Consider the following 72,089-nt stretch of genomic DNA (forward strand, 5'->3'; position numbering starts at 1 on the left):
GAATCCTGTATTCTTTACTTAAAGGAGACTAGAGTGGTAAATGTGTGTTATACAAGGCAGAATACCATTGAAATAGAGAAAGAAACACGTTCGGCAGCTTTGGAAAGCCTTACACTTCACTGAAATGTAGTACTACACTTTATATAACACAGTTGAGAGACAATGTTCCCTAGCTCCCTCAGTTCATAACAGTGTGTAGGAAGTTGTTTGATAAAGTGGGCAAAGCTTATACTTGGGCCAGAAGGCAGAATATAGGAAACTACATGAAAACATGATTAATTCAGTGAAAATGACTGTAAAGAGATGTGAACTTGTTTAGAACAGCTGAAAGAGATTCTCCTAGTCAGTTCTTAGTGTAGAAAAGGTAGCTAACATCCGGGAAATACTTAATTCGAGTTAACATTACATGAAACACTGTATGAATCCTATATTCTTTACTTAAAGGAGAGTACAGTGGTAAATGTGTATTAAACAAGGCAGAATACCATTGAAATAGAGAAAGAAACACGTTCGGCAGCTTTGGAAAGCCTTACACTTCACTGAAATGTAGTACTACACTTTATATAACACAGTTGAGAGACAATGTTCCCTAGCTCCCTCAGTTCATAACAGTGTGTAGGAAGTTGTTTGATAAAGTGGGCAAAGCTTATACTTGGACCAGAAGGCAGAATATAGGAAACTACATGAAAACATGATTCATTCAGTGAAAATGACTGTAAACAGATGTGAACTTGTTTAGAACAGCTGAAAGAGATTCTCCAAGTCAGTTCTTAGTGTAGAAAAGGTAGCTAAGATCCGGGAAATCCTTAATTCGAGTTAACATTACATGAAACACTGTATGAATCCTATATTCTTTACTTAAAGGAGACTAGAGTGGTAAATGTGTGTTATACAAGGCAGAATACCATTGAAATAGAGAAAGAAACACGTTCGGCAGCTTTGGAAAGCCTTACACTTCACTGAAATGTAGTACTACACTTTATATAACACAGTTGAGAGACAATGTTCCCTAGCTCCCTCAGTTCATAACAGTGTGTAGGAAGTTGTTTGATAAAGTGGGCAAAGCTTATACTTGGACCAGAAGGCAGAATATAGGAAACTACATGAAAACATGATTAATTCAGTGAAAATGACTGTAAACAGATGTAAACTTGTTTAGAACAGCTGAAAGAGATTCTCCAAGTCAGTTCTTAGTGTAGAAAAGGTAGCTAAGATCCGGGAAATCCTTAATTCGAGTTAAGATTACATGAAACACTGTATGAATCCTATATTCTTTACTTAAAGGAGACTAGAGTGGTAAATGTGTGTTATACAAGGCAGAATACCATTGAAATAGAGAAAGAAACACGTTCGGCAGCTTTGGAAAGCCTTACACTTCACTGAAATGTAGTACTACACTTTATATAACACAGTTGAGAGACAATGTTCCCTAGCTCCCTCAGTTCATAACAGTGTGTAGGAAGTTGTTTGATAAAGTGGGCAAAGCTTATACTTGGACCAGAAGGCAGAATATAGGAAACTACATGAAAACATGATTAATTCAGTGAAAATGACTGTAAACAGATGTGAACTTGTTTAGAACAGCTGAAAGAGATTCTCCAAGTCAGTTCTTAGTGCAGAAAAGGTAGCTAAGATCCGGGAAATCCTTAATTCGAGTTAAGATTACATGAAACACTGTATGAATCCTATATTCTTTACTTAAAGGAGACTAGAGTGGTAAATGTGTGTTATACAAGGCAGAATACCATTGAAATAGAGAAAGAAACACGTTCGGCAGCTTTGGAAAGCCTTACACTTCACTGAAATGTAGTACTACACTTTATATAACACAGTTGAGAGACAATGTTCCCTTGCTCCCTCAGTTCATAACAGTGTGTAGGAAGTTCTTTGATAAAGTGGGCAAAGCTTATACTTGGGCCAGAAGGCAGAATATAGGAAACTACATGAAAACATGAATAATTCAGTGAAAATGACTGTAAACAGATGAGAACTGGTTTAGAACAGCTGAAAGAGAATCTCCAAGTCAGTTCTTAGTGTAGAAAAGGTAGGTAAGATAAGGGAAATACTTAATTCCAGTTAAGATCATATGAAACACTGTATGAATCCTATATTCTTTACTTAAAGGAGAGTACAGTGGTAAATGTGTGTTATACAAGGCAGAATACCATTGAAATAGAGAAAGAAACACGTTCGGCAGCTTTGGAAAGCCTTACACTTCACTGAAATGTAGTACTACACTTTATATAACACAGTTGAGAGACAATGTTCCCTAGCTCCCTCAGTTCATAACAGTGTGTAGGAAGTTGTTTGATAAAGTGGGCAAAGCTTATACTTGGACCAGAAGGCAGAATATAGGAAACTACATGAAAGCATGATTCATTCAGTGAAAATGACTGTAAACAGATGTGAACTTGTTTAGAACAGCTGAAAGAGATTCTCCAAGTCAGTTCTTAGTGCAGAAAAGGTAGCTAAGATCCGGGAAATCCTTAATTCGAGTTAAGATTACATGAAACACTGTATGAATCCTATATTCTTTACTTAAAGGAGACTAGAGTGGTAAATGTGTGTTATACAAGGCAGAATACCATTGAAATAGAGAAAGAAACACGTTCGGCAGCTTTGGATAGCCTTACACTTCACTGAAATGTAGTACTACACTCTATAACACAGTTGAGAGACAATGTTCAATAGCTGCCTCAGTACTTAACAGTGTGTAGGAAGTTGTTTGATAAAGTGGGCAAAGCTTATACTTGGACCAGAAGGCAGAATATAGGAAACTACATGAAAACATGATTAATTCAGTGAAAATGACTGTAAACAGATGTGAACTTGTTTAGAACAGCTGAAAGAGATTCTCCAAGTCAGTTCTTAGTGTAGAAAAGGTAGCTAAGATCCGGGAAATCCTTAATTCGAGTTAAGATTACATGAAACACTGTATGAATCCTATATTCTTTACTTAAAGGAGACTAGAGTGGTAAATGTGTGCTATACAAGGCAGAATACCATTGAAATAGAGAAAGAAACACGTTCGGCAGCTTTGGAAAGCCTTACACTTCACTGAAATGTAGTACTACACTTTATATAACACAGTTGAGAGACAATGTTCCCTAGCTCCCTCAGTTCATAACAGTGTGTAGGAAGTTGTTTGATAAAGTGGGCAAAGCTTATACTTGGACCAGAAGGCAGAATATAGGAAACTACATGAAAACATGATTAATTCAGTGAAAATGACTGTAAACAGATGTAAACTTGTTTAGAACAGCTGAAAGAGATTCTCCAAGTCAGTTCTTAGTGTAGAAAAGGTAGCTAAGATCCGGGAAATCCTTAATTCGAGTTAAGATTACATGAAACACTGTATGAATCCTATATTCTTTACTTAAAGGAGACTAGAGTGGTAAATGTGTGTTATACAAGGCAGAATACCATTGAAATAGAGAAAGAAACACGTTCGGCAGCTTTGGAAAGCCTTACACTTCACTGAAATGTAGTACTACACTTTATATAACACAGTTGAGAGACAATGTTCCCTAGCTCCCTCAGTTCATAACAGTGTGTAGGAAGTTGTTTGATAAAGTGGGCAAAGCTTATACTTGGACCAGAAGGCAGAATATAGGAAACTACATGAAAACATGATTAATTCAGTGAAAATGACTGTAAACAGATGTAAACTTGTTTAGAACAGCTGAAAGAGATTCTCCAAGTCAGTTCTTAGTGTAGAAAAGGTAGCTAAGATCCGGGAAATCCTTAATTCGAGTTAAGATTACATGAAACACTGTATGAATCCTATATTCTTTACTTAAAGGAGACTAGAGTGGTAAATGTGTGTTATACAAGGCAGAATACCATTGAAATAGAGAAAGAAACACGTTCGGCAGCTTTGGATAGCCTTACACTTCACTGAAATGTAGTACTACACTCTATAACACAGTTGAGAGACAATGTTCAATAGCTGCCTCAGTACTTAACAGTGTGTAGGAAGTTGTTTGATAAAGTGGGCAAAGCTTATACTTGGACCAGAAGGCAGAATATAGGAAACTACATGAAAACATGATTAATTCAGTGAAAATGACTGTAAACAGATGTGAACTTGTTTAGAACAGCTGAAAGAGATTCTCCAAGTCAGTTCTTAGTGTAGAAAAGGTAGCTAAGATCCGGGAAATCCTTAATTCGAGTTAAGATTACATGAAACACTGTATGAATCCTATATTCTTTACTTAAAGGAGACTAGAGTGGTAAATGTGTGTTATACAAGGCAGAATACCATTGAAATAGAGAAAGAAACACGTTCGGCAGCTTTGGAAAGCCTTACACTTCACTGAAATGTAGTACTACACTTTATATAACACAGTTGAGAGACAATGTTCCCTAGCTCCCTCAGTTCATAACAGTGTGTAGGAAGTTGTTTGATAAAGTGGGCAAAGCTTATACTTGGACCAGAAGGCAGAATATAGGAAACTACATGAAAACATGATTAATTCAGTGAAAATGACTGTAAACAGATGTGAACTTGTTTAGAACAGCTGAAAGAGATTCTCCAAGTCAGTTCTTAGTGCAGAAAAGGTAGCTAAGATCCGGGAAATCCTTAATTCGAGTTAAGATTACATGAAACACTGTATGAATCCTATATTCTTTACTTAAAGGAGACTAGAGTGGTAAATGTGTGTTATACAAGGCAGAATACCATTGAAATAGAGAAAGAAACACGTTCGGCAGCTTTGGATAGCCTTACACTTCACTGAAATGTAGTACTACACTCTATAACACAGTTGAGAGACAATGTTCAATAGCTGCCTCAGTACTTAACAGTGTGTAGGAAGTTGTTTGATAAAGTGGGCAAAGCTTATACTTGGACCAGAAGGCAGAATATAGGAAACTACATGAAAACATGATTAATTCAGTGAAAATGACTGTAAACAGATGTGAACTTGTTTAGAACAGCTGAAAGAGATTCTCCAAGTCAGTTCTTAGTGTAGAAAAGGTAGCTAAGATCCGGGAAATCCTTAATTCGAGTTAAGATTACATGAAACACTGTATGAATCCTATATTCTTTACTTAAAGGAGACTAGAGTGGTAAATGTGTGTTATACAAGGCAGAATACCATTGAAATAGAGAAAGAAACACGTTCGGCAGCTTTGGAAAGCCTTACACTTCACTGAAATGTAGTACTACACTCTATAACACAGTTGAGAGACAATGTTCAATAGCTGCCTCAGTACTTAACAGTGTTTAGGAAGTTGTTTGATAAAGTGGGCAAAGCTTATACTTGGGCCAGAAGGCAGAATATAGGAAACTACATGAAAACATGAATAATTCAGTGAAAATGACTGTAAACAGATGAGAACTGGTTTAGAACAGCTGAAAGAGAATCTCCAAGTCAGTTCTTAGTGTAGAAAAGGTAGGTAAGATAAGGGAAATACTTAATTCCAGTTAAGATCATATGAAACACTGTATGAATCCTATATTCTTTACTTAAAGGAGAGTACAGTGGTAAATGTGTGTTATACAAGGCAGAATACCATTGAAATAGAGAAAGAAACACGTTCGGCAGCTTTGGAAAGCCTTACACTTCACTGAAATGTAGTACTACACTCTATAACACAGTTGAGAGACAATGTTCAATAGCTGCCTCAGTACTTAACAGTGTGTAGGAAGTTGTTTGATAAAGTGGGCAAAGCTTATACTTGGACCAGAAGGCAGAATATAGGAAACTACATGAAAGCATGATTCATTCAGTGAAAATGACTGTAAACAGATGTGAACTTGTTTAGAACAGCTGAAAGAGATTCTCCAAGTCAGTTCTTAGTGTAGAAAAGGTAGCTAAGATCCGGGAAATCCTTAATTCGAGTTAAGATTACATGAAACACTGTATGAATCCTATATTCTTTACTTAAAGGAGACTAGAGTGGTAAATGTGTGTTATACAAGGCAGAATACCATTGAAATAGAGAAAGAAACACGTTCGGCAGCTTTGGAAAGCCTTACACTTCACTGAAATGTAGTACTACACTTTATATAACACAGTTGAGAGACAATGTTCCCTAGCTCCCTCAGTTCATAACAGTGTGTAGGAAGTTGTTTGATAAAGTGGGCAAAGCTTATACTTGGACCAGAAGGCAGAATATAGGAAACTACATGAAAACATGATTAATTCAGTGAAAATGACTGTAAACAGATGTAAACTTGTTTAGAACAGCTGAAAGAGATTCTCCAAGTCAGTTCTTAGTGTAGAAAAGGTAGCTAAGATCCGGGAAATCCTTAATTCGAGTTAAGATTACATGAAACACTGTATGAATCCTATATTCTTTACTTAAAGGAGACTAGAGTGGTAAATGTGTGTTATACAAGGCAGAATACCATTGAAATAGAGAAAGAAACACGTTCGGCAGCTTTGGAAAGCCTTACACTTCACTGAAATGTAGTACTACACTTTATATAACACAGTTGAGAGACAATGTTCCCTAGCTCCCTCAGTTCATAACAGTGTGTAGGAAGTTGTTTGATAAAGTGGGCAAAGCTTATACTTGGACCAGAAGGCAGAATATAGGAAACTACATGAAAACATGATTAATTCAGTGAAAATGACTGTAAACAGATGTAAACTTGTTTAGAACAGCTGAAAGAGATTCTCCAAGTCAGTTCTTAGTGTAGAAAAGGTAGCTAAGATCCGGGAAATCCTTAATTCGAGTTAAGATTACATGAAACACTGTATGAATCCTATATTCTTTACTTAAAGGAGACTAGAGTGGTAAATGTGTGTTATACAAGGCAGAATACCATTGAAATAGAGAAAGAAACACGTTCGGCAGCTTTGGATAGCCTTACACTTCACTGAAATGTAGTACTACACTCTATAACACAGTTGAGAGACAATGTTCAATAGCTGCCTCAGTACTTAACAGTGTGTAGGAAGTTGTTTGATAAAGTGGGCAAAGCTTATACTTGGACCAGAAGGCAGAATATAGGAAACTACATGAAAACATGATTAATTCAGTGAAAATGACTGTAAACAGATGTGAACTTGTTTAGAACAGCTGAAAGAGATTCTCCAAGTCAGTTCTTAGTGTAGAAAAGGTAGCTAAGATCCGGGAAATCCTTAATTCGAGTTAAGATTACATGAAACACTGTATGAATCCTATATTCTTTACTTAAAGGAGACTAGAGTGGTAAATGTGTGTTATACAAGGCAGAATACCATTGAAATAGAGAAAGAAACACGTTCGGCAGCTTTGGAAAGCCTTACACTTCACTGAAATGTAGTACTACACTTTATATAACACAGTTGAGAGACAATGTTCCCTAGCTCCCTCAGTTCATAACAGTGTGTAGGAAGTTGTTTGATAAAGTGGGCAAAGCTTATACTTGGACCAGAAGGCAGAATATAGGAAACTACATGAAAACATGATTAATTCAGTGAAAATGACTGTAAACAGATGTGAACTTGTTTAGAACAGCTGAAAGAGATTCTCCAAGTCAGTTCTTAGTGCAGAAAAGGTAGCTAAGATCCGGGAAATCCTTAATTCGAGTTAAGATTACATGAAACACTGTATGAATCCTATATTCTTTACTTAAAGGAGACTAGAGTGGTAAATGTGTGTTATACAAGGCAGAATACCATTGAAATAGAGAAAGAAACACGTTCGGCAGCTTTGGATAGCCTTACACTTCACTGAAATGTAGTACTACACTCTATAACACAGTTGAGAGACAATGTTCAATAGCTGCCTCAGTACTTAACAGTGTGTAGGAAGTTGTTTGATAAAGTGGGCAAAGCTTATACTTGGACCAGAAGGCAGAATATAGGAAACTACATGAAAACATGATTAATTCAGTGAAAATGACTGTAAACAGATGTGAACTTGTTTAGAACAGCTGAAAGAGATTCTCCAAGTCAGTTCTTAGTGTAGAAAAGGTAGCTAAGATCCGGGAAATCCTTAATTCGAGTTAAGATTACATGAAACACTGTATGAATCCTATATTCTTTACTTAAAGGAGACTAGAGTGGTAAATGTGTGTTATACAAGGCAGAATACCATTGAAATAGAGAAAGAAACACGTTCGGCAGCTTTGGAAAGCCTTACACTTCACTGAAATGTAGTACTACACTCTATAACACAGTTGAGAGACAATGTTCAATAGCTGCCTCAGTACTTAACAGTGTTTAGGAAGTTGTTTGATAAAGTGGGCAAAGCTTATACTTGGGCCAGAAGGCAGAATATAGGAAACTACATGAAAACATGAATAATTCAGTGAAAATGACTGTAAACAGATGAGAACTGGTTTAGAACAGCTGAAAGAGAATCTCCAAGTCAGTTCTTAGTGTAGAAAAGGTAGGTAAGATAAGGGAAATACTTAATTCCAGTTAAGATCATATGAAACACTGTATGAATCCTATATTCTTTACTTAAAGGAGAGTACAGTGGTAAATGTGTGTTATACAAGGCAGAATACCATTGAAATAGAGAAAGAAACACGTTCGGCAGCTTTGGAAAGCCTTACACTTCACTGAAATGTAGTACTACACTCTATAACACAGTTGAGAGACAATGTTCAATAGCTGCCTCAGTACTTAACAGTGTGTAGGAAGTTGTTTGATAAAGTGGGCAAAGCTTATACTTGGACCAGAAGGCAGAATATAGGAAACTACATGAAAGCATGATTCATTCAGTGAAAATGACTGTAAACAGATGTGAACTTGTTTAGAACAGCTGAAAGAGATTCTCCAAGTCAGTTCTTAGTGTAGAAAAGGTAGCTAAGATCCGGGAAATCCTTAATTCGAGTTAAGATTACATGAAACACTGTATGAATCCTATATTCTTTACTTAAAGGAGACTAGAGTGGTAAATGTGTGTTATACAAGGCAGAATACCATTGAAATAGAGAAAGAAACACGTTCGGCAGCTTTGGAAAGCCTTACACTTCACTGAAATGTAGTACTACACTTTATATAACACAGTTGAGAGACAATGTTCCCTAGCTCCCTCAGTTCATAACAGTGTGTAGGAAGTTGTTTGATAAAGTGGGCAAAGCTTATACTTGGACCAGAAGGCAGAATATAGGAAACTACATGAAAACATGATTAATTCAGTGAAAATGACTGTAAACAGATGTGAACTTGTTTAGAACAGCTGAAAGAGATTCTCCAAGTCAGTTCTTAGTGCAGAAAAGGTAGCTAAGATCCGGGAAATCCTTAATTCGAGTTAAGATTACATGAAACACTGTATGAATCCTATATTCTTTACTTAAAGGAGACTAGAGTGGTAAATGTGTGTTATACAAGGCAGAATACCATTGAAATAGAGAAAGAAACACGTTCGGCAGCTTTGGATAGCCTTACACTTCACTGAAATGTAGTACTACACTCTATAACACAGTTGAGAGACAATGTTCAATAGCTGCCTCAGTACTTAACAGTGTGTAGGAAGTTGTTTGATAAAGTGGGCAAAGCTTATACTTGGACCAGAAGGCAGAATATAGGAAACTACATGAAAACATGATTAATTCAGTGAAAATGACTGTAAACAGATGTGAACTTGTTTAGAACAGCTGAAAGAGATTCTCCAAGTCAGTTCTTAGTGTAGAAAAGGTAGCTAAGATCCGGGAAATCCTTAATTCGAGTTAAGATTACATGAAACACTGTATGAATCCTATATTCTTTACTTAAAGGAGACTAGAGTGGTAAATGTGTGTTATACAAGGCAGAATACCATTGAAATAGAGAAAGAAACACGTTCGGCAGCTTTGGAAAGCCTTACACTTCACTGAAATGTAGTACTACACTTTATATAACACAGTTGAGAGACAATGTTCCCTAGCTCCCTCAGTTCATAACAGTGTGTAGGAAGTTGTTTGATAAAGTGGGCAAAGCTTATACTTGGACCAGAAGGCAGAATATAGGAAACTACATGAAAACATGATTAATTCAGTGAAAATGACTGTAAACAGATGTAAACTTGTTTAGAACAGCTGAAAGAGATTCTCCAAGTCAGTTCTTAGTGTAGAAAAGGTAGCTAAGATCCGGGAAATCCTTAATTCGAGTTAAGATTACATGAAACACTGTATGAATCCTATATTCTTTACTTAAAGGAGACTAGAGTGGTAAATGTGTGTTATACAAGGCAGAATACCATTGAAATAGAGAAAGAAACACGTTCGGCAGCTTTGGAAAGCCTTACACTTCACTGAAATGTAGTACTACACTTTATATAACACAGTTGAGAGACAATGTTCCCTAGCTCCCTCAGTTCATAACAGTGTGTAGGAAGTTGTTTGATAAAGTGGGCAAAGCTTATACTTGGACCAGAAGGCAGAATATAGGAAACTACATGAAAACATGATTAATTCAGTGAAAATGACTGTAAACAGATGTGAACTTGTTTAGAACAGCTGAAAGAGATTCTCCAAGTCAGTTCTTAGTGCAGAAAAGGTAGCTAAGATTCGGGAAATCCTTAATTCGAGTTAAGATTACATGAAACACTGTATGAATCCTATATTCTTTACTTAAAGGAGACTAGAGTGGTAAATGTGTGTTATACAAGGCAGAATACCATTGAAATAGAGAAAGAAACACGTTCGGCAGCTTTGGATAGCCTTACACTTCACTGAAATGTAGTACTACACTCTATAACACAGTTGAGAGACAATGTTCAATAGCTGCCTCAGTACTTAACAGTGTGTAGGAAGTTGTTTGATAAAGTGGGCAAAGCTTATACTTGGACCAGAAGGCAGAATATAGGAAACTACATGAAAACATGATTAATTCAGTGAAAATGACTGTAAACAGATGTGAACTTGTTTAGAACAGCTGAAAGAGATTCTCCAAGTCAGTTCTTAGTGTAGAAAAGGTAGCTAAGATCCGGGAAATCCTTAATTCGAGTTAAGATTACATGAAACACTGTATGAATCCTATATTCTTTACTTAAAGGAGACTAGAGTGGTAAATGTGTGTTATACAAGGCAGAATACCATTGAAATAGAGAAAGAAACACGTTCGGCAGCTTTGGAAAGCCTTACACTTCACTGAAATGTAGTACTACACTTTATATAACACAGTTGAGAGACAATGTTCCCTAGCTCCCTCAGTTCATAACAGTGTGTAGGAAGTTGTTTGATAAAGTGGGCAAAGCTTATACTTGGACCAGAAGGCAGAATATAGGAAACTACATGAAAATATGATTAATTCAGTGAAAATGACTGTAAACAGATGTAAACTTGTTTAGAACAGCTGAAAGAGATTCTCCAAGTCAGTTCTTAGTGTAGAAAAGGTAGCTAAGATCCGGGAAATCCTTAATTCGAGTTAAGATTACATGAAACACTGTATGAATCCTATATTCTTTACTTAAAGGAGACTAGAGTGGTAAATGTGTGTTATACAAGGCAGAATACCATTGAAATAGAGAAAGAAACACGTTCGGCAGCTTTGGAAAGCCTTACACTTCACTGAAATGTAGTACTACACTTTATATAACACAGTTGAGAGACAATGTTCCCTAGCTCCCTCAGTTCATAACAGTGTGTAGGAAGTTGTTTGATAAAGTGGGCAAAGCTTATACTTGGACCAGAAGGCAGAATATAGGAAACTACATGAAAACATGATTAATTCAGTGAAAATGACTGTAAACAGATGTGAACTTGTTTAGAACAGCTGAAAGAGATTCTCCAAGTCAGTTCTTAGTGCAGAAAAGGTAGCTAAGATCCGGGAAATCCTTAATTCGAGTTAAGATTACATGAAACACTGTATGAATCCTATATTCTTTACTTAAAGGAGACTAGAGTGGTAAATGTGTGTTATACAAGGCAGAATACCATTGAAATAGAGAAAGAAACACGTTCGGCAGCTTTGGATAGCCTTACACTTCACTGAAATGTAGTACTACACTCTATAACACAGTTGAGAGACAATGTTCAATAGCTGCCTCAGTACTTAACAGTGTGTAGGAAGTTGTTTGATAAAGTGGGCAAAGCTTATACTTGGACCAGAAGGCAGAATATAGGAAACTACATGAAAACATGATTAATTCAGTGAAAATGACTGTAAACAGATGTGAACTTGTTTAGAACAGCTGAAAGAGATTCTCCAAGTCAGTTCTTAGTGTAGAAAAGGTAGCTAAGATCCGGGAAATCCTTAATTCGAGTTAAGATTACATGAAACACTGTATGAATCCTATATTCTTTACTTAAAGGAGACTAGAGTGGTAAATGTGTGTTATACAAGGCAGAATACCATTGAAATAGAGAAAGAAACACGTTCGGCAGCTTTGGAAAGCCTTACACTTCACTGAAATGTAGTACTACACTCTATAACACAGTTGAGAGACAATGTTCAATAGCTGCCTCAGTACTTAACAGTGTTTAGGAAGTTGTTTGATAAAGTGGGCAAAGCTTATACTTGGGCCAGAAGGCAGAATATAGGAAACTACATGAAAACATGAATAATTCAGTGAAAATGACTGTAAACAGATGAGAACTGGTTTAGAACAGCTGAAAGAGAATCTCCAAGTCAGTTCTTAGTGTAGAAAAGGTAGGTAAGATAAGGGAAATACTTAATTCCAGTTAAGATCATATGAAACACTGTATGAATCCTATATTCTTTACTTAAAGGAGAGTACAGTGGTAAATGTGTGTTATACAAGGCAGAATACCATTGAAATAGAGAAAGAAACACGTTCGGCAGCTTTGGAAAGCCTTACACTTCACTGAAATGTAGTACTACACTCTATAACACAGTTGAGAGACAATGTTCAATAGCTGCCTCAGTACTTAACAGTGTGTAGGAAGTTGTTTGATAAAGTGGGCAAAGCTTATACTTGGACCAGAAGGCAGAATATAGGAAACTACATGAAAGCATGATTCATTCAGTGAAAATGACTGTAAACAGATGTGAACTTGTTTAGAACAGCTGAAAGAGATTCTCCAAGTCAGTTCTTAGTGTAGAAAAGGTAGCTAAGATCCGGGAAATCCTTAATTCGAGTTAAGATTACATGAAACACTGTATGAATCCTATATTCTTTACTTAAAGGAGACTAGAGTGGTAAATGTGTGTTATACAAGGCAGAATACCATTGAAATAGAGAAAGAAACACGTTCGGCAGCTTTGGAAAGCCTTACACTTCACGGAAATGTAGTACTACACTTTATATAACACAGTTGAGAGACAATGTTCCCTAGCTCCCTCAGTTCATAACAGTGTGTAGGAAGTTGTTTGATAAAGTGGGCAAAGCTTATACTTGGACCAGAAGGCAGAATATAGGAAACTACATGAAAACATGATTAATTCAGTGAAAATGACTGTAAACAGATGTGAACTTGTTTAGAACAGCTGAAAGAGATTCTACAAGTCAGTTCTTAGTGTAGAAAAGGTAGCTAAGATCCGGGAAATCCTTAATTCGAGTTAAGATTACATGAAACACTGTATGAATCCTATATTCTTTACTTAAAGGAGACTAGAGTGGTAAATGTGTGTTATACAAGGCAGAATACCATTGAAATAGAGAAAGAAACACGTTCGGCAGCTTTGGATAGCCTTACACTTCACTGAAATGTAGTACTACACTCTATAACACAGTTGAGAGACAATGTTCAATAGCTGCCTCAGTACTTAACAGTGTGTAGGAAGTTGTTTGATAAAGTGGGCAAAGCTTATACTTGGACCAGAAGGCAGAATATAGGAAACTACATGAAAACATGATTAATTCAGTGAAAATGACTGTAAACAGATGTGAACTTGTTTAGAACAGCTGAAAGAGATTCTCCAAGTCAGTTCTTAGTGTAGAAAAGGTAGCTAAGATCCGGGAAATCCTTAATTCGAGTTAAGATTACATGAAACACTGTATGAATCCTATATTCTTTACTTAAAGGAGACTAGAGTGGTAAATGTGTGTTATACAAGGCAGAATACCATTGAAATAGAGAAAGAAACACGTTCGGCAGCTTTGGAAAGCCTTACACTTCACTGAAATGTAGTACTACACTTTATATAACACAGTTGAGAGACAATGTTCCCTAGCTCCCTCAGTTCATAACAGTGTGTAGGAAGTTGTTTGATAAAGTGGGCAAAGCTTATACTTGGACCAGAAGGCAGAATATAGGAAACTACATGAAAACATGATTAATTCAGTGAAAATGACTGTAAACAGTTGTGAACTTGTTTAGAACAGCTGAAAGAGATTCTCCAAGTCAGTTCTTAGTGCAGAAAAGGTAGCTAAGATCCGGGAAATCCTTAATTCGAGTTAAGATTACATGAAACACTGTATGAATCCTATATTCTTTACTTAAAGGAGACTAGAGTGGTAAATGTGTGTTATACAAGGCAGAATACCATTGAAATAGAGAAAGAAACACGTTCGGCAGCTTTGGATAGCCTTACACTTCACTGAAATGTAGTACTACACTCTATAACACAGTTGAGAGACAATGTTCAATAGCTGCCTCAGTACTTAACAGTGTGTAGGAAGTTGTTTGATAAAGTGGGCAAAGCTTATACTTGGACCAGAAGGCAGAATATAGGAAACTACATGAAAACATGATTAATTCAGTGAAAATGACTGTAAACAGATGTGAACTTGTTTAGAACAGCTGAAAGAGATTCTCCAAGTCAGTTCTTAGTGCAGAAAAGGTAGCTAAGATCCGGGAAATCCTTAATTCGAGTTAAGATTACATGAAACACTGTATGAATCCTATATTCTTTACTTAAAGGAGACTAGAGTGGTAAATGTGTGTTATACAAGGCAGAATACCATTGAAATAGAGAAAGAAACACGTTCGGCAGCTTTGGAAAGCCTTACACTTCACTGAAATGTAGTACTACACTTTATATAACACAGTTGAGAGACAATGTTCCCTAGCTCCCTCAGTTCATAACAGTGTGTAGGAAGTTGTTTGATAAAGTGGGCAAAGCTTATACTTGGACCAGAAGGCAGAATATAGGAAACTACATGAAAACATGATTAATTCAGTGAAAATGACTGTAAACAGATGTAAACTTGTTTAGAACAGCTGAAAGAGATTCTCCAAGTCAGTTCTTAGTGTAGAAAAGGTAGCTAAGATCCGGGAAATCCTTAATTCGAGTTAAGATTACATGAAACACTGTATGAATCCTATATTCTTTACTTAAAGGAGACTAGAGTGGTAAATGTGTGTTATACAAGGCAGAATACCATTGAAATAGAGAAAGAAACACGTTCGGCAGCTTTGGAAAGCCTTACACTTCACTGAAATGTAGTACTACACTTTATATAACACAGTTGAGAGACAATGTTCCCTAGCTCCCTCAGTTCATAACAGTGTGTAGGAAGTTGTTTGATAAAGTGGGCAAAGCTTATACTTGGACCAGAAGGCAGAATATAGGAAACTACATGAAAACATGATTAATTCAGTGAAAATGACTGTAAACAGATGTAAACTTGTTTAGAACAGCTGAAAGAGATTCTCCAAGTCAGTTCTTAGTGTAGAAAAGGTAGCTAAGATCCGGGAAATCCTTAATTCGAGTTAAGATTACATGAAACACTGTATGAATCCTATATTCTTTACTTAAAGGAGACTAGAGTGGTAAATGTGTGTTATACAAGGCAGAATACCATTGAAATAGAGAAAGAAACACGTTCGGCAGCTTTGGAAAGCCTTACACTTCACTGAAATGTAGTACTACACTTTATATAACACAGTTGAGAGACAATGTTCCCTAGCTCCCTCAGTTCATAACAGTGTGTAGGAAGTTGTTTGATAAAGTGGGCAAAGCTTATACTTGGACCAGAAGGCAGAATATAGGAAACTACATGAAAACATGATTAATTCAGTGAAAATGACTGTAAACAGATGTGAACTTGTTTAGAACAGCTGAAAGAGATTCTCCAAGTCAGTTCTTAGTGCAGAAAAGGTAGCTAAGATCCGGGAAATCCTTAATTCGAGTTAAGATTACATGAAACACTGTATGAATCCTATATTCTTTACTTAAAGGAGACTAGAGTGGTAAATGTGTGTTATACAAGGCAGAATACCATTGAAATAGAGAAAGAAACACGTTCGGCAGCTTTGGATAGCCTTACACTTCACTGAAATGTAGTACTACACTCTATAACACAGTTGAGAGACAATGTTCAATAGCTGCCTCAGTACTTAACAGTGTGTAGGAAGTTGTTTGATAAAGTGGGCAAAGCTTATACTTGGACCAGAAGGCAGAATATAGGAAACTACATGAAAACATGATTAATTCAGTGAAAATGACTGTAAACAGATGTGAACTTGTTTAGAACAGCTGAAAGAGATTCTCCAAGTCAGTTCTTAGTGTAGAAAAGGTAGCTAAGATCCGGGAAATCCTTAATTCGAGTTAAGATTACATGAAACACTGTATGAATCCTATATTCTTTACTTAAAGGAGACTAGAGTGGTAAATGTGTGTTATACAAGGCAGAATACCATTGAAATAGAGAAAGAAACACGTTCGGCAGCTTTGGAAAGCCTTACACTTCACTGAAATGTAGTACTACACTTTATATAACACAGTTGAGAGACAATGTTCCCTAGCTCCCTCAGTTCATAACAGTGTGTAGGAAGTTGTTTGATAAAGTGGGCAAAGCTTATACTTGGACCAGAAGGCAGAATATAGGAAACTACATGAAAACATGATTAATTCAGTGAAAATGACTGTAAACAGATGTGAACTTGTTTAGAACAGCTGAAAGAGATTCTCCAAGTCAGTTCTTAGTGCAGAAAAGGTAGCTAAGATCCGGGAAATCCTTAATTCGAGTTAAGATTACATGAAACACTGTATGAATCCTATATTCTTTACTTAAAGGAGACTAGAGTGGTAAATGTGTGTTATACAAGGCAGAATACCATTGAAATAGAGAAAGAAACACGTTCGGCAGCTTTGGATAGCCTTACACTTCACTGAAATGTAGTACTACACTCTATAACACAGTTGAGAGACAATGTTCAATAGCTGCCTCAGTACTTAACAGTGTGTAGGAAGTTGTTTGATAAAGTGGGCAAAGCTTATACTTGGACCAGAAGGCAGAATATAGGAAACTACATGAAAACATGATTAATTCAGTGAAAATGACTGTAAACAGATGTGAACTTGTTTAGAACAGCTGAAAGAGATTCTCCAAGTCAGTTCTTAGTGTAGAAAAGGTAGCTAAGATCCGGGAAATCCTTAATTCGAGTTAAGATTACATGAAACACTGTATGAATCCTATATTCTTTACTTAAAGGAGACTAGAGTGGTAAATGTGTGTTATACAAGGCAGAATACCATTGAAATAGAGAAAGAAACACGTTCGGCAGCTTTGGAAAGCCTTACACTTCACTGAAATGTAGTACTACACTTTATATAACACAGTTGAGAGACAATGTTCCCTAGCTCCCTCAGTTCATAACAGTGTGTAGGAAGTTGTTTGATAAAGTGGGCAAAGCTTATACTTGGACCAGAAGGCAGAATATAGGAAACTACATGAAAACATGATTAATTCAGTGAAAATGACTGTAAACAGATGTAAACTTGTTTAGAACAGCTGAAAGAGATTCTCCAAGTCAGTTCTTAGTGTAGAAAAGGTAGCTAAGATCCGGGAAATCCTTAATTCGAGTTAAGATTACATGAAACACTGTATGAATCCTATATTCTTTACTTAAAGGAGACTAGAGTGGTAAATGTGTGTTATACAAGGCAGAATACCATTGAAATAGAGAAAGAAACACGTTCGGCAGCTTTGGAAAGCCTTACACTTCACTGAAATGTAGTACTACACTTTATATAACACAGTTGAGAGACAATGTTCCCTAGCTCCCTCAGTTCATAACAGTGTGTAGGAAGTTGTTTGATAAAGTGGGCAAAGCTTATACTTGGACCAGAAGGCAGAATATAGGAAACTACATGAAAACATGATTAATTCAGTGAAAATGACTGTAAACAGATGTAAACTTGTTTAGAACAGCTGAAAGAGATTCTCCAAGTCAGTTCTTAGTGTAGAAAAGGTAGCTAAGATCCGGGAAATCCTTAATTCGAGTTAAGATTACATGAAACACTGTATGAATCCTATATTCTTTACTTAAAGGAGACTAGAGTGGTAAATGTGTGTTATACAAGGCAGAATACCATTGAAATAGAGAAAGAAACACGTTCGGCAGCTTTGGATAGCCTTACACTTCACTGAAATGTAGTACTACACTCTATAACACAGTTGAGAGACAATGTTCAATAGCTGCCTCAGTACTTAACAGTGTGTAGGAAGTTGTTTGATAAAGTGGGCAAAGCTTATACTTGGACCAGAAGGCAGAATATAGGAAACTACATGAAAACATGATTAATTCAGTGAAAATGACTGTAAACAGATGTGAACTTGTTTAGAACAGCTGAAAGAGATTCTCCAAGTCAGTTCTTAGTGTAGAAAAGGTAGCTAAGATCCGGGAAATCCTTAATTCGAGTTAAGATTACATGAAACACTGTATGAATCCTATATTCTTTACTTAAAGGAGACTAGAGTGGTAAATGTGTGTTATACAAGGCAGAATACCATTGAAATAGAGAAAGAAACACGTTCGGCAGCTTTGGAAAGCCTTACACTTCACTGAAATGTAGTACTACACTTTATATAACACAGTTGAGAGACAATGTTCCCTAGCTCCCTCAGTTCATAACAGTGTGTAGGAAGTTGTTTGATAAAGTGGGCAAAGCTTATACTTGGACCAGAAGGCAGAATATAGGAAACTACATGAAAACATGATTAATTCAGTGAAAATGACTGTAAACAGATGTGAACTTGTTTAGAACAGCTGAAAGAGATTCTCCAAGTCAGTTCTTAGTGCAGAAAAGGTAGCTAAGATCCGGGAAATCCTTAATTCGAGTTAAGATTACATGAAACACTGTATGAATCCTATATTCTTTACTTAAAGGAGACTAGAGTGGTAAATGTGTGTTATACAAGGCAGAATACCATTGAAATAGAGAAAGAAACACGTTCGGCAGCTTTGGATAGCCTTACACTTCACTGAAATGTAGTACTACACTCTATAACACAGTTGAGAGACAATGTTCAATAGCTGCCTCAGTACTTAACAGTGTGTAGGAAGTTGTTTGATAAAGTGGGCAAAGCTTATACTTGGACCAGAAGGCAGAATATAGGAAACTACATGAAAACATGATTAATTCAGTGAAAATGACTGTAAACAGATGTGAACTTGTTTAGAACAGCTGAAAGAGATTCTCCAAGTCAGTTCTTAGTGTAGAAAAGGTAGCTAAGATCCGGGAAATCCTTAATTCGAGTTAAGATTACATGAAACACTGTATGAATCCTATATTCTTTACTTAAAGGAGACTAGAGTGGTAAATGTGTGTTATACAAGGCAGAATACCATTGAAATAGAGAAAGAAACACGTTCGGCAGCTTTGGAAAGCCTTACACTTCACTGAAATGTAGTACTACACTCTATAACACAGTTGAGAGACAATGTTCAATAGCTGCCTCAGTACTTAACAGTGTTTAGGAAGTTGTTTGATAAAGTGGGCAAAGCTTATACTTGGGCCAGAAGGCAGAATATAGGAAACTACATGAAAACATGAATAATTCAGTGAAAATGACTGTAAACAGATGAGAACTGGTTTAGAACAGCTGAAAGAGAATCTCCAAGTCAGTTCTTAGTGTAGAAAAGGTAGGTAAGATAAGGGAAATACTTAATTCCAGTTAAGATCATATGAAACACTGTATGAATCCTATATTCTTTACTTAAAGGAGAGTACAGTGGTAAATGTGTGTTATACAAGGCAGAATACCATTGAAATAGAGAAAGAAACACGTTCGGCAGCTTTGGAAAGCCTTACACTTCACTGAAATGTAGTACTACACTCTATAACACAGTTGAGAGACAATGTTCAATAGCTGCCTCAGTACTTAACAGTGTGTAGGAAGTTGTTTGATAAAGTGGGCAAAGCTTATACTTGGACCAGAAGGCAGAATATAGGAAACTACATGAAAGCATGATTCATTCAGTGAAAATGACTGTAAACAGATGTGAACTTGTTTAGAACAGCTGAAAGAGATTCTCCAAGTCAGTTCTTAGTGTAGAAAAGGTAGCTAAGATCCGGGAAATCCTTAATTCGAGTTAAGATTACATGAAACACTGTATGAATCCTATATTCTTTACTTAAAGGAGACTAGAGTGGTAAATGTGTGTTATACAAGGCAGAATACCATTGAAATAGAGAAAGAAACACGTTCGGCAGCTTTGGAAAGCCTTACACTTCACTGAAATGTAGTACTACACTTTATATAACACAGTTGAGAGACAATGTTCCCTAGCTCCCTCAGTTCATAACAGTGTGTAGGAAGTTGTTTGATAAAGTGGGCAAAGCTTATACTTGGACCAGAAGGCAGAATATAGGAAACTACATGAAAACATGATTAATTCAGTGAAAATGACTGTAAACAGATGTAAACTTGTTTAGAACAGCTGAAAGAGATTCTCCAAGTCAGTTCTTAGTGTAGAAAAGGTAGCTAAGATCCGGGAAATCCTTAATTCGAGTTAAGATTACATGAAACACTGTATGAATCCTATATTCTTTACTTAAAGGAGACTAGAGTGGTAAATGTGTGTTATACAAGGCAGAATACCATTGAAATAGAGAAAGAAACACGTTCGGCAGCTTTGGAAAGCCTTACACTTCACTGAAATGTAGTACTACACTTTATATAACACAGTTGAGAGACAATGTTCCCTAGCTCCCTCAGTTCATAACAGTGTGTAGGAAGTTGTTTGATAAAGTGGGCAAAGCTTATACTTGGACCAGAAGGCAGAATATAGGAAACTACATGAAAACATGATTAATTCAGTGAAAATGACTGTAAACAGATGTAAACTTGTTTAGAACAGCTGAAAGAGATTCTCCAAGTCAGTTCTTAGTGTAGAAAAGGTAGCTAAGATCCGGGAAATCCTTAATTCGAGTTAAGATTACATGAAACACTGTATGAATCCTATATTCTTTACTTAAAGGAGACTAGAGTGGTAAATGTGTGTTATACAAGGCAGAATACCATTGAAATAGAGAAAGAAACACGTTCGGCAGCTTTGGATAGCCTTACACTTCACTGAAATGTAGTACTACACTCTATAACACAGTTGAGAGACAATGTTCAATAGCTGCCTCAGTACTTAACAGTGTGTAGGAAGTTGTTTGATAAAGTGGGCAAAGCTTATACTTGGACCAGAAGGCAGAATATAGGAAACTACATGAAAACATGATTAATTCAGTGAAAATGACTGTAAACAGATGTGAACTTGTTTAGAACAGCTGAAAGAGATTCTCCAAGTCAGTTCTTAGTGTAGAAAAGGTAGCTAAGATCCGGGAAATCCTTAATTCGAGTTAAGATTACATGAAACACTGTATGAATCCTATATTCTTTACTTAAAGGAGACTAGAGTGGTAAATGTGTGTTATACAAGGCAGAATACCATTGAAATAGAGAAAGAAACACGTTCGGCAGCTTTGGAAAGCCTTACACTTCACTGAAATGTAGTACTACACTTTATATAACACAGTTGAGAGACAATGTTCCCTAGCTCCCTCAGTTCATAACAGTGTGTAGGAAGTTGTTTGATAAAGTGGGCAAAGCTTATACTTGGACCAGAAGGCAGAATATAGGAAACTACATGAAAACATGATTAATTCAGTGAAAATGACTGTAAACAGATGTGAACTTGTTTAGAACAGCTGAAAGAGATTCTCCAAGTCAGTTCTTAGTGCAGAAAAGGTAGCTAAGATCCGGGAAATCCTTAATTCGAGTTAAGATTACATGAAACACTGTATGAATCCTATATTCTTTACTTAAAGGAGACTAGAGTGGTAAATGTGTGTTATACAAGGCAGAATACCATTGAAATAGAGAAAGAAACACGTTCGGCAGCTTTGGATAGCCTTACACTTCACTGAAATGTAGTACTACACTCTATAACACAGTTGAGAGACAATGTTCAATAGCTGCCTCAGTACTTAACAGTGTGTAGGAAGTTGTTTGATAAAGTGGGCAAAGCTTATACTTGGACCAGAAGGCAGAATATAGGAAACTACATGAAAACATGATTAATTCAGTGAAAATGACTGTAAACAGATGTGAACTTGTTTAGAACAGCTGAAAGAGATTCTCCAAGTCAGTTCTTAGTGTAGAAAAGGTAGCTAAGATCCGGGAAATCCTTAATTCGAGTTAAGATTACATGAAACACTGTATGAATCCTATATTCTTTACTTAAAGGAGACTAGAGTGGTAAATGTGTGTTATACAAGGCAGAATACCATTGAAATAGAGAAAGAAACACGTTCGGCAGCTTTGGAAAGCCTTACACTTCACTGAAATGTAGTACTACACTCTATAACACAGTTGAGAGACAATGTTCAATAGCTGCCTCAGTACTTAACAGTGTTTAGGAAGTTGTTTGATAAAGTGGGCAAAGCTTATACTTGGGCCAGAAGGCAGAATATAGGAAACTACATGAAAACATGAATAATTCAGTGAAAATGACTGTAAACAGATGAGAACTGGTTTAGAACAGCTGAAAGAGAATCTCCAAGTCAGTTCTTAGTGTAGAAAAGGTAGGTAAGATAAGGGAAATACTTAATTCCAGTTAAGATCATATGAAACACTGTATGAATCCTATATTCTTTACTTAAAGGAGAGTACAGTGGTAAATGTGTGTTATACAAGGCAGAATACCATTGAAATAGAGAAAGAAACACGTTCGGCAGCTTTGGAAAGCCTTACACTTCACTGAAATGTAGTACTACACTCTATAACACAGTTGAGAGACAATGTTCAATAGCTGCCTCAGTACTTAACAGTGTGTAGGAAGTTGTTTGATAAAGTGGGCAAAGCTTATACTTGGACCAGAAGGCAGAATATAGGAAACTACATGAAAGCATGATTCATTCAGTGAAAATGACTGTAAACAGATGTGAACTTGTTTAGAACAGCTGAAAGAGATTCTCCAAGTCAGTTCTTAGTGTAGAAAAGGTAGCTAAGATCCGGGAAATCCTTAATTCGAGTTAAGATTACATGAAACACTGTATGAATCCTATATTCTTTACTTAAAGGAGACTAGAGTGGTAAATGTGTGTTATACAAGGCAGAATACCATTGAAATAGAGAAAGAAACACGTTCGGCAGCTTTGGAAAGCCTTACACTTCACTGAAATGTAGTACTACACTTTATATAACACAGTTGAGAGACAATGTTCCCTAGCTCCCTCAGTTCATAACAGTGTGTAGGAAGTTGTTTGATAAAGTGGGCAAAGCTTATACTTGGACCAGAAGGCAGAATATAGGAAACTACATGAAAACATGATTAATTCAGTGAAAATGACTGTAAACAGATGTGAACTTGTTTAGAACAGCTGAAAGAGATTCTCCAAGTCAGTTCTTAGTGCAGAAAAGGTAGCTAAGATCCGGGAAATCCTTAATTCGAGTTAAGATTACATGAAACACTGTATGAATCCTATATTCTTTACTTAAAGGAGACTAGAGTGGTAAATGTGTGTTATACAAGGCAGAATACCATTGAAATAGAGAAAGAAACACGTTCGGCAGCTTTGGATAGCCTTACACTTCACTGAAATGTAGTACTACACTCTATAACACAGTTGAGAGACAATGTTCAATAGCTGCCTCAGTACTTAACAGTGTGTAGGAAGTTGTTTGATAAAGTGGGCAAAGCTTATACTTGGACCAGAAGGCAGAATATAGGAAACTACATGAAAACATGATTAATTCAGTGAAAATGACTGTAAACAGATGTGAACTTGTTTAGAACAGCTGAAAGAGATTCTCCAAGTCAGTTCTTAGTGTAGAAAAGGTAGCTAAGATCCGGGAAATCCTTAATTCGAGTTAAGATTACATGAAACACTGTATGAATCCTATATTCTTTACTTAAAGGAGACTAGAGTGGTAAATGTGTGTTATACAAGGCAGAATACCATTGAAATAGAGAAAGAAACACGTTCGGCAGCTTTGGAAAGCCTTACACTTCACTGAAATGTAGTACTACACTTTATATAACACAGTTGAGAGACAATGTTCCCTAGCTCCCTCAGTTCATAACAGTGTGTAGGAAGTTGTTTGATAAAGTGGGCAAAGCTTATACTTGGACCAGAAGGCAGAATATAGGAAACTACATGAAAACATGATTAATTCAGTGAAAATGACTGTAAACAGATGTAAACTTGTTTAGAACAGCTGAAAGAGATTCTCCAAGTCAGTTCTTAGTGTAGAAAAGGTAGCTAAGATCCGGGAAATCCTTAATTCGAGTTAAGATTACATGAAACACTGTATGAATCCTATATTCTTTACTTAAAGGAGACTAGAGTGGTAAATGTGTGTTATACAAGGCAGAATACCATTGAAATAGAGAAAGAAACACGTTCGGCAGCTTTGGAAAGCCTTACACTTCACTGAAATGTAGTACTACACTTTATATAACACAGTTGAGAGACAATGTTCCCTAGCTCCCTCAGTTCATAACAGTGTGTAGGAAGTTGTTTGATAAAGTGGGCAAAGCTTATACTTGGACCAGAAGGCAGAATATAGGAAACTACATGAAAACATGATTAATTCAGTGAAAATGACTGTAAACAGATGTGAACTTGTTTAGAACAGCTGAAAGAGATTCTCCAAGTCAGTTCTTAGTGCAGAAAAGGTAGCTAAGATTCGGGAAATCCTTAATTCGAGTTAAGATTACATGAAACACTGTATGAATCCTATATTCTTTACTTAAAGGAGACTAGAGTGGTAAATGTGTGTTATACAAGGCAGAATACCATTGAAATAGAGAAAGAAACACGTTCGGCAGCTTTGGATAGCCTTACACTTCACTGAAATGTAGTACTACACTCTATAACACAGTTGAGAGACAATGTTCAATAGCTGCCTCAGTACTTAACAGTGTGTAGGAAGTTGTTTGATAAAGTGGGCAAAGCTTATACTTGGACCAGAAGGCAGAATATAGGAAACTACATGAAAACATGATTAATTCAGTGAAAATGACTGTAAACAGATGTGAACTTGTTTAGAACAGCTGAAAGAGATTCTCCAAGTCAGTTCTTAGTGTAGAAAAGGTAGCTAAGATCCGGGAAATCCTTAATTCGAGTTAAGATTACATGAAACACTGTATGAATCCTATATTCTTTACTTAAAGGAGACTAGAGTGGTAAATGTGTGTTATACAAGGCAGAATACCATTGAAATAGAGAAAGAAACACGTTCGGCAGCTTTGGAAAGCCTTACACTTCACTGAAATGTAGTACTACACTTTATATAACACAGTTGAGAGACAATGTTCCCTAGCTCCCTCAGTTCATAACAGTGTGTAGGAAGTTGTTTGATAAAGTGGGCAAAGCTTATACTTGGACCAGAAGGCAGAATATAGGAAACTACATGAAAATATGATTAATTCAGTGAAAATGACTGTAAACAGATGTAAACTTGTTTAGAACAGCTGAAAGAGATTCTCCAAGTCAGTTCTTAGTGTAGAAAAGGTAGCTAAGATCCGGGAAATCCTTAATTCGAGTTAAGATTACATGAAACACTGTATGAATCCTATATTCTTTACTTAAAGGAGACTAGAGTGGTAAATGTGTGTTATACAAGGCAGAATACCATTGAAATAGAGAAAGAAACACGTTCGGCAGCTTTGGAAAGCCTTACACTTCACTGAAATGTAGTACTACACTTTATATAACACAGTTGAGAGACAATGTTCCCTAGCTCCCTCAGTTCATAACAGTGTGTAGGAAGTTGTTTGATAAAGTGGGCAAAGCTTATACTTGGACCAGAAGGCAGAATATAGGAAACTACATGAAAACATGATTAATTCAGTGAAAATGACTGTAAACAGATGTGAACTTGTTTAGAACAGCTGAAAGAGATTCTCCAAGTCAGTTCTTAGTGCAGAAAAGGTAGCTAAGATCCGGGAAATCCTTAATTCGAGTTAAGATTACATGAAACACTGTATGAATCCTATATTCTTTACTTAAAGGAGACTAGAGTGGTAAATGTGTGTTATACAAGGCAGAATACCATTGAAATAGAGAAAGAAACACGTTCGGCAGCTTTGGATAGCCTTACACTTCACTGAAATGTAGTACTACACTCTATAACACAGTTGAGAGACAATGTTCAATAGCTGCCTCAGTACTTAACAGTGTGTAGGAAGTTGTTTGATAAAGTGGGCAAAGCTTATACTTGGACCAGAAGGCAGAATATAGGAAACTACATGAAAACATGATTAATTCAGTGAAAATGACTGTAAACAGATGTGAACTTGTTTAGAACAGCTGAAAGAGATTCTCCAAGTCAGTTCTTAGTGTAGAAAAGGTAGCTAAGATCCGGGAAATCCTTAATTCGAGTTAAGATTACATGAAACACTGTATGAATCCTATATTCTTTACTTAAAGGAGACTAGAGTGGTAAATGTGTGTTATACAAGGCAGAATACCATTGAAATAGAGAAAGAAACACGTTCGGCAGCTTTGGAAAGCCTTACACTTCACTGAAATGTAGTACTACACTCTATAACACAGTTGAGAGACAATGTTCAATAGCTGCCTCAGTACTTAACAGTGTTTAGGAAGTTGTTTGATAAAGTGGGCAAAGCTTATACTTGGGCCAGAAGGCAGAATATAGGAAACTACATGAAAACATGAATAATTCAGTGAAAATGACTGTAAACAGATGAGAACTGGTTTAGAACAGCTGAAAGAGAATCTCCAAGTCAGTTCTTAGTGTAGAAAAGGTAGGTAAGATAAGGGAAATACTTAATTCCAGTTAAGATCATATGAAACACTGTATGAATCCTATATTCTTTACTTAAAGGAGAGTACAGTGGTAAATGTGTGTTATACAAGGCAGAATACCATTGAAATAGAGAAAGAAACACGTTCGGCAGCTTTGGAAAGCCTTACACTTCACTGAAATGTAGTACTACACTCTATAACACAGTTGAGAGACAATGTTCAATAGCTGCCTCAGTACTTAACAGTGTGTAGGAAGTTGTTTGATAAAGTGGGCAAAGCTTATACTTGGACCAGAAGGCAGAATATAGGAAACTACATGAAAGCATGATTCATTCAGTGAAAATGACTGTAAACAGATGTGAACTTGTTTAGAACAGCTGAAAGAGATTCTCCAAGTCAGTTCTTAGTGTAGAAAAGGTAGCTAAGATCCGGGAAATCCTTAATTCGAGTTAAGATTACATGAAACACTGTATGAATCCTATATTCTTTACTTAAAGGAGACTAGAGTGGTAAATGTGTGTTATACAAGGCAGAATACCATTGAAATAGAGAAAGAAACACGTTCGGCAGCTTTGGAAAGCCTTACACTTCACGGAAATGTAGTACTACACTTTATATAACACAGTTGAGAGACAATGTTCCCTAGCTCCCTCAGTTCATAACAGTGTGTAGGAAGTTGTTTGATAAAGTGGGCAAAGCTTATACTTGGACCAGAAGGCAGAATATAGGAAACTACATGAAAACATGATTAATTCAGTGAAAATGACTGTAAACAGATGTGAACTTGTTTAGAACAGCTGAAAGAGATTCTACAAGTCAGTTCTTAGTGTAGAAAAGGTAGCTAAGATCCGGGAAATCCTTAATTCGAGTTAAGATTACATGAAACACTGTATGAATCCTATATTCTTTACTTAAAGGAGACTAGAGTGGTAAATGTGTGTTATACAAGGCAGAATACCATTGAAATAGAGAAAGAAACACGTTCGGCAGCTTTGGAAAGCCTTACACTTCACTGAAATGTAGTACTACACTTTATATAACACAGTTGAGAGACAATGTTCCCTAGCTCCCTCAGTTCATAACAGTGTGTAGGAAGTTGTTTGATAAAGTGGGCAAAGCTTATACTTGGACCAGAAGGCAGAATATAGGAAACTACATGAAAACATGATTAATTCAGTGAAAATGACTGTAAACAGATGTGAACTTGTTTAGAACAGCTGAAAGAGATTCTACAAGTCAGTTCTTAGTGTAGAAAAGGTAGCTAAGATCCGGGAAATCCTTAATTCGAGTTAAGATTACATGAAACACTGTATGAATCCTATATTCTTTACTTAAAGGAGACTAGAGTGGTAAATGTGTGTTATACAAGGCAGAATACCATTGAAATAGAGAAAGAAACACGTTCGGCAGCTTTGGAAAGCCTTACACTTCACTGAAATGTAGTACTACACTTTATATAACACAGTTGAGAGACAATGTTCCCTAGCTCCCTCAGTTCATAACAGTGTGTAGGAAGTTGTTTGATAAAGTGGGCAAAGCTTATACTTGGACCAGAAGGCAGAATATAGGAAACTACATGAAAACATGATTAATTCAGTGAAAATGACTGTAAACAGATGTGAACTTGTTTAGAACAGCTGAAAGAGATTCTCCAAGTCAGTTCTTAGTGCAGAAAAGGTAGCTAAGATCCGGGAAATCCTTAATTCGAGTTAAGATTACATGAAACACTGTATGAATCCTATATTCTTTACTTAAAGGAGACTAGAGTGGTAAATGTGTGTTATACAAGGCAGAATACCATTGAAATAGAGAAAGAAACACGTTCGGCAGCTTTGGATAGCCTTACACTTCACTGAAATGTAGTACTACACTCTATAACACAGTTGAGAGACAATGTTCAATAGCTGCCTCAGTACTTAACAGTGTGTAGGAAGTTGTTTGATAAAGTGGGCAAAGCTTATACTTGGACCAGAAGGCAGAATATAGGAAACTACATGAAAACATGATTAATTCAGTGAAAATGACTGTAAACAGATGAGAACTGGTTTAGAACAGCTGAAAGAGAATCTCCAAGTCAGTTCTTAGTGTAGAAAAGGTAGGTAAGATAAGGGAAATACTTAATTCCAGTTAAGATCATATGAAACACTGTATGAATCCTATATTCTTTACTTAAAGGAGAGTACAGTGGTAAATGTGTGTTATACAAGGCAGAATACCATTGAAATAGAGAAAGAAACACGTTCGGCAGCTTTGGAAAGCCTTACACTTCACTGAAATGTAGTACTACACTCTATAACACAGTTGAGAGACAATGTTCAATAGCTGCCTCAGTACTTAACAGTGTGTAGGAAGTTGTTTGATAAAGTGGGCAAAGCTTATACTTGGACCAGAAGGCAGAATATAGGAAACTACATGAAAGCATGATTCATTCAGTGAAAATGACTGTAAACAGATGTGAACTTGTTTAGAACAGCTGAAAGAGATTCTCCAAGTCAGTTCTTAGTGTAGAAAAGGTAGCAAAGATCCGGGAAATCCTTAATTCGAGTTAAGATTACATGAAACACTGTATGAATCCTATATTCTTTACTAAAAGGAGACTAGAGTGGTAAATGTGTGTTATACAAGGCAGAATACCATTGAAATAGAGAAAGAAACACGTTCGGCAGCTTTGGAAAGCCTTACACTTCACTGAAATGTAGTACTACACTTTATATAACACAGTTGAGAGACAATGTTCCCTAGCTCCCTCAGTTCATAACAGTGTGTAGGAAGTTGTTTGATAAAGTGGGCAAAGCTTATACTTGGACCAGAAGGCAGAATATAGGAAACTACATGAAAACATGATTAATTCAGTGAAAATGACTGTAAACAGATGTGAACTTGTTTAGAACAGCTGAAAGAGATTCTCCAAGTCAGTTCTTAGTGTAGAAAAGGTAGCTAAGATCCGGGAAATCCTTAATTCGAGTTAAGATTACATGAAACACTGTATGAATCCTATATTCTTTACTTAAAGGAGACTAGAGTGGTAAATGTGTGTTATACAAGGCAGAATACCATTGAAATAGAGAAAGAAACACGTTCGGCAGCTTTGGAAAGCCTTACACTTCACTGAAATGTAGTACTACACTTTATATAACGCAGTTGAGAGACAATGTTCCCTAGCTCCCTCAGTTCATAACAGTGTGTAGGAAGTTGTTTGATAAAGTGGGCAAAGCTTATACTTGGACCAGATGGCAGAATATAGGAAACTACATGAAAACATGATTAATTCAGTGAAAATGACTGTAAACAGATGTGAACTTGTTTAGAACAGCTGAAAGAGATTCTCCAAGTCAGTTCTTAGTGCAGAAAAGGTAGCTAAGATCCGGGAAATCCTTAATTCGAGTTAAGATTACATGAAATACTGTATGAATCCTATATTCTTTACTTAAAGGAGACTAGAGTGGTAAATGTGTGTTATACAAGGCAGAGTACCATTGAAATAGAGAAAGAAACACGTTCGGCAGCTTTGGATAGCCTTACACTTCACTGAAATGTAGTACTACACTCTATAACACAGTTGAGAGACAATGTTCAATAGCTGCCTCAGTACTTAACAGTGTGTAGGAAGTTGTTTGATAAAGTGGGCAAAGCTTATACTTGGACCAGAAGGCAGAATATAGGAAACTACATGAAAACATGATTAATTCAGTGAAAATGACTGTAAACAGATGTGAACTTGTTTAGAACAGCTGAAAGAGATTCTCCAAGTCAGTTCTTAGTGTAGAAAAGGTAGCTAAGATCCGGGAAATCCTTAATTCGAGTTAAGATTACATGAAACACTGTATGAATCCTATATTCTTTACTTAAAGGAGACTAGAGTGGTAAATGTGTGTTATACAAGGCAGAATACCATTGAAATAGAGAAAGAAACACGTTCGGCAGCTTTGGAAAGCCTTACACTTCACTGAAATGTAGTACTACACTTTATATAACACAGTTGAGAGACAATGTTCCCTAGCTCCCTCAGTTCATAACAGTGCGTAGGAAGTTGTTTGATAAAGTGGGCAAAGCTTATACTTGGACCAGAAGGCAGAATATAGGAAACTACATGAAAACATGATTAATTCAGTGAAAATGACTGTAAACAGATGTGAACTTGTTTAGAACAGCTGAAAGAGATTCTCCAAGTCAGTTCTTAGTGCAGAAAAGGTAGCTAAGATCCGGGAAATCCTTAATTCGAGTTAAGATTACATGAAACACTGTATGAATCCTATATTCTTTACTTAAAGGAGACTAGAGTGGTAAATGTGTGTTATACAAGGCAGAATACCATTGAAATAGAGAAAGAAACACGTTCGGCAGCTTTGGATAGCCTTACACTTCACTGAAATGTAGTACTACACTCTATAACACAGTTGAGAGACAATGTTCAATAGCTGCCTCAGTACTTAACAGTGTGTAGGAAGTTGTTTGATAAAGTGGGCAAAGCTTATACTTGGACCAGAAGGCAGAATATAGGAAACTACATGAAAACATGATTAATTCAGTGAAAATGACTGTAAACAGATGTGAACTTGTTTAGAACAGCTGAAAGAGATTCTCCAAGTCAGTTCTTAGTGTAGAAAAGGTAGCTAAGATCCGGGAAATCCTTAATTCGAGTTAAGATTACATGAAACACTGTATGAATCCTATATTCTTTACTTAAAGGAGACTAGAGTGGTAAATGTGTGTTATACAAGGCAGAATACCATTGAAATAGAGAAAGAAACACGTTCGGCAGCTTTGGAAAGCCTTACACTTCACTGAAATGTAGTACTACACTTTATATAACACAGTTGAGAGACAATGTTCCCTAGCTCCCTCAGTTCATAACAGTGTGTAGGAAGTTGTTTGATAAAGTGGGCAAAGCTTATACTTGGACCAGAAGGCAGAATATAGGAAACTACATGAAAACATGATTAATTCAGTGAAAATGACTGTAAACAGATGTAAACTTGTTTAGAACAGCTGAAAGAGATTCTCCAAGTCAGTTCTTAGTGTAGAAAAGGTAGCTAAGATCCGGGAAATCCTTAATTCGAGTTAAGATTACATGAAACACTGTATGAATCCTATATTCTTTACTTAAAGGAGACTAGAGTGGTAAATGTGTGTTATACAAGGCAGAATACCATTGAAATAGAGAAAGAAACACGTTCGGCAGCTTTGGAAAGCCTTACACTTCACTGAAATGTAGTACTACACTTTATATAACACAGTTGAGAGACAATGTTCCCTAGCTCCCTCAGTTCATAACAGTGTGTAGGAAGTTGTTTGATAAAGTGGGCAAAGCTTATACTTGGACCAGAAGGCAGAATATAGGAAACTACATGAAAACATGATTAATTCAGTGAAAATGACTGTAAACAGATGTGAACTTGTTTAGAACAGCTGAAAGAGATTCTCCAAGTCAGTTCTTAGTGCAGAAAAGGTAGCTAAGATCCGGGAAATCCTTAATTCGAGTTAAGATTACATGAAACACTGTATGAATCCTATATTCTTTACTTAAAGGAGACTAGAGTGGTAAATGTGTGTTATACAAGGCAGAATACCATTGAAATAGAGAAAGAAACACGTTCGGCAGCTTTGGATAGCCTTACACTTCACTGAAATGTAGTACTACACTCTATAACACAGTTGAGAGACAATGTTCAATAGCTGCCTCAGTACTTAACAGTGTGTAGGAAGTTGTTTGATAAAGTGGGCAAAGCTTATACTTGGACCAGAAGGCAGAATATAGGAAACTACATGAAAACATGATTAATTCAGTGAAAATGACTGTAAACAGATGTGAACTTGTTTAGAACAGCTGAAAGAGATTCTCCAAGTCAGTTCTTAGTGTAGAAAAGGTAGCTAAGATCCGGGAAATCCTTAATTCGAGTTAAGATTACATGAAACACTGTATGAATCCTATATTCTTTACTTAAAGGAGACTAGAGTGGTAAATGTGTGTTATACAAGGCAGAATACCATTGAAATAGAGAAAGAAACACGTTCGGCAGCTTTGGAAAGCCTTACACTTCACTGAAATGTAGTACTACACTTTATATAACACAGTTGAGAGACAATGTTCCCTAGCTCCCTCAGTTCATAACAGTGTGTAGGAAGTTGTTTGATAAAGTGGGCAAAGCTTATACTTGGACCAGAAGGCAGAATATAGGAAACTACATGAAAACATGATTAATTCAGTGAAAATGACTGTAAACAGATGTAAACTTGTTTAGAACAGCTGAAAGAGATTCTCCAAGTCAGTTCTTAGTGTAGAAAAGGTAGCTAAGATCCGGGAAATCCTTAATTCGAGTTAAGATTACATGAAACACTGTATGAATCCTATATTCTTTACTTAAAGGAGACTAGAGTGGTAAATGTGTGTTATACAAGGCAGAATACCATTGAAATAGAGAAAGAAACACGTTCGGCAGCTTTGGAAAGCCTTACACTTCACTGAAATGTAGTACTACACTTTATATAACACAGTTGAGAGACAATGTTCCCTAGCTCCCTCAGTTCATAACAGTGTGTAGGAAGTTGTTTGATAAAGTGGGCAAAGCTTATACTTGGACCAGAAGGCAGAATATAGGAAACTACATGAAAACATGATTAATTCAGTGAAAATGACTGTAAACAGATGTGAACTTGTTTAGAACAGCTGAAAGAGATTCTCCAAGTCAGTTCTTAGTGCAGAAAAGGTAGCTAAGATCCGGGAAATCCTTAATTCGAGTTAAGATTACATGAAACACTGTATGAATCCTATATTCTTTACTTAAAGGAGACTAGAGTGGTAAATGTGTGTTATACAAGGCAGAATACCATTGAAATAGAGAAAGAAACACGTTCGGCAGCTTTGGATAGCCTTACACTTCACTGAAATGTAGTACTACACTCTATAACACAGTTGAGAGACAATGTTCAATAGCTGCCTCAGTACTTAACAGTGTGTAGGAAGTTGTTTGATAAAGTGGGCAAAGCTTATACTTGGACCAGAAGGCAGAATATAGGAAACTACATGAAAACATGATTAATTCAGTGAAAATGACTGTAAACAGATGTGAACTTGTTTAGAACAGCTGAAAGAGATTCTCCAAGTCAGTTCTTAGTGCAGAAAAGGTAGCTAAGATCCGGGAAATCCTTAATTCGAGTTAAGATTACATGAAACACTGTATGAATCCTATATTCTTTACTTAAAGGAGACTAGAGTGGTAAATGTGTGTTATACAAGGCAGAATACCATTGAAATAGAGAAAGAAACACGTTCGGCAGCTTTGGATAGCCTTACACTTCACTGAAATGTAGTACTACACTCTATAACACAGTTGAGAGACAATGTTCAATAGCTGCCTCAGTACTTAACAGTGTGTAGGAAGTTGTTTGATAAAGTGGGCAAAGCTTATACTTGGACCAGAAGGCAGAATATAGGAAACTACATGAAAACATGATTAATTAAGTGAAAATGACTGTAAACAGATGTGAACTTGTTTAGAACAGCTGAAAGAGATTCTCCAAGTCAGTTCTTAGTGTAGAAAAGGTAGCTAAGATCCGGGAAATCCTTAATTCGAGTTAAGATTACATGAAACACTGTATGAATCCTATATTCTTTACTTAAAGGAGACTAGAGTGGTAAATGTGTGTTATACAAGGCAGAATACCATTGAAATAGAGAAAGAAACACGTTCGGCAGCTTTGGAAAGCCTTACACTTCACTGAAATGTAGTACTACACTCTATAACACAGTTGAGAGACAATGTTCAATAGCTGCCTCAGTACTTAACAGTGTTTAGGAAGTTGTTTGATAAAGTGGGCAAAGCTTATACTTGGGCCAGAAGGCAGAATATAGGAAACTCCATGAAAACATGAATAATTCAGTGAAAATGACTGTAAACAGATGAGAACTGGTTTAGAACAGCTGAAAGAGAATCTCCAAGTCAGTTCTTAGTGTAGAAAAGGTAGGTAAGATAAGGGAAATACTTAATTCCAGTTAAGATCATATGAAACACTGTATGAATCCTATATTCTTTACTTAAAGGAGAGTACAGTGGTAAATGTGTGTTATACAAGGCAGAATACCATTGAAATAGAGAAAGAAACACGTTCGGCAGCTTTGGAAAGCCTTACACTTCACTGAAATGTAGTACTACACTCTATAACACAGTTGAGAGACAATGTTCAATAGCTGCCTCAGTACTTAACAGTGTGTAGGAAGTTGTTTGATAAAGTGGGCAAAGCTTATACTTGGACCAGAAGGCAGAATATAGGAAACTACATGAAAGCATGATTCATTCAGTGAAAATGACTGTAAACAGATGTGAACTTGTTTAGAACAGCTGAAAGAGATTCTCCAAGTCAGTTCTTAGTGTAGAAAAGGTAGCTAAGATCCGGGAAATCCTTAATTCGAGTTAAGATTACATGAAACACTGTATGAATCCTATATTCTTTACTTAAAGGAGACTAGAGTGGTAAATGTGTGTTATACAAGGCAGAATACCATTGAAATAGAGAAAGAAACACGTTCGGCAGCTTTGGAAAGCCTTACACTTCACTGAAATGTAGTACTACACTTTATATAACACAGTTGAGAGACAATGTTCCCTAGCTCCCGCAGTTCATAACAGTGTGTAGGAAGTTGTTTGATAAAGTGGGCAAAGCTTATACTTGGACCAGAAGGCAGAATATAGGAAACTACATGAAAACATGATTAATTCAGTGAAAATGACTGTAAACAGATGTGAACTTGTTTAGAACAGCTGAAAGAGATTCTACAAGTCAGTTCTTAGTGTAGAAAAGGTAGCTAAGATCCGGGAAATCCTTAATTCGAGTTAAGATTACATGAAACACTGTATGAATCCTATATTCTTTACTTAAAGGAGACTAGAGTGGTAAATGTGTGTTATACAAGGCAGAATACCATTGAAATAGAGAAAGAAACACGTTCGGCAGCTTTGGAAAGCCTTACACTTCACTGAAATGTAGTACTACACTTTATATAACACAGTTGAGAGACAATGTTCCCTAGCTCCCTCAGTTCATAACAGTGTGTAGGAAGTTGTTTGATAAAGTGGGCAAAGCTTATACTTGGACCAGAAGGCAGAATATAGGAAACTACATGAAAACATGATTAATTCAGTGAAAATGACTGTAAACAGATGTGAACTTGTTTAGAACAGCTGAAAGAGATTCTCCAAGTCAGTTCTTAGTGCAGAAAAGGTAGCTAAGATCCGGGAAATCCTTAATTCGAGTTAACATTACATGAAACACTGTATGAATCCTATATTCTTTACTTAAAGGAGACTAGAGTGGTAAATGTGTGTTATACAAGGCAGAATACCATTGAAATAGAGAAAGAAACACGTTCGGCAGCTTTGGATAGCCTTACACTTCACTGAAATGTAGTACTACACTCTATAACACAGTTGAGAGACAATGTTCAATAGCTGCCTCAGTACTTAACAGTGTGTAGGAAGTTGTTTGATAAAGTGGGCAAAGCTTATACTTGGACCAGAAGGCAGAATATAGGAAACTACATGAAAACATGATTAATTCAGTGAAAATGACTGTAAACAGATGTGAACTTGTTTAGAACAGCTGAAAGAGATTCTCCAAGTCAGTTCTTAGTGCAGAAAAGGTAGCTAAGATCCGGGAAATCCTTAATTCGAGTTAAGATTACATGAAACACTGTATGAATCCTATATTCTTTACTTAAAGGAGACTAGAGTGGTAAATGTGTGTTATACAAGGCAGAATACCATTGAAATAGAGAAAGAAACACGTTCGGCAGCTTTGGATAGCCTTACACTTCACTGAAATGTAGTACTACACTCTATAACACAGTTGAGAGACAATGTTCAATAGCTGCCTCAGTACTTAACATTGTGTAGGAAGTTGTTTGATAAAGTGGGCAAAGCTTATACTTGGACCAGAAGGCAGAATATAGGAAACTACATGAAAACATGATTAATTCAGTGAAAATGACTGTAAACAGATGAGAACTGGTTTAGAACAGCTGAAAGAGAATCTCCAAGTCAGTTCTTAGTGTAGAAAAGGTAGGTAAGATAAGGGAAATACTTAATTCCAGTTAAGATCATATGAAACACTGTATGAATCCTATATTCTTTACTTAAAGGAGAGTACAGTGGTAAATGTGTGTTATACAAGGCAGAATACCATTGAAATAGAGAAAGAAACACGTTCGGCAGCTTTGGAAAGCCTTACACTTCACTGAAATGTAGTACTACACTCTATAACACAGTTGAGAGACAATGTTCAATAGCTGCCTCAGTACTTAACAGTGTGTAGGAAGTTGTTTGATAAAGTGGGCAAAGCTTATACTTGGACCAGAAGGCAGAATATAGGAAACTACATGAAAGCATGATTCATTCAGTGAAAATGACTGTAAACAGATGTGAACTTGTTTAGAACAGCTGAAAGAGATTCTCCAAGTCAGTTCTTAGTGTAGAAAAGGTAGCTAAGATCCGGGAAATCCTTAATTCGAGTTAAGATTACATGAAACACTGTATGAATCCTATATTCTTTACTAAAAGGAGACTAGAGTGGTAAATGTGTGTTATACAAGGCAGAATACCATTGAAATAGAGAAAGAAACACGTTCGGCAGCTTTGGAAAGCCTTACACTTCACTGAAATGTAGTACTACACTTTATATAACACAGTTGAGAGACAATGTTCCCTAGCTCCCTCAGTTCATAACAGTGTGTAGGAAGTTGTTTGATAAAGTGGGCAAAGCTTATACTTGGACCAGAAGGCAGAATATAGGAAACTACATGAAAACATGATTAATTCAGTGAAAATGACTGTAAACAGATGTGAACTTGTTTAGAACAGCTGAAAGAGATTCTCCAAGTCAGTTCTTAGTGTAGAAAAGGTAGCTAAGATCCGGGAAATCCTTAATTCGAGTTAAGATTACATGAAACACTGTATGAATCCTATATTCTTTACTTAAAGGAGACTAGAGTGGTAAATGTGTGTTATACAAGGCAGAATACCATTGAAATAGAGAAAGAAACACGTTCGGCAGCTTTGGAAAGCCTTACACTTCACTGAAATGTAGTACTACACTTTATATAACACAGTTGAGAGACAATGTTCCCTAGCTCCCTCAGTTCATAACAGTGTGTAGGAAGTTGTTTGATAAAGTGGGCAAAGCTTATACTTGGACCAGAAGGCAGAATATAGGAAACTACATGAAAACATGATTAATTCAGTGAAAATGACTGTAAACAGATGTGAACTTGTTTAGAACAGCTGAAAGAGATTCTCCAAGTCAGTTCTTAGTGCAGAAAAGGTAGCTAAGATCCGGGAAATCCTTAATTCGAGTTAAGATTACATGAAACACTGTATGAATCCTATATTCTTTACTTAAAGGAGACTAGAGTGGTAAATGTGTGTTATACAAGGCAGAATACCATTGAAATAGAGAAAGAAACACGTTCGGCAGCTTTGGATAGCCTTACACTTCACTGAAATGTAGTACTACACTCTATAACACAGTTGAGAGACAATGTTCAATAGCTGCCTCAGTACTTAACAGTGTGTAGGAAGTTGTTTGATAAAGTGGGCAAAGCTTATACTTGGACCAGAAGGCAGAATATAGGAAACTACATGAAAACATGATTAATTCAGTGAAAATGACTGTAAACAGATGTGAACTTGTTTAGAACAGCTGAAAGAGATTCTCCAAGTCAGTTCTTAGTGTAGAAAAGGTAGCTAAGATCCGGGAAATCCTTAATTCGAGTTAAGATTACATGAAACACTGTATGAATCCTATATTCTTTACTTAAAGGAGACTAGAGTGGTAAATGTGTGTTATACAAGGCAGAATACCATTGAAATAGAGAAAGAAACACGTTCGGCAGCTTTGGAAAGCCTTACACTTCACTGAAATGTAGTACTACACTTTATATAACACAGTTGAGAGACAATGTTCCCTAGCTCCCTCAGTTCATAACAGTGTGTAGGAAGTTGTTTGATAAAGTGGGCAAAGCTTATACTTGGACCAGAAGGCAGAATATAGGAAACTACATGAAAACATGATTAATTCAGTGAAAATGACTGTAAACAGATGTAAACTTGTTTAGAACAGCTGAAAGAGATTCTCCAAGTCAGTTCTTAGTGTAGAAAAGGTAGCTAAGATCCGGGAAATCCTTAATTCGAGTTAAGATTACATGAAACACTGTATGAATCCTATATTCTTTACTTAAAGGAGACTAGAGTGGTAAATGTGTGTTATACAAGGCAGAATACCATTGAAATAGAGAAAGAAACACGTTCGGCAGCTTTGGAAAGCCTTACACTTCACTGAAATGTAGTACTACACTTTATATAACACAGTTGAGAGACAATGTTCCCTAGCTCCCTCAGTTCATAACAGTGTGTAGGAAGTTGTTTGATAAAGTGGGCAAAGCTTATACTTGGACCAGAAGGCAGAATATAGGAAACTACATGAAAACATGATTAATTCAGTGAAAATGACTGTAAACAGATGTGAACTTGTTTAGAACAGCTGAAAGAGATTCTCCAAGTCAGTTCTTAGTGCAGAAAAGGTAGCTAAGATCCCGGAAATCCTTAATTCGAGTTAAGATTACATGAAACACTGTATGAATCCTATATTCTTTACTTAAAGGAGACTAGAGTGGTAAATGTGTGTTATACAAGGCAGAATACCATTGAAATAGAGAAAGAAACACGTTCGGCAGCTTTGGATAGCCTTACACTTCACTGAAATGTAGTACTACACTCTATAACACAGTTGAGAGACAATGTTCAATAGCTGCCTCAGTACTTAACAGTGTGTAGGAAGTTGTTTGATAAAGTGGGCAAAGCTTATACTTGGACCAGAAGGCAGAATATAGGAAACTACATGAAAACATGATTAATTCAGTGAAAATGACTGTAAACAGATGTGAACTTGTTTAGAACAGCTGAAAGAGATTCTCCAAGTCAGTTCTTAGTGTAGAAAAGGTAGCTAAGATCCGGGAAATCCTTAATTCGAGTTAAGATTACATGAAACACTGTATGAATCCTATATTCTTTACTTAAAGGAGACTAGAGTGGTAAATGTGTGTTATACAAGGCAGAATACCATTGAAATAGAGAAAGAAACACGTTCGGCAGCTTTGGAAAGCCTTACACTTCACTGAAATGTAGTACTACACTTTATATAACACAGTTGAGAGACAATGTTCCCTAGCTCCCTCAGTTCATAACAGTGTGTAGGAAGTTGTTTGATAAAGTGGGCAAAGCTTATACTTGGACCAGAAGGCAGAATATAGGAAACTACATGAAAACATGATTAATTCAGTGAAAATGACTGTAAACAGATGTAAACTTGTTTAGAACAGCTGAAAGAGATTCTCCAAGTCAGTTCTTAGTGTAGAAAAGGTAGCTAAGATCCGGGAAATCCTTAATTCGAGTTAAGATTACATGAAACACTGTATGAATCCTATATTCTTTACTTAAAGGAGACTAGAGTGGTAAATGTGTGTTATACAAGGCAGAATACCATTGAAATAGAGAAAGAAACACGTTCGGCAGCTTTGGAAAGCCTTACACTTCACTGAAATGTAGTACTACACTTTATATAACACAGTTGAGAGACAATGTTCCCTAGCTCCCTCAGTTCATAACAGTGTGTAGGAAGTTGTTTGATAAAGTGGGCAAAGCTTATACTTGGACCAGAAGGCAGAATATAGGAAACTACATGAAAACATGATTAATTCAGTGAAAATGACTGTAAACAGATGTGAACTTGTTTAGAACAGCTGAAAGAGATTCTCCAAGTCAGTTCTTAGTGCAGAAAAGGTAGCTAAGATCCGGGAAATCCTTAATTCGAGTTAAGATTACATGAAACACTGTATGAATCCTATATTCTTTACTTAAAGGAGACTAGAGTGGTAAATGTGTGTTATACAAGGCAGAATACCATTGAAATAGAGAAAGAAACACGTTCGGTAGCTTTGGATAGCCTTACACTTCACTGAAATGTAGTACTACACTCTATAACACAGTTGAGAGACAATGTTCAATAGCTGCCTCAGTACTTAACAGTGTGTAGGAAGTTGTTTGATAAAGTGGGCAAAGCTTATACTTGGACCAGAAGGCAGAATATAGGAAACTACATGAAAACATGATTAATTCAGTGAAAATGACTGTAAACAGATGTGAACTTGTTTAGAACAGCTGAAAGAGATTCTCCAAGTCAGTTCTTAGTGCAGAAAAGGTAGCTAAGATCCGGGAAATCCTTAATTCGAGTTAAGATTACATGAAACACTGTATGAATCCTATATTCTTTACTTAAAGGAGACTAGAGTGGTAAATGTGTGTTATACAAGGCAGAATACCATTGAAATAGAGAAAGAAACACGTTCGGCAGCTTTGGATAGCCTTACACTTCACTGAAATGTAGTACTACACTCTATAACACAGTTGAGAGACAATGTTCAATAGCTGCCTCAGTACTTAACAGTGTGTAGGAAGTTGTTTGATAAAGTGGGCAAAGCTTATACTTGGACCAGAAGGCAGAATATAGGAAACTACATGAAAACATGATTAATTCAGTGAAAATGACTGTAAACAGATGTGAACTTGTTTAGAACAGCTGAAAGAGATTCTCCAAGTCAGTTCTTAGTGTAGAAAAGGTAGCTAAGATCCGGGAAATCCTTAATTCGAGTTAAGATTACATGAAACACTGTATGAATCCTATATTCTTTACTTAAAGGAGACTAGAGTGGTAAATGTGTGTTATACAAGGCAGAATACCATTGAAATAGAGAAAGAAACACGTTCGGCAGCTTTGGAAAGCCTTACACTTCACTGAAATGTAGTACTACACTCTATAACACAGTTGAGAGACAATGTTCAATAGCTGCCTCAGTACTTAACAGTGTTTAGGAAGTTGTTTGATAAAGTGGGCAAAGCTTATACTTGGGCCAGAAGGCAGAATATAGGAAACTCCATGAAAACATGAATAATTCAGTGAAAATGACTGTAAACAGATGAGAACTGGTTTAGAACAGCTGAAAGAGAATCTCCAAGTCAGTTCTTAGTGTAGAAAAGGTAGGTAAGATAAGGGAAATACTTAATTCCAGTTAAGATCATATGAAACACTGTATGAATCCTATATTCTTTACTTAAAGGAGAGTACAGTGGTAAATGTGTGTTATACAAGGCAGAATACCATTGAAATAGAGAAAGAAACACGTTCGGCAGCTTTGGAAAGCCTTACACTTCACTGAAATGTAGTACTACACTCTATAACACAGTTGAGAGACAATGTTCAATAGCTGCCTCAGTACTTAACAGTGTGTAGGAAGTTGTTTGATAAAGTGGGCAAAGCTTATACTTGGACCAGAAGGCAGAATATAGGAAACTACATGAAAGCATGATTCATTCAGTGAAAATGACTGTAAACAGATGTGAACTTGTTTAGAACAGCTGAAAGAGATTCTCCAAGTCAGTTCTTAGTGTAGAAAAGGTAGCTAAGATCCGGGAAATCCTTAATTCGAGTTAAGATTACATGAAACACTGTATGAATCCTATATTCTTTACTTAAAGGAGACTAGAGTGGTAAATGTGTGTTATACAAGGCAGAATACCATTGAAATAGAGAAAGAAACACGTTCGGCAGCTTTGGAAAGCCTTACACTTCACTGAAATGTAGTACTACACTTTATATAACACAGTTGAGAGACAATGTTCCCTAGCTCCCGCAGTTCATAACAGTGTGTAGGAAGTTGTTTGATAAAGTGGGCAAAGCTTATACTTGGACCAGAAGGCAGAATATAGGAAACTACATGAAAACATGATTAATTCAGTGAAAATGACTGTAAACAGATGTGAACTTGTTTAGAACAGCTGAAAGAGATTCTACAAGTCAGTTCTTAGTGTAGAAAAGGTAGCTAAGATCCGGGAAATCCTTAATTCGAGTTAAGATTACATGAAACACTGTATGAATCCTATATTCTTTACTTAAAGGAGACTAGAGTGGTAAATGTGTGTTATACAAGGCAGAATACCATTGAAATAGAGAAAGAAACACGTTCGGCAGCTTTGGAAAGCCTTACACTTCACTGAAATGTAGTACTACACTTTATATAACACAGTTGAGAGACAATGTTCCCTAGCTCCCTCAGTTCATAACAGTGTGTAGGAAGTTGTTTGATAAAGTGGGCAAAGCTTATACTTGGACCAGAAGGCAGAATATAGGAAACTACATGAAAACATGATTAATTCAGTGAAAATGACTGTAAACAGATGTGAACTTGTTTAGAACAGCTGAAAGAGATTCTCCAAGTCAGTTCTTAGTGCAGAAAAGGTAGCTAAGATCCGGGAAATCCTTAATTCGAGTTAAGATTACATGAAACACTGTATGAATCCTATATTCTTTACTTAAAGGAGACTAGAGTGGTAAATGTGTGTTATACAAGGCAGAATACCATTGAAATAGAGAAAGAAACACGTTCGGCAGCTTTGGAAAGCCTTACACTTCACTGAAATGTAGTACTACACTCTATAACACAGTTGAGAGACAATGTTCAATAGCTGCCTCAGTACTTAACAGTGTTTAGGAAGTTGTTTGATAAAGTGGGCAAAGCTTATACTTGGGCCAGAAGGCAGAATATAGGAAACTACATGAAAACATGAATAATTCAGTGAAAATGACTGTAAACAGATGAGAACTGGTTTAGAACAGCTGAAAGAGAATCTCCAAGTCAGTTCTTAGTGTAGAAAAGGTAGGTAAGATAAGGGAAATACTTAATTCCAGTTAAGATCATATGAAACACTGTATGAATCCTATATTCTTTACTTAAAGGAGAGTACAGTGGTAAATGTGTGTTATACAAGGCAGAATACCATTGAAATAGAGAAAGAAACACGTTCGGCAGCTTTGGAAAGCCTTAAACTTCACTGAAATGTAGTACTACACTCTATAACACAGTTGAGAGACAATGTTCAATAGCTGCCTCAGTACTTAACAGTGTGTAGGAAGTTGTTTGATAAAGTGGGCAAAGCTTATACTTGGACCAGAAGGCAGAATATAGGAAACTACATGAAAGCATGATTCATTCAGTGAAAATGACTGTAAACAGATGTGAACTTGTTTAGAACAGCTGAAAGAGATTCTCCAAGTCAGTTCTTAGTGTAGAAAAGGTAGCTAAGATCCGGGAAATCCTTAATTCGAGTTAAGATTACATGAAACACTGTATGAATCCTATATTCTTTACTTAAAGGAGACTAGAGTGGTAAATGTGTGTTATACAAGGCAGAATACTATTGAAATAGAGAAAGAAACACGTTCGGCAGCTTTGGAAAGCCTTACACTTCACTGAAATGTAGTACTACACTTTATATAACACAGTTGAGAGACAATGTTCCCTAGCTCCCGCAGTTCATAACAGTGTGTAGGAAGTTGTTTGATAAAGTGGGCAAAGCTTATACTTGGACCAGAAGGCAGAATATAGGAAACTACATGAAAACATGATTAATTCAGTGAAAATGACTGTAAACAGATGTGAACTTGTTTAGAACAGCTGAAAGAGATTCTCCAAGTCAGTTCTTAGTGTAGAAAAGGTAGCTAAGATCCGGGAAATCCTTAATTCGAGTTAAGATTACATGAAACACTGTATGAATCCTATATTCTTTACTTAAAGGAGACTAGAGTGGTAAATGTGTGTTATACAAGGCAGAATACCATTGAAATAGAGAAAGAAACACGTTCGGCAGCTTTGGAAAGCCTTACACTTCACTGAAATGTAGTACTACACTTTATATAACACAGTTGAGAGACAATGTTCCCTAGCTCCCTCAGTTCATAACAGTGTGTAGGAAGTTGTTTGATAAAGTGGGCAAAGCTTATACTTGGACCAGAAGGCAGAATATAGGAAACTACATGAAAACATGATTAATTCAGTGAAAATGACTGTAAACAGATGTGAACTTGTTTAGAACAGCTGAAAGAGATTCTCCAAGTCAGTTCTTAGTGTAGAAAAGGTAGCTAAGATCCGGGAAATCCTTAATTCGAGTTAAGATTACATGAAACACTGTATGAATCCTATATTCTTTACTTAAAGGAGACTAGAGTGGTAAATGTGTGTTATACAAGGCAGAATACCATTGAAATAGAGAAAGAAACACGTTCGGCAGCTTTGGAAAGCCTTACACTTCACTGAAATGTAGTACTACACTCTATAACACAGTTGAGAGACAATGTTCAATAGCTGCCTCAGTACTTAACAGTGTTTAGGAAGTTGTTTGATAAAGTGGGCAAAGCTTATACTTGGGCCAGAAGGCAGAATATAGGAAACTACATGAAAACATGAATAATTCAGTGAAAATGACTGTAAACAGATGAGAACTGGTTTAGAACAGCTGAAAGAGATTCTCCAAGTCAGTTCTTAGTGTAGAAAAGGTAGCTAAGATCCGGGAAATCCTTAATTCGAGTTAAGATTACATGAAACACTGTATGAATCCTATATTCTTTACTTAAAGGAGACTAGAGTGGTAAATGTGTGTTATACAAGGCAGAATACCATTGAAATAGAGAAAGAAACACGTTCGGCAGCTTTGGAAAGCCTTACACTTCACTGAAATGTAGTACTACACTTTATATAACACAGTTGAGAGACAATGTTCCCTAGCTCCCTCAGTTCATAACAGTGTGTAGGAAGTTGTTTGATAAAGTGGGCAAAGCTTATACTTGGACCAGAAGGCAGAATATAGGAAACTACATGAAAACATGATTAATTCAGTGAAAATGACTGTAAACAGATGTGAACTTGTTTAGAACAGCTGAAAGAGATTCTACAAGTCAGTTCTTAGTGTAGAAAAGGTAGCTAAGATCCGGGAAATCCTTAATTCGAGTTAAGATTACATGAAACACTGTATGAATCCTATATTCTTTACTTAAAGGAGACTAGAGTGGTAAATGTGTGTTATACAAGGCAGAATACCATTGAAATAGAGAAAGAAACACGTTCGGCAGCTTTGGAAAGCCTTACACTTCACTGAAATGTAGTACTACACTTTATATAACACAGTTGAGAGACAATGTTCCCTAGCTCCCTCAGTTCATAACAGTGTGTAGGAAGTTGTTTGATAAAGTGGGCAAAGCTTATACTTGGACCAGAAGGCAGAATATAGGAAACTACATGAAAACATGATTAATTCAGTGAAAATGACTGTAAACAGATGTGAACTTGTTTAGAACAGCTGAAAGAGATTCTCCAAGTCAGTTCTTAGTGTAGAAAAGGTAGCTAAGATCCGGGAAATCCTTAATTCGAGTTAAGATTACATGAAACACTGTATGAATCCTATATTCTTTACTTAAAGGAGACTAGAGTGGTAAATGTGTGTTATACAAGGCAGAATACCATTGAAATAGAGAAAGAAACACGTTCGGCAGCTTTGGAAAGCCTTACACTTCACTGAAATGTAGTACTACACTCTATAACACAGTTGAGAGACAATGTTCAATAGCTGCCTCAGTACTTAACAGTGTTTAGGAAGTTGTTTGATAAAGTGGGCAAAGCTTATACTTGGGCCAGAAGGCAGAATATAGGAAACTACATGAAAACATGAATAATTCAGTGAAAATGACTGTAAACAGATGAGAACTGGTTTAGAACAGCTGAAAGAGATTCTCCAAGTCAGTTCTTAGTGTAGAAAAGGTAGCTAAGATCCGGGAAATCCTTAATTCGAGTTAAGATTACATGAAACACTGTATGAATCCTATATTCTTTACTTAAAGGAGACTAGAGTGGTAAATGTGTGTTATACAAGGCAGAATACCATTGAAATAGAGAAAGAAACACGTTCGGCAGCTTTGGAAAGCCTTACACTTCACTGAAATGTAGTACTACACTTTATATAACACAGTTGAGAGACAATGTTCCCTAGCTCCCTCAGTTCATAACAGTGTGTAGGAAGTTGTTTGATAAAGTGGGCAAAGCTTATACTTGGACCAGAAGGCAGAATATAGGAAACTACATGAAAACATGATTAATTCAGTGAAAATGACTGTAAACAGATGTGAACTTGTTTAGAACAGCTGAAAGAGATTCTACAAGTCAGTTCTTAGTGTAGAAAAGGTAGCTAAGATCCGGGAAATCCTTAATTCGAGTTAAGATTACATGAAACACTGTATGAATCCTATATTCTTTACTTAAAGGAGACTAGAGTGGTAAATGTGTGTTATACAAGGCAGAATACCATTGAAATAGAGAAAGAAACACGTTCGGCAGCTTTGGAAAGCCTTACACTTCACTGAAATGTAGTACTACACTCTATAACACAGTTGAGAGACAATGTTCAATAGCTGCCTCAGTACTTAACAGTGTTTAGGAAGTTGTTTGATAAAGTGGGCAAAGCTTATACTTGGGCCAGAAGGCAGAATATAGGAAACTACATGAAAACATGAATAATTCAGTGAAAATGACTGTAAACAGATGAGAACTGGTTTAGAACAGCTGAAAGAGATTCTCCAAGTCAGTTCTTAGTGTAGAAAAGGTAGCTAAGATCCGGGAAATCCTTAATTCGAGTTAAGATTACATGAAACACTGTATGAATCCTATATTCTTTACTTAAAGGAGACTAGAGTGGTAAATGTGTGTTATACAAGGCAGAATACCATTGAAATAGAGAAAGAAACACGTTCGGCAGCTTTGGAAAGCCTTACACTTCACTGAAATGTAGTACTACACTTTATATAACACAGTTGAGAGACAATGTTCCCTAGCTCCCTCAGTTCATAACAGTGTGTAGGAAGTTGTTTGATAAAGTGGGCAAAGCTTATACTTGGACCAGAAGGCAGAATATAGGAAACTACATGAAAACATGATTAATTCAGTGAAAATGACTGTAAACAGATGTGAACTTGTTTAGAACAGCTGAAAGAGATTCTACAAGTCAGTTCTTAGTGTAGAAAAGGTAGCTAAGATCCGGGAAATCCTTAATTCGAGTTAAGATTACATGAAACACTGTATGAATCCTATATTCTTTACTTAAAGGAGACTAGAGTGGTAAATGTGTGTTATACAAGGCAGAATACCATTGAAATAGAGAAAGAAACACGTTCGGCAGCTTTGGAAAGCCTTACACTTCACTGAAATGTAGTACTACACTTTATATAACACAGTTGAGAGACAATGTTCCCTAGCTCCCTCAGTTCATAACAGTGTGTAGGAAGTTGTTTGATAAAGTGGGCAAAGCTTATACTTGGACCAGAAGGCAGAATATAGGAAACTACATGAAAACATGATTAATTCAGTGAAAATGACTGTAAACAGATGTGAACTTGTTTAGAACAGCTGAAAGAGATTCTACAAGTCAGTTCTTAGTGTAGAAAAGGTAGCTAAGATCCGGGAAATCCTTAATTCGAGTTAAGATTACATGAAACACTGTATGAATCCTATATTCTTTACTTAAAGGAGACTAGAGTGGTAAATGTGTGTTATACAAGGCAGAATACCATTGAAATAGAGAAAGAAACACGTTCGGCAGCTTTGGAAAGCCTTACACTTCACTGAAATGTAGTACTACACTCTATAACACAGTTGAGAGACAATGTTCAATAGCTGCCTCAGTACTTAACAGTGTTTAGGAAGTTGTTTGATAAAGTGGGCAAAGCTTATACTTGGGCCAGAAGGCAGAATATAGGAAACTACATGAAAACATGAATAATTCAGTGAAAATGACTGTAAACAGATGAGAACTGGTTTAGAACAGCTGAAAGAGATTCTCCAAGTCAGTTCTTAGTGTAGAAAAGGTAGCTAAGATCCGGGAAATCCTTAATTCGAGTTAAGATTACATGAAACACTGTATGAATCCTATATTCTTTACTTAAAGGAGACTAGAGTGGTAAATGTGTGTTATACAAGGCAGAATACCATTGAAATAGAGAAAGAAACACGTTCGGCAGCTTTGGAAAGCCTTACACTTCACTGAAATGTAGTACTACACTTTATATAACACAGTTGAGAGACAATGTTCCCTAGCTCCCTCAGTTCATAACAGTGTGTAGGAAGTTGTTTGATAAAGTGGGCAAAGCTTATACTTGGACCAGAAGGCAGAATATAGGAAACTACATGAAAACATGATTAATTCAGTGAAAATGACTGTAAACAGATGTGAACTTGTTTAGAACAGCTGAAAGAGATTCTACAAGTCAGTTCTTAGTGTAGAAAAGGTAGCTAAGATCCGGGAAATCCTTAATTCGAGTTAAGATTACATGAAACACTGTATGAATCCTATATTCTTTACTTAAAGGAGACTAGAGTGGTAAATGTGTGTTATACAAGGCAGAATACCATTGAAATAGAGAAAGAAACACGTTCGGCAGCTTTGGAAAGCCTTACACTTCACTGAAATGTAGTACTACACTTTATATAACACAGTTGAGAGACAATGTTCCCTAGCTCCCTCAGTTCATAACAGTGTGTAGGAAGTTGTTTGATAAAGTGGGCAAAGCTTATACTTGGACCAGAAGGCAGAATATAGGAAACTACATGAAAACATGATTAATTCAGTGAAAATGACTGTAAACAGATGTGAACTTGTTTAGAACAGCTGAAAGAGATTCTCCAAGTCAGTTCTTAGTGTAGAAAAGGTAGCTAAGATCCGGGAAATCCTTAATTCGAGTTAAGATTACATGAAACACTGTATGAATCCTATATTCTTTACTTAAAGGAGACTAGAGTGGTAAATGTGTGTTATACAAGGCAGAATACCATTGAAATAGAGAAAGAAACACGTTCGGCAGCTTTGGAAAGCCTTACACTTCACTGAAATGTAGTACTACACTCTATAACACAGTTGAGAGACAATGTTCAATAGCTGCCTCAGTACTTAACAGTGTTTAGGAAGTTGTTTGATAAAGTGGGCAAAGCTTATACTTGGGCCAGAAGGCAGAATATAGGAAACTACATGAAAACATGAATAATTCAGTGAAAATGACTGTAAACAGATGAGAACTGGTTTAGAACAGCTGAAAGAGATTCTCCAAGTCAGTTCTTAGTGTAGAAAAGGTAGCTAAGATCCGGGAAATCCTTAATTCGAGTTAAGATTACATGAAACACTGTATGAATCCTATATTCTTTACTTAAAGGAGACTAGAGTGGTAAATGTGTGTTATACAAGGCAGAATACCATTGAAATAGAGAAAGAAACACGTTCGGCAGCTTTGGAAAGCCTTACACTTCACTGAAATGTAGTACTACACTTTATATAACACAGTTGAGAGACAATGTTCCCTAGCTCCCTCAGTTCATAACAGTGTGTAGGAAGTTGTTTGATAAAGTGGGCAAAGCTTATACTTGGACCAGAAGGCAGAATATAGGAAACTACATGAAAACATGATTAATTCAGTGAAAATGACTGTAAACAGATGTGAACTTGTTTAGAACAGCTGAAAGAGATTCTACAAGTCAGTTCTTAGTGTAGAAAAGGTAGCTAAGATCCGGGAAATCCTTAATTCGAGTTAAGATTACATGAAACACTGTATGAATCCTATATTCTTTACTTAAAGGAGACTAGAGTGGTAAATGTGTGTTATACAAGGCAGAATACCATTGAAATAGAGAAAGAAACACGTTCGGCAGCTTTGGAAAGCCTTACACTTCACTGAAATGTAGTACTACACTTTATATAACACAGTTGAGAGACAATGTTCCCTAGCTCCCTCAGTTCATAACAGTGTGTAGGAAGTTGTTTGATAAAGTGGGCAAAGCTTATACTTGGACCAGAAGGCAGAATATAGGAAACTACATGAAAACATGATTAATTCAGTGAAAATGACTGTAAACAGATGTGAACTTGTTTAGAACAGCTGAAAGAGATTCTCCAAGTCAGTTCTTAGTGTAGAAAAGGTAGCTAAGATCCGGGAAATCCTTAATTCGAGTTAAGATTACATGAAACACTGTATGAATCCTATATTCTTTACTTAAAGGAGACTAGAGTGGTAAATGTGTGTTATACAAGGCAGAATACCATTGAAATAGAGAAAGAAACACGTTCGGCAGCTTTGGAAAGCCTTACACTTCACTGAAATGTAGTACTACACTCTATAACACAGTTGAGAGACAATGTTCAATAGCTGCCTCAGTACTTAACAGTGTTTAGGAAGTTGTTTGATAAAGTGGGCAAAGCTTATACTTGGGCCAGAAGGCAGAATATAGGAAACTACATGAAAACATGAATAATTCAGTGAAAATGACTGTAAACAGATGAGAACTGGTTTAGAACAGCTGAAAGAGATTCTCCAAGTCAGTTCTTAGTGTAGAAAAGGTAGCTAAGATCCGGGAAATCCTTAATTCGAGTTAAGATTACATGAAACACTGTATGAATCCTATATTCTTTACTTAAAGGAGACTAGAGTGGTAAATGTGTGTTATACAAGGCAGAATACCATTGAAATAGAGAAAGAAACACGTTCGGCAGCTTTGGAAAGCCTTACACTTCACTGAAATGTAGTACTACACTTTATATAACACAGTTGAGAGACAATGTTCCCTAGCTCCCTCAGTTCATAACAGTGTGTAGGAAGTTGTTTGATAAAGTGGGCAAAGCTTATACTTGGACCAGAAGGCAGAATATAGGAAACTACATGAAAACATGATTAATTCAGTGAAAATGACTGTAAACAGATGTGAACTTGTTTAGAACAGCTGAAAGAGATTCTACAAGTCAGTTCTTAGTGTAGAAAAGGTAGCTAAGATCCGGGAAATCCTTAATTCGAGTTAAGATTACATGAAACACTGTATGAATCCTATATTCTTTACTTAAAGGAGACTAGAGTGGTAAATGTGTGTTATACAAGGCAGAATACCATTGAAATAGAGAAAGAAACACGTTCGGCAGCTTTGGAAAGCCTTACACTTCACTGAAATGTAGTACTACACTCTATAACACAGTTGAGAGACAATGTTCAATAGCTGCCTCAGTACTTAAAAGTGTGTAGGAAGTTGTTTGATAAAGTGGGCAAAGCTTATACTTGGGCCAGAAGGCAGAATATAGGAAACTACATGAAAACATGAATAATTCAGTGAAAATAACTGTAAACAGATGAGAACTGGTTTAGAACAGCTGAAAGAGAATCTCCAAGTCAGTTCTTAGTGTAGAAAAGGTAGGTAAGATAAGGGAAATACTTAATTCCAGTTAAGATCATATGAAACACTGTATGAATCCTATATTCTTTACTTAAAGGAGAGTACAGTGGTAAATGTGTGTTATACAAGGCAGAATACCATTGAAATAGAGAAAGAAACACGTTCGGCAGCTTTGGAAAGCCTTACACTTCACTGAAATGTAGTACTACACTCTATAACACAGTTGAGAGACAATGTTCAATAGCTGCCTCAGTACTTAACAGTGTGTAGGAAGTTGTTTGATAAAGTGGGCAAAGCTTATACTTGGACCAGAAGGCAGAATATAGGAAAGTACATGAAAGCATGATTCATTCAGTGAAAATGACTGTAAACAGATGTGAACTTGTTTAGAACAGCTGAAAGAGATTCTCCAAGTCAGTTCTTAGTGTAGAAAAGGTAGCTAAGATCCGGGAAATCCTTAATTCGAGTTAACATTACATGAAACACTGTATGAATCCTATATTCTTTACTTAAAGGAGACTAGAGTGGTAAATGTGTGTTATACAAGGCAGAATACCATTGAAATAGAGAAAGAAACACGTTCGGCAGCTTTGGAAAGCCTTACACTTCACTGAAATGTAGTACTACACTTTATATAACACAGTTGAGAGACAATGTTCCCTAGCTCCCTCAGTTCATAACAGTGTGTAGGAAGTTGTTTGATAAAGTGGGCAAAGCTTATACTTGGACCAGAAGGCAGAATATAGGAAACTATATGAAAACATGATTAATTCAGTGAAAATGACTGTAAACAGATGTGAACTTGTTTAGAACAGCTGAAAGAGATTCTCCAAGTCAGTTCTTAGTGTAGAAAAGGTAGCTAAGATCCGGGAAATCCTTAATTCGAGTTAAGATTACATGAAACACTGTATGAATCCTATATTCTTTACTTAAAGGAGACTAGAGTGGTAAATGTGTGTTATACAAGGCAGAATACCATTGAAATAGAGAAAGAAACACGTTCGGCAGCTTTGGAAAGCCTTACACTTCACTGAAATGTAGTACTACACTTTATATAACACAGTTGAGAGACAATGTTCCCTAGCTCCCTCAGTGCATAACAGTGTGTAGGAAGTTGTTTGATAAAGTGGGCAAAGCTTATACTTGGACCAGAAGGCAGAATATAGGAAACTACATGAAAACATGATTAATTCAGTGAAAATGACTGTAAACAGATGTGAACTTGTTTAGAACAGCTGAAAGAGATTCTCCAAGTCAGTTCTTAGTGCAGAAAAGGTAGCTAAGATCCGGGAAATCCTTAATTCGAGTTAAGATTACATGAAACACTGTATGAATCCTATATTCTTTACTTAAAGGAGACTAGAGTGGTAAATGTGTGTTATACAAGGCAGAATACCATTGAAATAGAGAAAGAAACACGTTCGGCAGCTTTGGATAGCCTTACACTTCACTGAAATGTAGTACTACACTCTATAACACAGTTGAGAGACAATGTTCAATAGCTGCCTCAGTACTTAACAGTGTGTAGGAAGTTGTTTGATAAAGTGGGCAAAGCTTATACTTGGACCAGAAGGCAGAATATAGGAAACTACATGAAAACATGATTAATTCAGTGAAAATGACTGTAAACAGATGTAAACTTGTTTAGAACAGCTGAAAGAGATTCTCCAAGTCAGTTCTTAGTGTAGAAAAGGTAGCTAAGATCCGGGAAATCCTTAATTCGAGTTAAGATTACATGAAACACTGTATGAATCCTATATTCTTTACGTAAAGGACACTAGAGTGGTAAATGTGTGTTATACAAGGCAGAATACCATTGAAATAGAGAAAGAAACACGTTCGGCAGCTTTGGAAAGCCTTACACTTCACTGAAATGTAGTACTACACTTTATATAACACAGTTGAGAGACAATGTTCCCTAGCTCCCTCAGTTCATAACAGTGTGTAGGAAGTTGTTTGATAAAGTGGGCAAAGCTTATACTTGGACCAGAAGGCAGAATATAGGAAACTACATGAAAACATGATTAATTCAGTGAAAATGACTGTAAACAGATGTGAACTTGTTTAGAACAGCTGAAAGAGATTCTCCAAGTCAGTTCTTAGTGCAGAAAAGGTAGCTAAGATCCGGGAAATCCTTAATTCGAGTTAAGATTACATGAAACACTGTATGAATCCTATATTCTTTACTTAAAGGAGACTAGAGTGGTAAATGTGTGTTATACAAGGCAGAATACCATTGAAATAGAGAAAGAAACACGTTCGGCAGCTTTGGAAAGCCTTACACTTCACTGAAATGTAGTACTACACTTTATATAACACAGTTGAGAGACAATGTTCCCTAGTTCCCTCAGTTCATAACAGTGTGTAGGAAGTTGTTTGATAAAGTGGGCAAAGCTTATACTTGGACCAGAAGGCAGAATATAGGAAACTACATGAAAACATGATTAATTCAGTGAAAATGACTGTAAACAGATGTGAACTTGTTTAGAACAGCTGAAAGAGATTCTCCAAGTCAGTTCTTAGTGCAGAAAAGGTAGCTAAGATCCGGGAAATCCTTAATTCGAGTTAAGATTACATGAAACACTGTATGAATCCTATATTCTTTACTTAAAGGAGACTAGAGTGGTAAATGTGTGTTATACAAGGCAGAATACCATTGAAATAGAGAAAGAAACACGTTCGGCAGCTTTGGATAGCCTTACACTTCACTGAAATGTAGTACTACACTCTATAACACAGTTGAGAGACAATGTTCAATAGCTGCCTCAGTACTTAACAGTGTGTAGGAAGTTGTTTGATAAAGTGGGCAAAGCTTATACTTGGACCAGAAGGCAGAATATAGGAAACTACATGAAAACATGATTAATTCAGTGAAAATGACTGTAAACAGATGTGAACTTGTTTAGAACAGCTGAAAGAGATTCTCCAAGTCAGTTCTTAGTGTAGAAAAGGTAGCTAAGATCCGGGAAATCCTTAATTCGAGTTAAGATTACATGAAACACTGTATGAATCCTATATTCTTTACTTAAAGGAGACTAGAGTGGTAAATGTGTGTTATACAAGGCAGAATACCATTGAAATAGAGAAAGAAACACGTTCGGCAGCTTTGGAAAGCCTTACACTTCACTGAAATGTAGTACTACACTTTATATAACACAGTTGAGAGACAATGTTCCCTAGCTCCCTCAGTTCATAACAGTGTGTAGGAAGTTGTTTGATAAAGTGGGCAAAGCTTATACTTGGACCAGAAGGCAGAATATAGGAAACTACATGAAAACATGATTAATTCAGTGAAAATGACTGTAAACAGATGTGAACTTGTTTAGAACAGCTGAAAGAGATTCTCCAAGTCAGTTCTTAGTGCAGAAAAGGTAGCTAAGATCCGGGAAATCCTTAATTCGAGTTAAGATTACATGAAACACTGTATGAATCCTATATTCTTTACTTAAAGGAGACTAGAGTGGTAAATGTGTGTTATACAAGGCAGAATACCATTGAAATAGAGAAAGAAACACGTTCGGCAGCTTTGGAAAGCCTTACACTTCACTGAAATGTAGTACTACACTTTATATAACACAGTTGAGAGACAATGTTCCCTAGCTCCCTCAGTTCATAACAGTGTGTAGGAAGTTGTTTGATAAAGTGGGCAAAGCTTATACTTGGACCAGAAGGCAGAATATAGGAAACTACATGAAAACATGATTAATTCAGTGAAAATGACTGTAAACAGATGTGAACTTGTTTAGAACAGCTGAAAGAGATTCTCCAAGTCAGTTCTTAGTGCAGAAAAGGTAGCTAAGATCCGGGAAATCCTTAATTCGAGTTAACATTACATGAAACACTGTATGAATCCTATATTCTTTACTTAAAGGAGACTAGAGTGGTAAATGTGTGTTATACAAGGCAGAATACCATTGAAATAGAGAAAGAAACACGTTCGGCAGCTTTGGATAGCCTTACACTTCACTGAAATGTAGTACTACACTCTATAACACAGTTGAGAGACAATGTTCAATAGCTGCCTCAGTACTTAACAGTGTGTAGGAAGTTGTTTGATAAAGTGGGCAAAGCTTATACTTGGACCAGAAGGCAGAATATAGGAAACTACATGAAAACATGATTAATTCAGTGAAAATGACTGTAAACAGATGTGAACTTGTTTAGAACAGCTGAAAGAGATTCTCCAAGTCAGTTCTTAGTGTAGAAAAGGTAGCTAAGATCCGGGAAATCCTTAATTCGAGTTAAGATTACATGAAACACTGTATGAATCCTATATTCTTTACTTAAAGGAGACTAGAGTGGTAAATGTGTGTTATACAAGGCAGAATACCATTGAAATAGAGAAAGAAACACGTTCGGCAGCTTTGGAAAGCCTTACACTTCACTGAAATGTAGTACTACACTCTATAACACAGTTGAGAGACAATGTTCAATAGCTGCCTCAGTACTTAACAGTGTGTAGGAAGTTGTTTGATAAAGTGGGCAAAGCTTATACTTGGGCCAGAAGGCAGAATATAGGAAACAACATGAAAACATGAATAATTCAGTGAAAATGACTGTAAACAGATGAGAACTGGTTTAGAACAGCTGAAAGAGAATCTCCAAGTCAGTTCTTAGTGTAGAAAAGGTAGGTAAGATAAGGGAAATACTTAATTCCAGTTAAGATCATATGAAACACTGTATGAATCCTATATTCTTTACTTAAAGGAGAGTACAGTGGTAAATGTGTGTTATACAAGGCAGAATACCATTGAAATAGAGAAAGAAACACGTTCGGCAGCTTTGGAAAGCCTTACACTTCACTGAAATGTAGTACTACACTCTATAACACAGTTGAGAGACAATGTTCAATAGCTGCCTCAGTACTTAACAGTGTGTAGGAAGTTGTTTGATAAAGTGGGCAAAGCTTATACTTGGACCAGAAGGCAGAATATAGGAAACTACATGAAAGCATGATTCATTCAGTGAAAATGACTGTAAACAGATGTGAACTTGTTTAGAACAGCTGAAAGAGATTCTCCAAGTCAGTTCTTAGTGTAGAAAAGGTAGCTAAGATCCGGGAAATCCTTAATTCGAGTTAACATTACATGAAACACTGTATGAATCCTATATTCTTTACTTAAAGGAGACTAGAGTGGTAAATGTGTGTTATACAAGGCAGAATACCATTGAAATAGAGAAAGAAACACGTTCGGCAGCTTTGGAAAGCCTTACACTTCACTGAAATGTAGTACTACACTTTATATAACACAGTTGAGAGACAATGTTCCCTAGCTCCCTCAGTTCATAACAGTGTGTAGGAAGTTGTTTGATAAAGTGGGCAAAGCTTATACTTGGACCAGAAGGCAGAATATAGGAAACTACATGAAAACATGATTAATTCAGTGAAAATGACTGTAAACAGATGTGAACTTGTTTAGAACAGCTGAAAGAGATTCTCCAAGTCAGTTCTTAGTGCAGAAAAGGTAGCTAAGATCCGGGAAATCCTTAATTCGAGTTAAGATTACATGAAACACTGTATGAATCCTATATTCTTTACTTAAAGGAGACTAGAGTGGTAAATGTGTGTTATACAAGGCAGAATACCATTGAAATAGAGAAAGAAACACGTTCGGCAGCTTTGGAAAGCCTTACACTTCACTGAAATGTAGTACTACACTTTATATAACACAGTTGAGAGACAATGTTCCCTAGTTCCCTCAGTTCATAACAGTGTGTAGGAAGTTGTTTGATAAAGTGGGCAAAGCTTATACTTGGACCAGAAGGCAGAATATAGGAAACTACATGAAAACATGATTAATTCAGTGAAAATGACTGTAAACAGATGTGAACTTGTTTAGAACAGCTGAAAGAGATTCTCCAAGTCAGTTCTTAGTGCAGAAAAGGTAGCTAAGATCCGGGAAATCCTTAATTCGAGTTAAGATTACATGAAACACTGTATGAATCCTATATTCTTTACTTAAAGGAGACTAGAGTGGTAAATGTGTGTTATACAAGGCAGAATACCATTGAAATAGAGAAAGAAACACGTTCGGCAGCTTTGGATAGCCTTACACTTCACTGAAATGTAGTACTACACTCTATAACACAGTTGAGAGACAATGTTCAATAGCTGCCTCAGTACTTAACAGTGTGTAGGAAGTTGTTTGATAAAGTGGGCAAAGCTTATACTTGGACCAGAAGGCAGAATATAGGAAACTACATGAAAACATGATTAATTCAGTGAAAATGACTGTAAACAGATGTGAACTTGTTTAGAACAGCTGAAAGAGATTCTCCAAGTCAGTTCTTAGTGTAGAAAAGGTAGCTAAGATACGGGAAATCCTTAATTCGAGTTAAGATTACATGAAACACTGTATGAATCCTATATTCTTTACTTAAAGGAGACTAGAGTGGTAAATGTGTGTTATACAAGGCAGAATACCATTGAAATAGAGAAAGAAACACGTTCGGCAGCTTTGGAAAGCCTTACACTTCACTGAAATGTAGTACTACACTTTATATAACACAGTTGAGAGACAATGTTCCCTAGCTCCCTCAGTTCATAACAGTGTGTAGGAAGTTGTTTGATAAAGTGGGCAAAGCTTATACTTGGACCAGAAGGCAGAATATAGGAAACTACATGAAAACATGATTAATTCAGTGAAAATGACTGTAAACAGATGTAAACTTGTTTAGAACAGCTGAAAGAGATTCTCCAAGTCAGTTCTTAGTGTAGAAAAGGTAGCTAAGATCCGGGAAATCCTTAATTCGAGTTAAGATTACATGAAACACTGTATGAATCCTATATTCTTTACTTAAAGGAGACTAGAGTGGTAAATGTGTGTTATACAAGGCAGAATACCATTGAAATAGAGAAAGAAACACGTTCGGCAGCTTTGGAAAGCCTTACACTTCACTGAAATGTAGTACTACACTTTATATAACACAGTTGAGAGACAATGTTCCCTAGCTCCCTCAGTTCATAACAGTGTGTAGGAAGTTGTTTGATAAAGTGGGCAAAGCTTATACTTGGACCAGAAGGCAGAATATAGGAAACTACATGAAAACATGATTAATTCAGTGAAAATGACTGTAAACAGATGTGAACTTGTTTAGAACAGCTGAAAGAGATTCTCCAAGTCAGTTCTTAGTGCAGAAAAGGTAGCTAAGATCCGGGAAATCCTTAATTCGAGTTAACATTACATGAAACACTGTATGAATCCTATATTCTTTACTTAAAGGAGACTAGAGTGGTAAATGTGTGTTATACAAGGCAGAATACCATTGAAATAGAGAAAGAAACACGTTCGGCAGCTTTGGATAGCCTTACACTTCACTGAAATGTAGTACTACACTCTATAACACAGTTGAGAGACAATGTTCAATAGCTGCCTCAGTACTTAACAGTGTGTAGGAAGTTGTTTGATAAAGTGGGCAAAGCTTATACTTGGACCAGAAGGCAGAATATAGGAAACTACATGAAAACATGATTAATTCAGTGAAAATGACTGTAAACAGATGTGAACTTGTTTAGAACAGCTGAAAGAGATTCTCCAAGTCAGTTCTTAGTGTAGAAAAGGTAGCTAAGATCCGGGAAATCCTTAATTCGAGTTAAGATTACATGAAACACTGTATGAATCCTATATTCTTTACTTAAAGGAGACTAGAGTGGTAAATGTGTGTTATACAAGGCAGAATACCATTGAAATAGAGAAAGAAACACGTTCGGCAGCTTTGGAAAGCCTTACACTTCACTGAAATGTAGTACTACACTCTATAACACAGTTGAGAGACAATGTTCAATAGCTGCCTCAGTACTTAACAGTGTGTAGGAAGTTGTTTGATAAAGTGGGCAAAGCTTATACTTGGGCCAGAAGGCAGAATATAGGAAACAACATGAAAACATGAATAATTCAGTGAAAATGACTGTAAACAGATGAGAACTGGTTTAGAACAGCTGAAAGAGAATCTCCCAGTCAGTTCTTAGTGTAGAAAAGGTAGGTAAGATAAGGGAAATACTTAATTCCAGTTAAGATCATATCAAACACTGTATGAATCCTATATTCTTTACTTAAAGGAGAGTACAGTGGTAAATGTGTGTTATACAAGGCAGAATACCATTGAAATAGAGAAAGAAACACGTTCGGCAGCTTTGGAAAGCCTTACACTTCACTGAAATGTAGTACTACACTCTATAACACAGTTGAGAGACAATGTTCAATAGCTGCCTCAGTACTTAACAGTGTGTAGGAAGTTGTTTGATAAAGTGGGCAAAGCTTATACTTGGACCAGAAGGCAGAATATAGGAAACTACATGAAAGCATGATTCATTCAGTGAAAATGACTGTAAACAGATGTGAACTTGTTTAGAACAGCTGAAAGAGATTCTCCAAGTCAGTTCTTAGTGTAGAAAAGGTAGCTAAGATCCGGGAAATCCTTAATTCGAGTTAACATTACATGAAACACTGTATGAATCCTATATTCTTTACTTAAAGGAGACTAGAGTGGTAAATGTGTGTTATACAAGGCAGAATACCATTGAAATAGAGAAAGAAACACGTTCGGCAGCTTTGGAAAGCCTTACACTTCACTGAAATGTAGTACTACACTTTATATAACACAGTTGAGAGACAATGTTCCCTAGCTCCCTCAGTTCATAACAGTGTGTAGGAAGTTGTTTGATAAAGTGGGCAAAGCTTATACTTGGACCAGAAGGCAGAATATAGGAAACTATATGAAAACATGATTAATTCAGTGAAAATGACTGTAAACAGATGTGAACTTGTTTAGAACAGCTGAAAGAGATTCTCCAAGTCAGTTCTTAGTGTAGAAAAGGTAGCTAAGATCCGGGAAATCCTTAATTCGAGTTAAGATTACATGAAACACTGTATGAATCCTATATTCTTTACTTAAAGGAGACTAGAGTGGTAAATGTGTGTTATACAAGGCAGAATACCATTGAAATAGAGAAAGAAACACGTTCGGCAGCTTTGGAAAGCCTTACACTTCACTGAAATGTAGTACTACACTTTATATAACACAGTTGAGAGACAATGTTCCCTAGCTCCCTCAGTTCATAACAGTGTGTAGGAAGTTGTTTGATAAAGTGGGCAAAGCTTATACTTGGACCAGAAGGCAGAATATAGGAAACTACATGAAAACATGATTAATTCAGTGAAAATGACTGTAAACAGATGTGAACTTGTTTAGAACAGCTGAAAGAGATTCTCCAAGTCAGTTCTTAGTGCAGAAAAGGTAGCTAAGATCCGGGAAATCCTTAATTCGAGTTAAGATTACATGAAACACTGTATGAATCCTATATTCTTTACTTAAAGGAGACTAGAGTGGTAAATGTGTGTTATACAAGGCAGAATACCATTGAAATAGAGAAAGAAACACGTTCGGCAGCTTTGGATAGCCTTACACTTCACTGAAATGTAGTACTACACTCTATAACACAGTTGAGAGACAATGTTCAATAGCTGCCTCAGTACTTAACAGTGTGTAGGAAGTTGTTTGATAAAGTGGGCAAAGCTTATACTTGGACCAGAAGGCAGAATATAGGAAACTACATGAAAACATGATTAATTCAGTGAAAATGACTGTAAACAGATGTAAACTTGTTTAGAACAGCTGAAAGAGATTCTCCAAGTCAGTTCTTAGTGTAGAAAAGGTAGCTAAGATCCGGGAAATCCTTAATTCGAGTTAAGATTACATGAAACACTGTATGAATCCTATATTCTTTACTTAAAGGAGACTAGAGTGGTAAATGTGTGTTATACAAGGCAGAATACCATTGAAATAGAGAAAGAAACACGTTCGGCAGCTTTGGAAAGCCTTACACTTCACTGAAATGTAGTACTACACTTTATATAACACAGTTGAGAGACAATGTTCCCTAGCTCCCTCAGTTCATAACAGTGTGTAGGAAGTTGTTTGATAAAGTGGGCAAAGCTTATACTTGGACCAGAAGGCAGAATATAGGAAACTACATGAAAACATGATTAATTCAGTGAAAATGACTGTAAACAGATGTGAACTTGTTTAGAACAGCTGAAAGAGATTCTCCAAGTCAGTTCTTAGTGCAGAAAAGGTAGCTAAGATCCGGGAAATCCTTAATTCGAGTTAAGATTACATGAAACACTGTATGAATCCTATATTCTTTACTTAAAGGAGACTAGAGTGGTAAATGTGTGTTATACAAGGCAGAATACCATTGAAATAGAGAAAGAAACACGTTCGGCAGCTTTGGAAAGCCTTACACTTCACTGAAATGTAGTACTACACTTTATATAACACAGTTGAGAGACAATGTTCCCTAGTTCCCTCAGTTCATAACAGTGTGTAGGAAGTTGTTTGATAAAGTGGGCAAAGCTTATACTTGGACCAGAAGGCAGAATATAGGAAACTACATGAAAACATGATTAATTCAGTGAAAATGACTGTAAACAGATGTGAACTTGTTTAGAACAGCTGAAAGAGATTCTCCAAGTCAGTTCTTAGTGCAGAAAAGGTAGCTAAGATCCGGGAAATCCTTAATTCGAGTTAAGATTACATGAAACACTGTATGAATCCTATATTCTTTACTTAAAGGAGACTAGAGTGGTAAATGTGTGTTATACAAGGCAGAATACCATTGAAATAGAGAAAGAAACACGTTCGGCAGCTTTGGATAGCCTTACACTTCACTGAAATGTAGTACTACACTCTATAACACAGTTGAGAGACAATGTTCAATAGCTGCCTCAGTACTTAACAGTGTGTAGGAAGTTGTTTGATAAAGTGGGCAAAGCTTATACTTGGACCAGAAGGCAGAATATAGGAAACTACATGAAAACATGATTAATTCAGTGAAAATGACTGTAAACAGATGTGAACTTGTTTAGAACAGCTGAAAGAGATTCTCCAAGTCAGTTCTTAGTGTAGAAAAGGTAGCTAAGATCCGGGAAATCCTTAATTCGAGTTAAGATTACATGAAACACTGTATGAATCCTATATTCTTTACTTAAAGGAGACTAGAGTGGTAAATGTGTGTTATACAAGGCAGAATACCATTGAAATAGAGAAAGAAACACGTTCGGCAGCTTTGGAAAGCCTTACACTTCACTGAAATGTAGTACTACACTTTATATAACACAGTTGAGAGACAATGTTCCCTAGCTCCCTCAGTTCATAACAGTGTGTAGGAAGTTGTTTGATAAAGTGGGCAAAGCTTATACTTGGACCAGAAGGCAGAATATAGGAAACTACATGAAAACATGATTAATTCAGTGAAAATGACTGTAAACAGATGTAAACTTGTTTAGAACAGCTGAAAGAGATTCTCCAAGTCAGTTCTTAGTGTAGAAAAGGTAGCTAAGATCCGGGAAATCCTTAATTCGAGTTAAGATTACATGAAACACTGTATGAATCCTATATTCTTTACTTAAAGGAGACTAGAGTGGTAAATGTGTGTTATACAAGGCAGAATACCATTGAAATAGAGAAAGAAACACGTTCGGCAGCTTTGGAAAGCCTTACACTTCACTGAAATGTAGTACTACACTTTATATAACACAGTTGAGAGACAATGTTCCCTAGCTCCCTCAGTTCATAACAGTGTGTAGGAAGTTGTTTGATAAAGTGGGCAAAGCTTATACTTGGACCAGAAGGCAGAATATAGGAAACTACATGAAAACATGATTAATTCAGTGAAAATGACTGTAAACAGATGTGAACTTGTTTAGAACAGCTGAAAGAGATTCTCCAAGTCAGTTCTTAGTGCAGAAAAGGTAGCTAAGATCCGGGAAATCCTTAATTCGAGTTAACATTACATGAAACACTGTATGAATCCTATATTCTTTACTTAAAGGAGACTAGAGTGGTAAATGTGTGTTATACAAGGCAGAATACCATTGAAATAGAGAAAGAAACACGTTCGGCAGCTTTGGATAGCCTTACACTTCACTGAAATGTAGTACTACACTCTATAACACAGTTGAGAGACAATGTTCAATAGCTGCCTCAGTACTTAACAGTGTGTAGGAAGTTGTTTGATAAAGTGGGCAAAGCTTATACTTGGACCAGAAGGCAGAATATAGGAAACTACATGAAAACATGATTAATTCAGTGAAAATGACTGTAAACAGATGTGAACTTGTTTAGAACAGCTGAAAGAGATTCTCCAAGTCAGTTCTTAGTGTAGAAAAGGTAGCTAAGATCCGGGAAATCCTTAATTCGAGTTAAGATTACATGAAACACTGTATGAATCCTATATTCTTTACTTAAAGGAGACTAGAGTGGTAAATGTGTGTTATACAAGGCAGAATACCATTGAAATAGAGAAAGAAACACGTTCGGCAGCTTTGGAAAGCCTTACACTTCACTGAAATGTAGTACTACACTCTATAACACAGTTGAGAGACAATGTTCAATAGCTGCCTCAGTACTTAACAGTGTGTAGGAAGTTGTTTGATAAAGTGGGCAAAGCTTATACTTGGGCCAGAAGGCAGAATATAGGAAACAACATGAAAACATGAATAATTCAGTGAAAATGACTGTAAACAGATGAGAACTGGTTTAGAACAGCTGAAAGAGATTCTCCAAGTCAGTTCTTAGTGTACAAAAGGTACCTAAGATAAGGAAAATCCTTAATTCCAGTTAAGATCACATGAAACACTGTATGAATCCTGTATTCTTTACTTAAAGGAGACTAGAGTGGTAAATGTGTGTTATACAAGGCAGAATACCATTGAAATAGAGAAAGAAACACGTTCGGCAGCTTTGGAAAGCCTTACACTTCACTGAAATGTAGTACTACACTTTATATAACACAGTTGAGAGACAATGTTCCCTAGCTCCCTCAGTTCATAACAGTGTGTAGGAAGTTGTTTGATAAAGTGGGCAAAGCTTATACTTGGACCAGAAGGCAGAATATAGGAAACTACATGAAAACATGATTAATTCAGTGAAAATGACTGTAAACAGATGTGAACTTGTTTAGAACAGCTGAAAGAGATTCTCCAAGTCAGTTCTTAGTGTAGAAAAGGTAGCTAAGATCCGGGAAATCCTTAATTCGAGTTAAGATTACATGAAACACTGTATGAATCCTATATTCTTTACTTAAAGGAGACTAGAGTGGTAAATGTGTGTTATACAAGGCAGAATACCATTGAAATAGAGAAAGAAACACGTTCGGCAGCTTTGGAAAGCCTTACACTTCACTGAAATGTAGTACTACACTTTATATAACACAGTTGAGAGACAATGTTCCCTAGCTCCCTCAGTTCATAACAGTGTGTAGGAAGTTGTTTGATAAAGTGGGCAAAGCTTATACTTGGACCAGAAGGCAGAATATAGGAAACTACATGAAAACATGATTAATTCAGTGAAAATGACTGTAAACAGATGTGAACTTGTTTAGAACAGCTGAAAGAGATTCTCCAAGTCAGTTCTTAGTGCAGAAAAGGTAGCTAAGATCCGGGAAATCCTTAATTCGAGTTAAGATTACATGAAACACTGTATGAATCCTATATTCTTTACTTAAAGGAGACTAGAGTGGTAAATGTGTGTTATACAAGGCAGAATACCATTGAAATAGAGAAAGAAACACGTTCGGCAGCTTTGGATAGCCTTACACTTCACTGAAATGTAGTACTACACTCTATAACACAGTTGAGAGACAATGTTCAATAGCTGCCTCAGTACTTAACAGTGTGTAGGAAGTTGTTTGATAAAGTGGGCAAAGCTTATACTTGGACCAGAAGGCAGAATATAGGAAACTACATGAAAACATGATTAATTCAGTGAAAATGACTGTAAACAGATGTAAACTTGTTTAGAACAGCTGAAAGAGATTCTCCAAGTCAGTTCTTAGTGTAGAAAAGGTAGCTAAGATCCGGGAAATCCTTAATTCGAGTTAAGATTACATGAAACACTGTATGAATCCTATATTCTTTACTTAAAGGAGACTAGAGTGGTAAATGTGTGTTATACAAGGCAGAATACCATTGAAATAGAGAAAGAAACACGTTCGGCAGCTTTGGAAAGCCTTACACTTCACTGAAATGTAGTACTACACTTTATATAACACAGTTGAGAGACAATGTTCCCTAGCTCCCTCAGTTCATAACAGTGTGTAGGAAGTTGTTTGATAAAGTGGGCAAAGCTTATACTTGGACCAGAAGGCAGAATATAGGAAACTACATGAAAACATGATTAATTCAGTGAAAATGACTGTAAACAGATGTGAACTTGTTTAGAACAGCTGAAAGAGATTCTCCAAGTCAGTTCTTAGTGCAGAAAAGGTAGCTAAGATCCGGGAAATCCTTAATTCGAGTTAAGATTACATGAAACACTGTATGAATCCTATATTCTTTACTTAAAGGAGACTAGAGTGGTAAATGTGTGTTATACAAGGCAGAATACCATTGAAATAGAGAAAGAAACACGTTCGGCAGCTTTGGAAAGCCTTACACTTCACTGAAATGTAGTACTACACTTTATATAACACAGTTGAGAGACAATGTTCCCTAGTTCCCTCAGTTCATAACAGTGTGTAGGAAGTTGTTTGATAAAGTGGGCAAAGCTTATACTTGGACCAGAAGGCAGAATATAGGAAACTACATGAAAACATGATTAATTCAGTGAAAATGACTGTAAACAGATGTGAACTTGTTTAGAACAGCTGAAAGAGATTCTCCAAGTCAGTTCTTAGTGCAGAAAAGATAGCTAAGATCCGGGAAATCCTTAATTCGAGTTAAGATTACATGAAACACTGTATGAATCCTATATTCTTTACTTAAAGGAGACTAGAGTGGTAAATGTGTGTTATACAAGGCAGAATACCATTGAAATAGAGAAAGAAACACGTTCGGCAGCTTTGGATAGCCTTACACTTCACTGAAATGTAGTACTACACTCTATAACACAGTTGAGAGACAATGTTCAATAGCTGCCTCAGTACTTAACAGTGTGTAGGAAGTTGTTTGATAAAGTGGGCAAAGCTTATACTTGGACCAGAAGGCAGAATATAGGAAACTACATGAAAACATGATTAATTCAGTGAAAATGACTGTAAACAGATGTGAACTTGTTTAGAACAGCTGAAAGAGATTCTCCAAGTCAGTTCTTAGTGTAGAAAAGGTAGCTAAGATCCGGGAAATCCTTAATTCGAGTTAAGATTACATGAAACACTGTATGAATCCTATATTCTTTACTTAAAGGAGACTAGAGTGGTAAATGTGTGTTATACAAGGCAGAATACCATTGAAATAGAGAAAGAAACACGTTCGGCAGCTTTGGAAAGCCTTACACTTCACTGAAATGTAGTACTACACTTTATATAACACAGTTGAGAGACAATGTTCCCTAGCTCCCTCAGTTCATAACAGTGTGTAGGAAGTTGTTTGATAAAGTGGGCAAAGCTTATACTTGGACCAGAAGGCAGAATATAGGAAACTACATGAAAACATGATTAATTCAGTGAAAATGACTGTAAACAGATGTAAACTTGTTTAGAACAGCTGAAAGAGATTCTCCAAGTCAGTTCTTAGTGTAGAAAAGGTAGCTAAGATCCGGGAAATCCTTAATTCGAGTTAAGATTACATGAAACACTGTATGAATCCTATATTCTTTACTTAAAGGAGACTAGAGTGGTAAATGTGTGTTATACAAGGCAGAATACCATTGAAATAGAGAAAGAAACACGTTCGGCAGCTTTGGAAAGCCTTACACTTCACTGAAATGTAGTACTACACTTTATATAACACAGTTGAGAGACAATGTTCCCTAGCTCCCTCAGTTCATAACAGTGTGTAGGAAGTTGTTTGATAAAGTGGGCAAAGCTTATACTTGGACCAGAAGGCAGAATATAGGAAACTACATGAAAACATGATTAATTCAGTGAAAATGACTGTAAACAGATGTGAACTTGTTTAGAACAGCTGAAAGAGATTCTCCAAGTCAGTTCTTAGTGCAGAAAAGGTAGCTAAGATCCGGGAAATCCTTAATTCGAGTTAACATTACATGAAACACTGTATGAATCCTATATTCTTTACTTAAAGGAGACTAGAGTGGTAAATGTGTGTTATACAAGGCAGAATACCATTGAAATAGAGAAAGAAACACGTTCGGCAGCTTTGGATAGCCTTACACTTCACTGAAATGTAGTACTACACTCTATAACACAGTTGAGAGACAATGTTCAATAGCTGCCTCAGTACTTAACAGTGTGTAGGAAGTTGTTTGATAAAGGGGGCAAAGCTTATACTTGGACCAGAAGGCAGAATATAGGAAACTACATGAAAGCATGATTCATTCAGTGAAAATGACTGTAAACAGATGTGAACTTGTTTAGAACAGCTGAAAGAGATTCTCCAAGTCAGTTCTTAGTGTAGAAAAGGTAGCTAAGATCCGGGAAATCCTTAATTCGAGTTAACATTACATGAAACACTGTATGAATCCTATATTCTTTACTTAAAGGAGACTAGAGTGGTAAATGTGTGTTATACAAGGCAGAATACCATTGAAATAGAGAAAGAAACACGTTCGGCAGCTTTGGAAAGCCTTACACTTCACTGAAATGTAGTACTACACTCTATAACACAGTTGAGAGACAATGTTCCCTAGCTCCCTCAGTTCATAACAGTGTGTAGGAAGTTGTTTGATAAAGTGGGCAAAGCTTATACTTGGACCAGAAGGCAGAATATAGGAAACTACATAAAAACATGATTAATTCAGTGAAAATAACTGTAAACAGATGAGAACTTGTTTAGAACAGCTGAAAGAGATTCTACAAGTCAGTTCTTAGTGTAGAAAAGGTAGCTAAGATCCGGGAAATCCTTAATTCGAGTTAAGATTACATGAAACACTGTATGAATCCTATATTCTTTACTTAAAGGAGACTAGAGTGGTAAATGTGTGTTATACAAGGCAGAATACCATTGAAATAGAGAAAGAAACACGTTCGGCAGCTTTGGATAGCCTTACACTTCACTGAAATGTAGTACTACACTCTATAACACAGTTGAGAGACAATGTTCAATAGCTGCCTCAGTACTTAACAGTGTGTAGGAAGTTGTTTGATAAAGTGGGCAAAGCTTATACTTGGACCAGAAGGCAGAATATAGGAAACTACATGAAAAAATGATTAATTCAGTGAAAATGACTGTAAACAGATGAGAACTTGTTTAGAACAGCTGAAAGAGATTCTCCAAGTCAGTTCTTAGTGTAGAAAAGGTAGCTAAGATCCGGGAAATCCTTAATTCGAGTTAAGATTACATGAAACACTGTATGAATCCTGTATTCTTTACTTAAAGGAGACTAGAGTGGTAAATGTGTGTTATACAAGGCAGAATACCATTGAAATAGAGAAAGAAACACGTTCGGCAGCTTTGGAAAGCCTTACACTTCACTGAAATGTAGTACTACACTTTATATAACACAGTTGAGAGACAATGTTCCCTAGCTCCCTCAGTTCATAACAGTGTGTAGGAAGTTGTTTGATAAAGTGGGCAAAGCTTATACTTGGACCAGAAGGCAGAATATAGGAAACTACATGAAAACATGATTAATTCAGTGAAAATGACTGTAAAGAGATGTGAACTTGTTTAGAACAGCTGAAAGAGATTCTCCAAGTCAGTTCTTAGTGCAGAAAAGGTAGCTAAGATCCGGGAAATCCTTAATTCGAGTTAAGATTACATGAAACACTGTATGAATCCTATATTCTTTACTTAAAGGAGACTAGAGTGGTAAATGTGTGTTATACAAGGCAGAATACCATTGAAATAGAGAAAGAAACACGTTCGGCAGCTTTGGAAAGCCTTACACTTCAGTGAAATGTAGTACTACACTTTATAACACAGTTTAGAGACAATGTTCAATAGCTGCCTCAGTACTTAACAGTGTGTAGGAAGTTGTTTGATAAAGTGGGCAAAGCTTATACTTGGACCAGAAGGCAGAATATAGGAAACTACATGAAAACATGATTAATTCAGTGAAAATGACTGTAAACAGATGTGAACTTGTTTAGAACAGCTGAAAGAGATTCTCCAAGTCAGTTCTTAGTGTAGAAAAGGTAGCTAAGATCCGGGAAATCCTTAATTCGAGTTAAGATTACATGAAACACTGTATGAATCCTATATTCTTTACTTAAAGGAGAGTACAGTGGTAAATGTGTGTTATACAAGGCAGAATACCATTGAAATAGAGAAAGAAACACGTTCGGCAGCTTTGGAAAGCCTTACACTTCACTGAAATGTAGTACTACACTTTATATAACACAGTTGAGAGACAATGTTCAATAGCTGCCTCAGTACTTAACAGTGTGTAGGAAGTTGTTTGATAAAGTGGGCAAAGCTTATACTTGGACCAGAAGGCAGAATATAGGAAACTACATGAAAACATGATTCATTCAGTGAAAATGACTGTAAACAGATGTGAACTTGTTTAGAACAGCTGAAAGAGATTCTCCAAGTCAGTTCTTAGTGTAGAAAAGGTAGCTAAGATCCGGGAAATCCTTAATTCGAGTTAACATTACATGAAACACTGTATGAATCCTATATTCTTTACTTAAAGGAGACTAGAGTGGTAAATGTGTGTTATACAAGGCAGAATACCATTGAAATAGAGAAAGAAACACGTTCGGCAGCTTTGGAAAGCCTTACACTTCACTGAAATGTAGTACTACACTCTATAACACAGTTGAGAGACAATGTTCCCTAGCTCCCTCAGTTCATAACAGTGTGTAGGAAGTTGTTTGATAAAGTGGGCAAAGCTTATACTTGGACCAGAAGGCAGAATATAGGAAACTACATAAAAACATGATTAATTCAGTGAAAATAACTGTAAACAGATGAGAACTTGTTTAGAACAGCTGAAAGAGATTCTACAAGTCAGTTCTTAGTGTAGAAAAGGTAGCTAAGATCCGGGAAATCCTTAATTCGAGTTAAGATTACATGAAACACTGTATGAATCCTATATTCTTTACTTAAAGGAGACTAGAGTGGTAAATGTGTGTTATACAAGGCAGAATACCATTGAAATAGAGAAAGAAACACGTTCGGCAGCTTTGGATAGCCTTACACTTCACTGAAATGTAGTACTACACTCTATAACACAGTTGAGAGACAATGTTCAATAGCTGCCTCAGTACTTAACAGTGTGTAGGAAGTTGTTTGATAAAGTGGGCAAAGCTTATACTTGGACCAGAAGGCAGAATATAGGAAACTACATGAAAAAATGATTAATTCAGTGAAAATGACTGTAAACAGATGAGAACTTGTTTAGAACAGCTGAAAGAGATTCTCCAAGTCAGTTCTTAGTGTAGAAAAGGTAGCTAAGATCCGGGAAATCCTTAATTCGAGTTAAGATTACATGAAACACTGTATGAATCCTGTATTCTTTACTTAAAGGAGACTAGAGTGGTAAATGTGTGTTATACAAGGCAGAATACCATTGAAATAGAGAAAGAAACACGTTCGGCAGCTTTGGAAAGCCTTACACTTCACTGAAATGTAGTACTACACTTTATATAACACAGTTGAGAGACAATGTTCCCTAGCTCCCTCAGTTCATAACAGTGTGTAGGAAGTTGTTTGATAAAGTGGGCAAAGCTTATACTTGGACCAGAAGGCAGAATATAGGAAACTACATGAAAACATGATTAATTCAGTGAAAATGACTGTAAAGAGATGTGAACTTGTTTAGAACAGCTGAAAGAGATTCTCCAAGTCAGTTCTTAGTGCAGAAAAGGTAGCTAAGATCCGGGAAATCCTTAATTCGAGTTAAGATTACATGAAACACTGTATGAATCCTATATTCTTTACTTAAAGGAGACTAGAGTGGTAAATGTGTGTTATACAAGGCAGAATACCATTGAAATAGAGAAAGAAACACGTTCGGCAGCTTTGGAAAGCCTTACACTTCAGTGAAATGTAGTACTACACTTTATAACACAGTTTAGAGACAATGTTCAATAGCTGCCTCAGTACTTAACAGTGTGTAGGAAGTTGTTTGATAAAGTGGGCAAAGCTTATACTTGGACCAGAAGGCAGAATATAGGAAACTACATGAAAACATGATTAATTCAGTGAAAATGACTGTAAACAGATGTGAACTTGTTTAGAACAGCTGAAAGAGATTCTCCAAGTCAGTTCTTAGTGTAGAAAAGGTAGCTAAGATCCGGGAAATCCTTAATTCGAGTTAAGATTACATGAAACACTGTATGAATCCTATAT

This window comes from Pipistrellus hanaki (assembly GCF_964339955.1).
Source record: "Pipistrellus hanaki genome assembly, chromosome: 8".
In the NCBI taxonomy this organism is placed as follows: domain Eukaryota; kingdom Metazoa; phylum Chordata; class Mammalia; order Chiroptera; family Vespertilionidae; genus Pipistrellus; species Pipistrellus hanaki.